The sequence below is a fragment of the Pelobates fuscus genome, chromosome 6 (assembly GCF_036172605.1).
Source record: "Pelobates fuscus isolate aPelFus1 chromosome 6, aPelFus1.pri, whole genome shotgun sequence".
Taxonomy (NCBI): Eukaryota; Metazoa; Chordata; class Amphibia; order Anura; family Pelobatidae; genus Pelobates; species Pelobates fuscus.
In genome coordinates, this window is record NC_086322.1 from 80333045 (window position 1) to 80393992 (window position 60948).

Sequence of the window (60948 nt, forward strand, 5' to 3'; positions counted from 1 at the left end):
AATGTACAGTGTTGGTGTTTGAAGGGGTGCTTGTATACATTTATTGTGTTTTAATACAGTGGTGTGTTTGTATGTGATGTTAGCATTTGATTGCAGGGGTGTGTCTGAATGCAATGTTCACTTTTAAATGTGGATGTACATTTGTGTGAAGTATTTGTGTTTGAGTGAAGGGGTGTGTTTGTATATATATATATTTTTGCTTGAATGCAGGGGTGTGTTTGTATGTAATATATGTGTTAGATTGCAGAAGTGTGCTTGTATGTTGTGCTGCTTGGATGTATGCACATACCTAATACATACATACTTACACAGATATTCATGCACATTAACACACAGAGGCATATAAATACACCGACACATACACACACATAGATACACACTGACATAAAAACACATACCTTTACACACAGATGCACATACACAGATGTGTGGGCGAACACAGACAGAGAAGCACACTGGACATATACATACACACACTCATACACTCACACACATACACACTAACACACAAGTGATTTTTTTTTTTATATCTCCAGCCACCCTCCTGTTAGCTTACCTTATGTGCCAGGAGGGTGGCTTGGAGTCCTGATGCTGTGTGAGTGAGGGGTCTGGAGCTCTTCATGCTTCTCTCCCCTCAGGCTGAGGCTGCCTCCTTTCCCTGCCACGCTGTCTCCCTGCAGGATGCTGGGAGGAAGTGACAGGCTGTCACTTTCTCCCAGCTGGCCGACATTACAGGGACCCGGTCGCGGTCTTTAAGGACCGTGGCACTCGACCGGGTCCCTGTTGAGCATTAATATTCCACGGCACCACTGTGTGCACGTCACAGCGCCCCAGGGTGCCGCGGCACACAGTTTGGAAACCGCTGGTCAACACTACAGCAGTAGGTCCCAACCCAATCTTTATGTACACTCTACCAGTCCAGGATTTAGGGATCACCCTGTTATGTCTCAGGTGTTTTTTTTTTGTTTGTTTTCTAAAAACACCTTAGACACAACTGAGTAATCCATAAATCCTGGACTGTTAGGGGGTACTTGAGGACTGGTTTGGGAACCTACTGGTCCACGATGACCTGTTAATCAAAAATGTGAATAACATAATTTACCCAATACATACATAGCCATAAAACCTAGCTGCCTCCAGGATGTTTACACCATGTATTATTTTTACTTATATTTAAAAATTATTAATAACCAACATTTGGTAATGTGTGGGGTTTTGAAGAAATTAATTTACGATTAGCTGCACTACAATAACTCTCTTATTGTGTTAAAATAATACCTTCTGGATCCGGTACTAAAAGAACACTCTATGCAACATAACTACAACCAACCATCATGTAGTGTAGTGGTTTTGGTGCAGAGATTTATTTGTGTGTGCCCAAGTTACCAACTCACATCACAGATAGCAATCCAAACCATGCCAAGAGTATCACCTGACATAAGCTATTGCAATTCTAGCAGTGTTTAGAGAAAACCCTTTTTAAAGAATATGTAGTATTTAAACAGTAATATATGGTCATTTTCCAGCTGTTCAAACATCGGCATCACTGTGTTATAAAAACTCTTCAAAGATCCTTAGCTAAACAATGTTAAAAACAGGAAATGAAACAGGAAGCTTAGTGTTCTGCATTCCACTTTCAGAATTCGGGGTTAAGTCTTGCTCATTCCATCACACACATTGCTGTGAGTTGTATTGCTCTGGAGCTCTGTGATATACTCAGTGATATATTTACATGCTGGATGAGCTTTAATCTAAATCACAGTTTGCAAACAATTGTAAATAAGTAGGCGTTCCATACATAGAACTGTGCTCTTCAATTTTTTTCATTCTGTAACCTTACCCTAAAAAGCTCTCCTAACCCTGATTGCCATTCTACTCTTGCAGATGAGATGGATCAAATTGTGAATGTATGAACAATATGTAAATCACTAAATACCCTTCATCTACAAAAATGTTATTTCTTTAAAAATTAAAAACTTAAAAATACTGCAGTCAGTTTTCTTAGGAAGATACCCAGCACAGTTATGTAATCTATAAACTGTTTCTCACCATTGCTCCCCCGGGTTCCCCCTAAATATATAGCATGCTGCTCCAGCTGTTTGAGATTTTCACTCAATTACTTCTTCGTTCCCTTTATATTTTACCAATAGCTGCTTCTCTCTGTTAACTCTTTTAGCCATCACCTCCAAATTTCCCCTGCTACCTCTTGTCTCAAATCCCCATTGTATCCTTTAGATTGTAAGCTCACGGGCTATCTAGCCAAGCACTTTGTATAAAAGAGCTTCAATGGCTAGTTATCAGCTTACGGGCACGGCTTTGTACGTTCCTCACTAATTGTACAGCGCTGCGGAATCTATTGGCGCTTTATAAATAACAGTAATAAATAAATAAAATATAATACTAATAATATATAACCAGTTATTTGGTTATTCGGTGTGTGTGTGTGTGACCACAACTTATTTTGAACCAGAGATAGCAATAGAAAAATATATTGTGTATTTTTATTTTTTTGCTGTCCTAAATGGTGCTTTTTTGTAAGATAACATTTGTGGTACTCTTGTCTTAATGAAGTCAGTATTGGAGACATTAGGTAGAGCGACACTGTTTGCTCACATTAAAGGATCTAATCACCTTCATAATGTTGTGTCATTGCCAAGGTTATGGTGGAGACTGAGAGAGTAAAGTGTTCTCTGTCGACCTACCCAGATTGGCCTGCAGCGCTTTGTAAAAAGCATATTGAGCAGTTCATCATTTGTGAAGAGTGGAACTGCAATTCAGGCTGGAGTACTTATCCCATAAACCTCTGGTGGACATATGTATCTGGAATTTAAAAAAAAAAAACCTTCACCAGAATAAGAAGAGCCTTCTTGTTGGTGAGTCTCTTTCAGTAAACGAACTTTATGAACTATAAAGGAAAGTATATCATTTTCTTTCATTTGTTTATTGATAGATTTTGTTTTGTACAATTTTAGTGCATTATCTATGTAATGACTTACTTCAATGGGGGCATTTCCTGCACAGAATTTTTTCTCATTGAAGTGGTCTGGGTGCAATGTCCCATGTCCCTTAACCCTACAGTGGTAAATATTGTATTTTCTGAGAAACTGCAATAATTTCCAATCAGGGTTAACTCCACCTCTATTGGCTGTCTCTACCAGACAGTCACAAGAGGGACTTCTGGATGCTATGCATGAGGACTTCCAGCATCACCGGAATACCCATAGGAAAGCATTGATGAATAATTTGATGGTGGAATCCTAATGTGAGCGGGATATTGCTGTGCATGCACATTGCGTCTCCCCTGCCAACGTCAGGGACGTTGGCGCTGGATTCAGGTTTTAATCCCTTCAGCACTTTGGGAGTGGGGTGCGAGGGAGCTGGGGGGCATTGAAGGAACCTATAGTTCTATTAAAACAACTTTGTTTTCCTGCCACTATAGAATCCCTTTAAATGACCCACCTCGAGATCGGACTTAAAACAAGGCAGAAAGCTAGCATAGAACAGCTAATTATGCTATAGAAATCACATTGATAGTGGCATTTGTCAGTTCAGGTGGGAAATCTTCTCACAAATAGGAGGACATTGTAAGGCCTGAGCCTGACATGCACAGGGTTACCAGACGACCTGGTTTTACTGGGATGGTCAAGGTTTTCAGCGAAATAGAAACTCTCTTGGGATGCATAAATGACCTGTTTTTTGCAGGCGCTGTCATCTGCCTTCTCGGGCTGGTGAGGGAGATCAAAGCCCTAACCGGCTGCAAGGCAGGTAGGGAGCTAGGGCCTGAGAGGCAGAACGCTCTTCCTGCAAGCAGGCAGATCAGAGCGTTGCCGCACATTACCATGGCAACGCACCAAAACAGCAGTGTAATCACGAAGCAAAGGCTAATCAGCCTGTAGCCAGAGGAACTGCAGGCTGAACTGCACATGCCACCGCTGGACCATCAGGGTTTGAAAACTCTCACCACCTGAGCCCCTACATAGACTACACCACACACACAGAGCACCCCTACACACATTGTACCCACACACACACAGCACCCCTCCATACAAACACCCTCACACACACAGCACCCCTCACACACTGAACCACTCCACACACTGCACCCCCAACGCACAATGCACCCCCACACACACTGAAGCCCTACACACACTGTACAGTGTGGCTACCCCACATACAGTAGCCCCTCCATACACACAAAACATGCCCTCCACACACACACAGACACACACACAGAGCACCACACACACAAACTGAAACCCCTACACACACTGTACCCCACCCCCATCAGACAGACCCCATACACATACTGACTCTACCCCTACACACTGCACCCCTTACACACACACCATCCACACATACACAGCACCCCCAAACACACTGAATCCCTACACACACTGCACCCCTCCACTCAAACACACTGCATCCCCTAACACACACTGCACCCCTCCACACACACACACTGCACCCCTCCACACACACACTGCACCCCCTCCACACACACATCACCCCATCCACACACTGAACCCCCTCACAGACACAGCACCCCCACACAGACACAGCACCCCTCACACAGATTGTACCCCAACCCACAGCACCCTCCTCACACTGTAACTCTACACACACTGCACCCCTCCACACACACTGAACCCACCCCACACACTCAACCCCTACACACACAGCACCTCCCACACACTGTACCCCTACACCCCTACACACACTGCACCCCCGACACACACTGAACCTCTACACACACTGAACCCCCCAACACACAGCACGCCCCACACACTAAACTCCTACACACACCGCACCCCCATTGAACCCCTACACACACTCACTGCACCCCACACACACTGCACCCCTCACTGCAGTCTGTCTGTGTGTGTATTCAGCAGTCTGTAAGTGTGTGTGTGTGTATTCAGCAGTCTATGTGTGTTCAGCAGTCTGTGTTCATATCCAGCAGTCTGTGTGTGTATTCAGCAGTCTCTGCATGTGTGTATTTAGCAGGCTGTGTGTATTCTGCAGTCTGTGTGTGTTTATTCTGCAGTCTGTGAGTGTGTGTTTGTGTTCAGTAGTCTGTGTGTGTGTGTGTGTAAGCTTAATTTTATTGATAATTTATATTTTTATTCCTGTGACTGGTTGTGTAGGCAGGCCCCCAGTACATTGCTTTGCCTGGGGGACTATTATCCTGTTACGATGGCCCTGGTCTAGGGTACGTGTGTACTCTGATCATGCTCCTACAAAATGTAAATGAAAAGACACTCAATAGAGTACCAGGAAGGGGATGAAGAAGTCTAGTGTGTATGTATTTCTCTGTTGATGTTTTTTTTAGCGATTTTTGTATCGCTAATGGGTGTCCCTTTTTTATTTTCAAAATCTAGTCACCCTGGACATGCAGAACATAAGCTAACCTTCCATTTTCTATGTAAAAATAAGCCAATGAAGTATTAACAGGCCTTAGCGCTGACATGACAACATAATAAATTCACCCTCCAACAAATTATAGAAGCCAGAATAACGTAGTCACCGGTTTAGAGACAACAGATAAACACATAAATAAGATCAGCAGAACAAAGAACAAGTAAGCTAGCTGGATCTAAACAAAAAATCAACTAATAGCACTCTCTTTGGTCAGTAAATAACTAAAACAGGGCAAAGACGGAAGGGTCCAGTATATCTGGCAGCACACTAACATACACAGGTGCCCATGTGACCCTTTGGAATGAGCAGCCAACAAATGACACGTTACAATCATAAAAGGCTATAGAATGGCAGCATTCGGCATCAGAAACAGCATGCAGATCTGCAAAGCCACTTGACCTTGACATGTCCTGTCTTCTAGAAAAACACATGCTTTCAATACAAAGAATGAAAGTCAGCTTGCAGGTCATTTATTTATTAAAAATAGTGCAAAAATAGAAAGTGTGTGTGTGTGCGTATGCGGGGGGCAGTGTGTGTGTGGGGGGCAGTGTGTGTGTGTGCATATGGGGGGCAGTGTGTGTGTGTGCATATGGGGGGCAGTGTGTGTGTGCATATGGGGGCAGTGTGTGTGTGTGTGTGCATATGGGGGGCAGTGTGTGTGTGCATATGGGGGCAGTGAGTGTGTGCATATGGGGGGCAGTGTGTGTGCATATGGAGGGGCAGTGTGTGTGTATATAGGAGCAGTGTATGTGTATGTGGGCAGTGTGTGTATATAGGGGGCAGTGTGTGTGTGTATGGCGGGCAGTGTGTGTGTATGGGGGGGAGTGTGTATATATAGTGGGCAGTGTGTAGGGGGGCAGTGTGTGTGTGTGTTTGGGGGCAGTGTGTGTGTGTGTGTGTATGGGGGCAGTGTGTGTATGGGGGCTGTGTGTGTGTATGTATGGGGGGCAGTGTGTGTGTATGGGAGACAGTGTGTGTGTGTGTGTGTGTGTGTGTGTGTATGTGGGCAGGGTGTGTGTGTATGGAGACAGGGTGTGTGTGTGTATGGAGGCAGTGTGTGTGTGTGTGTGTATGGGGGCACTGTGTGTCTGTATGGGGGCACTGTGTGTGTAGGGGGCAGTGTGTGTATGTATGGGGGCAGTGTGTGGCTCACAGCCAACGGACTGGAGAGGGAGATCCTTCTTTTCTGATATTTATGACCCTCTGCAAGAATGGTGTCTATTTTCTATCAAACCTGTGTTTTTTTCTGCACTCATGTCGCTTTAACCCCTGTTTCACAACTCAACATTCAGGGCCGGATTAACATAGGGGCTGATGGAGCTGCAGCTCCAGGCCCAGGCCCATGGAATAGGCCCATTTTTTTACACACTACTCTTAGGTTTGCCACCTGACTGGTATTTTACTGGCACAGCCAATATTTGAGGCTGCCGGGCCATGCCGGTATTGCAGCAATACCGGCAATACAAATGCAGGTATTTTTCTCCGAATAAATGGAGATTACTCTGCAATACCAGCACCGGCCAGTAGGGGTCACTGTGTGTGGGTAGAGGCAGGGATAGGAAGTTACAGAATATCCCTGCCTCTCTCTACTACTTACTGATCTGTGGGGGAGCAGCAACACAGCACAGAGTTCAGACAGCAGCTCTACAGCTCAGGTAAGTGAGGGATAGGGGGAAAGGCAGCAGGGACACATGGGGACACTGAGACACTAGGGGACACTGGGACACATGGGGATGCTGAGACACATGGGGACGCTGTGAGACATGGGGACGCTGTGAGACATAGGGACATTAGGAGACACTGAGACATTGGGACACGGAGACACTATGTCCCCATTTCTCCCAGTGTCCCACATCCAGTGTCGCTAGTGTCTGCATCCCCAAGTCTCCCAGTGTCTGTGTTCCTAGTGTCTCAGTGTGCCTAGTGTCACCATGTCTCCCAGTGTCCCTATATGTCCCATTGTCCCCATGTGTCTGTTTTCCAGCCAGTGTCCCCAGTGTCCCCTAGTCTCCCAGTGTCCCCTAGTCTCCCTGTGTCTGTGTTCCCATGTCTCTGTGTCCCTAGTGTCTTAGTGTCCCCAAATGTTTCAGTGTCCCCATGTCTCCCAGTGTCTGTGTCCCCATGTCTCTCTGTCCCCATGTCTCTGTGTCCCCATGTCTCTGTGTCCCCGGGTCTCTGTGTCCCCGGGTCTCTGTGTCCCCGGGTCTCTGTGTCCCCGGGTCTCTGTGTCCCCGGGTCTCTCAGTGTCCCCATGTCTCACTGTGTCCCCCAGTATCCTAGTGACATGGGGACACACTGAGACATTGGGACACATAGGGACACTGAGAGACTAGGGGACTGGGCGACATGGGGACACTGACACTGGGTGACTTGCGAGACTGAGACACTGGGAGCAATCCATCTATACAGCAGAATCAAACTGTGAGTAGTTTGTTGGTGATTTTACAGAATTTTCTCTGATGTCACTCCTTGTGATTATACAAATGATTAAGGCTGGTATTTTTTTTCCAAGAAAGGTGGCAACCCTAACTACTCTTCACATACTCTTGCTTAAAGAAGCACTATAGGGTCAGGAACACAATCATGTATTTCTGACCCGATTATGTTAAAACCACCTGGCCCCTTCTTGCCTCCCTAAGTATAGTAAAATATAACTAATATTCAGGTCTGCAGCTGCTGGCTCTGCCTCTGAACTGACTGTCTGCTGACATCATCAGAAGTGGTGGTCTGAGCAAATTACAATACTTCCCCATATGATTGGCTGAGACCAGGGCTCGAGTCCTGCAGGAACGCGTGGGAACGGCGTTCCTGCACTTTTTCCACAGCAGGAACGCCGTTCCCATTACTAATCCTGCAGGACCCAGGGCTGGCACAAGCGGCTGCCAGAGCAGGGGGAGTACAAATCCGAATCCCCTGCCTCTGACTGGGGACTCGGATTTTTAAACTCACCTCTCCCCCTGCAGTCAGTGGAGTCGTCCGGCCTCTCCTAATGATGTCAGTAGGAGGGGGCGTGGCTTCCTCTGCTCTTCTCACAGGACCGCTGGGGAGCAGAGGAAGTCACGCCCCCTCCTCCTGACATCATCAGGAGAGGCCGGCTTACTCTGCAGGCTGCAGGTTCCAGATCCTGTCCCACCCCTCCTGGCCCAAGGTAAGCCTCAGGGAGGGGGGAAGGCACTTTAGGTTTTTTTTTTTATCCCTTTCCTCAGTCCCTGCCCCCCCTCCTCAGTCCCTGTCTCCCTCCCCAGTCCCTGTCTCCCTCCCCAGTCCCTGTCCTCCCTCCTCAGTCCCTGTCCTCCCTCCTCAGTCCCTGTCCTCCCTCCTCAGTCCCTGTCCCCCTCCTCAGTCCCTGTCCCCCTCCCCAGTCCCTGTCCCCCTCCCCAGTCCCTGTCTCCCTATTTAAGGCCCTGTCCCCCTCCTCAGTCCCTGTCTCCCTATTTAAGGCCCTGTCCCCCTCCTCAGTCCCTGTCTCCCTCCTCAGTTCCTGCCCCCCTCCTTAGTCCCTTTCCCCAGTCCCTGTCCCCCTCCTCAGTCCCTGCCCCCCTCCTCAGTCCCTGCCCCCCTCCTCAGTCCCTGTCCCCCTCCCCAGTCCCTGTCTCCCTATTTAAGGCCCTGTCCCCCTCCTCAGTCCCTGCCCCCCTCCTTAGTCCCGTTCCCCAGTCCCTGTCCCCCTCCTCAGTCCCTGTCCCCCTCCTCAGTCAATGTCCCCCTCCTCAGGCCTGTCCCCCTATTTAAGGCCCTGTCCCCCTTCCTCAGGCCTGTCCCCCTCCTCAGTCCCTGTCCCCCTCCTCAGGCCTGTCCCCCTATTTAAGGCCCTGTCCCCCTTCCTCAGGCCTGTCCCTGTCCCCCTATTTAAGGCCCTGTCCCCCCTCCTCAGTCCCTGTCCCCCTATTTAAGGCCCTGTCCCCCCTCCTCAGTCCCTGTCCCCCTATTTAAGGCCCTGTCCCCCCTCCTCAGTCCCTGTCCCCATATTTAAGGCCCTGTCCCCCCTCCTCATTCCCTGTCCCCCCATCTCAGTTCCTGTCCCCCTCCTCAGTCCCTGTCCCCCTCCTCAGTCCCTGTCCCCCTCCTAAGTCCCTTTCTCGAGTCCCTGTCCCCCTATTTAAGGCCCTGTCTCCCTCCTCAGTCCCTGTCTCCCTCCTCAGTCCCTGTCCCCCTCCTCAGCCCCTGTCCCTCTTCCTCAGCCCCTGTCCCTCTTCCTCAGCCCCTGTCCCTCTTCCTCAGCCCCTGTCCCTTTTCCTCAGCCCCTGTCCCTTTTCCTCAGCCCCTGTCCCTTTTCCTCAGCCCCTGTCCCTTTTCCTCAGCCCCTGTCCCTCTTCCTCAGCCCCTGTCCCCCTTCCTCAGCCCCTGTCCCCCTTCCTCAGCCCCTGTCCCCCTTCCTCAGCCCCTGTCCCCCTTCCTCAGCCCCTTTCCCTCTTCTCAGCCCCTGCCCCCCTCCTCAGCCCCTGCCCCCTTAGTCAGCCCTTGTCCCCCTCCTCAGCCCCTCAGTTCCTGTCCCTTTCCTCAGCCCCTCAGTTCCTGTCCCTTTCCTCAGCCCCCATCCCTTACCTCAGCCCATGTCCCCTTCCTCAGCCCATGCCCCCCACCCCTCCTAAGCTCCTGTCCCTCTGCCTCAGCTCCTGTCCCCCTCCTCAGCCCCTGTCCCCCTTCCTCAGCCCCTGTCCCCCTTCCTCAGCCCCTGTCCCTTTTCCTCAGCCCCTGTCCCTTTTCCTCAGCCCCTGTCCCTTTTCCTCAGCCCCTGTCCCTCTTCCTCAGCCCCTGTCCCTCTTCCTCAGCCCCTGTCCCTCTTCCTCAGCCCCTGTCCCTCTTCCTCAGCCCCTGTCCCTTTTCCTCAGCCCCTGTCCCTTTTCCTCAGCCCCTGTCCCTCTTCCTCAGCCCCTGTCCCTCTTCCTCAGCCCCTGTCCCCCTTCCTCAGCCCCTGTCCCCCTTCCTCAGCCCCTGTCCCCCTTCCTCAGCCCCTGTCCCCCTTCCTCAGCCCCTTTCCTCTTCTCAGCCCCTGCCCCCCTCCTCAGCCCCTGTCCCCTTCGTCAGCCCCTGTCCCCCTCCTCAGCCCCTCAGTTCCTGTCCCTTTCCTCAGCCCCTCAGTTCCTGTCCCTTTCCTCAGCCCCTCAGTTCCTGTCCCCTTCCTCAGCCCCCATCCCTTACCTCAGCCCATGTCCCCTTCCTCAGCCCATGCCCCCCACCCCTCCTAAGCTCCTGTCCCTCTGCCTCAGCTCCTGTCCCCCTCCTCAGCCCCGTGCCCTTACTCAGCCCCTGCATACAAGCGTATCATTTTTTTTGTGGTGTGAGGGGGGGGCGGGGGGAAGGGGGCGGGGAGTGGGTCTTGGGTGAGTTCCTGCACTTTTTTACCCAGGACTTGACCCCTGGCTGAGACTGTCAACTAGGCAGATCAGGGGCAGAGCCAGCACAAGTCCAACATAGCCCTGGCCAATCAGCATCTCCTCATAAAGATAAATTGAATCAATGCATCTCTATGAGGAAAGTTCAGTGTCTGCATGCAGAGGGTGGAGACACTGAATGGCAGTGCTGCCCCAGGAAGCACCTCTAGCAGCCATCTAAGGAGTGGCCAGTGGAGTTATTTTCTCTGAAAAGACAATGTTTACTGCAAAAGGCCTGAATGGAATGATTCTACTTACCAGAACAAATACAATAAGCTGTAGTTGTTCTGGTGACTATAGTGTCCCTTTAAGTTTTGGAAGCTTAAGAGGGATGTATGTGAACAAAACTTATGTGGACTGGCTGACAATAAAATTAGTTTAGGTAATGCAGACGTTGGTCTCTCTAACACTGTGGCATGTCCCCTTTCTTCTACACTCACTACATACACCTTTTCTCTGTCTCAGACTATATACCAGGAACTTCTGCCTGCTAGTAAGAAGGTAAGGAGACAAGTGGACCAGTGAGTGCTAGGGGACAGTCCTTAGAAAGCATGGAGTGAGCGCATCATTAGACGCATTTATGTCAAGCTCAGGGTGCTGCCTGCATAATATGCCCTTAATTGGACACCCTGCAGGATTGGTGGGCAGCCTGACATGCATTCATGCCAGGCTGTCCTTCAAATTCTTTGGACAGACATGCCCCCTTTTTGGGCATGTTCTCCCCTTTTGGCAGGTCTGGTCACGTGATTCGCAGCAGTGGCCCAACTTTTTACCCTGCCCATTGACTTCCTGCTTCACTGCTGTTAGGGGTATGGATTTACTTGAAAGATGAAAGCATAAATTAGAGAGATTAGCATAGAGTATGTTTTCTTATAGCTGCATCCTATGAGTTTCCCTACAGCACCATCTCCATCAGATACATGACGCTTGGGAGGTAGGACTGTTTTAGTGTTTTTGGTCAATAAGATTCCGTAATTAGGCCCATCATAATTGTCAGCACCAGGCCCAGTGTGCTCTTAATCCGGCCCTGTCAACATTGAATTCTATTTGTCGTCTTTGCTCAGAAATGCTTCAGACTTCAGAAAGGGAGGTTCTCACGAAAGCTTGTCATCAAAAAATTCTGTTAGTCCAATAAAAAAGGTATTACAAGATACAAATGTTATATATATATGTGTGTGATGGATGTCAATCTCTCGCAGATCGCTCCCTCCTGCCGGTCTCTCAATGTAGCGTGGCCGGTTGGCGCTGAACGCGGGACAGGCTCACTTCCTTTCAGTCCGTCGACGGCCGGGTACAGGAAACAGGTTCCTGTCCCGCGTTCCGCGCCGCCCGGCCACGCTACATTGGCAGGAGGGAAGAGGAAGAGGAGGGTAAGGACCACTGGGGGAGGAGGGAGGGGGGACACTAAGGACCACTGGGGGAGGAGGAGGAGGGGGGGGACAAAGGACCACTGGGGGAGTGGGGGGGGGGGAACTAAGGACCACAAGGGGGGTGTAGGGGACTAAGGACCACAAGGTGGGTGGAGGGGGAGTGGACACTAAGGATCACTGGGGGAGGAGGGGGGGACTAAGGACCACTGGGGGAGGGGGGACACTAAGGACCACTGGGGGAGGAGGGAGGGGGGACACTAAGGACCACTGGAGGAGGAGGAGGGGGGTACAAAGGACCACTGGGGGAGGAGGGGGGAACTAAGGACCACTGAGGGAGGAGGAGGGGGGACTAAGGACCACTGGGGGAAAGGGGGGGACTAAGGACCACAAGTGGGGTTGGGGGGAACTAAGGGCCACTGGGGGAGGAGGGGGAGGGGACACTAAGGATCACTGGGGGTTGGGGGGGACTAAGGACCACTGGAGGAGAAGGAGGGGGGACTAAGGACCACTCGGGGAAGAGGGGGGTGACTAAGGACCACTAAGGGGGGAGGGGACTAAGGACCACTGGGGGAGGAGGGGGAGGGGACACTAAGGATCACTGGGCGAGGAGGGTGGGACCCTTAGGACCACTGGGGGAGGAGGGGGGGAGTAAGGACCACTGGGGAAGAGGGGGGGGGGAGTAAGGACCACTGAGGGAGGAGGGGGGAAGGTCCACTAGGGGTTTGCCAGAGGGAGGACCACTAAGAGGGGAAGGACCACCAAAGGGGAGGGAGGGAGGACCACTAAGAGGGGGAGGGGGCAGTGAGAAGACCACCAAGGGGGGACTGCAGAGGGACAGGGGGCCAAGGGAGAACACTGAGGGACAAGAGGGAAGGGGAAATCACTAATTGACAGGAGGGGAGAGCACTATGACATTTTTAAAAAAAAAAATAAAGAGCTGCTCCCCTCTCAGTCCCTATCCTACCCCACAAACCCTCTCTTTTACACTACACACATACACAATTCATCCCCACACACACACACAGAAACATACAATGCATCCTTACACACAGACACACCCGAAACACACAATGCATCCCTTACGCTCACACAAACACTCATTCTCTTACACACAGAAACAAAATGCATCTCTTACACACTCAATGCACCCCTTACAGACACACACTGCATTCAATTACATACACAGAAACACACCTTGCATCCCTTACACACACACACACACACACACACACACACACACACAGAAACATACAATGCATTCCTTACACGCAAACACACACTGAATCCACTATACACACACTACATCCCTTACACAAATTGGTATCCCTATACACTACATTCTATAAGAACACACACATTACATCCTCTACAATAACACATAAAACATCCCCTACACACATACACTCCACTACCTGTGAGAGAACTCATGGGTGGGCCATGTAGGTGGATTTATGTGTGGGCATTGTAGGCATACTCACGGTGAAGCCCTGGGGGCCCAGACCTTGAGCTGTGTAAGGGGCCCCCAAAAATGGCGCTGCTTCCTGTTCTACACCAGACCTGTGGAGCCAGACTGAACCCATCATCAGCCTATTGTCCTCATCTCATGGGCGTAGGAACCCAAAAAAATCTGGGGTGGATAGCATTTTTACTCGGCGGGTATATTCTTATTCCGTAAACTAGGAGTTGTTTATCCCATTGTACAGCGCTACGGAATTTGCAGTCGCTATATAAATGATTAAATAATAACATTAAAGGGTCACTACAGGGAAGGGGTTTTACTTAACCGGATACAGCGCCGGGATCCTCCTGATTAGAACCACCCCTACCCTTCCCATGAATATTAGAACCACCCCTACCCCTTCCATGCACAAAAGAACCCCCTACGCCTTCCATGCATATTAGTACCCCACCTACCCTTTCCACGCATATTAACCCCCTACCCCTTCCATGCATATTAGTACCCCCTAACGCCTTCCATGCATATTAGAACCCACCCTACCCCTTCCATTCATATTAGTACTCCCCTAACCCCTTCCAATACTTTTTCTACCTCCCCCCTCCTCCCATCCATATTAGTAGCCCCCCTAAACCCTTCCAATTATTTTTCTACCTACCCCTCTCCCCCTATCATTATTAGTAGCCCCCCTAACCATTTCCAATTATTTTTCTGCCATGTTAACTAACGCCAGTGCTGGAGTGCCGCCGTGTTTACATTAAAAGGCCTGCAGTGACAGGCTATAGACACCAGAACCACTACATTAAGCTGCAGTGGTTCTGGGGACTATAGTGTTTCTTTAATGTGAGGTAAATTAGAGATTAGTGCCACGAATAATATACTAGATTGCCTACTTACAACCAGATGAGGATGATGATGGGCTCTAGCTGCAGTCTGGCTCCACTGGTCTGGTGCAGAACAGGCTCTCTGGAGGCTGTTTGTAACTGTGGTCACAAAAATCAATGTTCTGGGAGAACGGGAAGCAGCTCCATTTTTGGGGGGCCCTTTACACAGCTCATGGTCTGGGTCCCAGGGTCCACCTTCATGTTCCACCAATGAGTTTGTTCACAGGGGGTGGAGTGTGTAGGGGATGTCCTGATATGTGTGTAAGGAATGCATTGTGTGAATCTGTGTTTGTATGTGTAAGGGCTGCAAGGTGTGTTTCTGTGTATGTACAGGATGCAGTGTGTGCGTCTGTAAGGGGTGCATTGAGTGTGTGTACAGGGTGCATTGAGTGTGTGTAAGGAATGCATTGTGTGTTTCTGTGTGTGTAAGGGTTGCATGATTGTGTGATTGTGTGTGTGTGCACGGGGTGCATTGAGTGTGTGTAAGGAATGCATTGTGTGTTTCTGTGTGTGTAAGGGTTGCATGATTGTGTGATTGTGTGTGTGTGTGTGTGTGATGGATGTCAATCTCTCTCCCTCCCTTGTCACTTTCTTTCTCCCCCTCCCTCCCTTGTCACTCTCTTTCTCCCCCTCCCTCCCTTGTCACTCTCTTTCTCCCCCTCCCTCCATCCCTTGTCACTCTCTTTCTCCCCCTCCCTCCCTCCCTTGTCACTCTCTTTCTCTCCCTCCCTCCCTCCCTTGTCATTCTCTTTCTCCCCATCCCTCCATCCCTTGTCACTCTCTTTCTCCCCCTCCCTCCCTCCCTTGTCACTTTCTTTCTCCCCCTCCCTCCCTCCCTTGTCACTCTTTCTCCCCCTCCCTTGTCACTCTTTCTTCCCTCCCTCCCTTGTCACTTTCTTTCTCCCCCTCCCTCCCTTGTCACTTTCTTTCTCCCCCTCCCTCCCTTGTCACTCTCTTTCTCCCCCTCCCTCCCCCCTTGTCATTCTTTCTCCCCCTCCCTCCCCCCCTTGTCACTCTCTTTCTCCCCCTCCCTCCCTTGTCACTCTCTTTCTCCCCCTCCCTCCCTCCCTTGTCACTCTCTTTCTCCCCCTCCCTCCCTCCCTTGTCACTCTCTTTCTCCCCCTCCCTCCCTCCCTTGTCACTCTCTTTCTCCCCCTCCCTCCCTCCCATGTCACTCTCTTTCTCCCCCTCCCTCCCTCCCTTGTCACTCTTTCTCCCCCTCCCTCCCTCCCTTGTCACTCTTTCTCCCCCTCCCTCCCTTGTCACTCTTTCTCCCCCTCCCTCCCTTGTCACTCTTTCTCCCCCTCCCTCCCTTGTCACTCTTTCTCCCCCTCCCTCCCTTGTCACTCTTTCTCCCCCTCCCTCCCTTGTCACTCTTTCTCCCCCTCCCTCCCTTGTCACTCTTTCTCCCCCTCCCTTGTCACTCTTTCTCCCCCTCCCTTGTCACTCTTTCTCCCCCTCCCTTGTCACTCTTTCTCCCCCTCCCTCCCTCCCTCCCTCCCTCCCTTGTCACTCTCTTTTTTCTCCCCCTCCCTCCCCCCCTTGTCACTCTCTTTTTTCTCCCCCTCCCTCCCTCCCTTGTCACTCTCTTTTTTCTCCCCCTCCCTCCCTCCCTTGTCACTCTTTCTCCCCCTCCCTCCCTCCCTTTTCACTCTCTTTTTTCTCCCCCTCCCTCCCTTGTCACTCTTTCTCCCCCTCCCTCCCTTGTCACTCTCTTTTTTCTCCCCCTCCCTTCCTCCCTCCCTCCCTTGTCACTCTCTTTTTTCTCCCCCTCCCTCCCTCCCTCCCTTGTCACTCTCTTTTTTCTCCCCCTCCCTCCCTCCCTCCCTTGTCACTCTCTTTTTTCTCCCCCTCCCTCCCTTGTCACTCTCTTTTTTCTCCCCCTCCCTCCCTCCCTCCCTTGTCACTCTCTTTTTTCTCCCCCTCCCTCCCTTGTCACTCTCTTTTTTTCTCCCCCCCCTCCCTCCCTTTTCACTCTCTTTTTTCTCCCCCCCCTCCCTTGTCACTCTCTTTTTTCTCCCCTCCCTCCCTCCCTCCCTACTCTCTTCCTCCCCCCTCCCCTACCTCTGTTGTAGCGTGGCCGAGCACTGTATGGTCCACTTCCCTCCTGTCAGTCCCTCTCCTCTGGCTGCACCCGGGCGGTGCGCCCTCATGGATGCACCAGCCTGGGCAAAGCTGCAGCCGCCTGAGGCTCTCTACAGAGCGCTCGGGCGGCTGCAGCATGAGGGGGGCGAGCGGAGCGGGGGATTTCCTCATAACCATGCCTCCTCCCCATCCCCCCCAGTTCTGACCCCCATGCCTTATCTGGTGGTAAGTAGGCAATCCAATATATTATTAGTGGCACTAATCTCTAATTTACCTCACATTAAATGGATACTATAGTTACCAGAAGCACTACAGCATAATGTAGTGGTTCTGGTGTCTATAGCCTGTGCCTGTAGGCTTTTTGATGTAAACACACTGTCTTTTCAGATAAAAGACACTTTGTGCAGACTGACGTTGGCCCATATGGCAGAGCATATGAGCGGGGCATTGTGATGTCACATGGTGGGCAGGACATATGGGGGGGCGGCAAATTTTTTTTTGCCTAGGGCGGCAAAAATCCTTGCACCGGCGCCTGGTGCCACTAGGTGGTAGTATGGGACCATTGTCAGCATCCAAACCTGGTTTTAGAAGATCACTTGCTGGGGTGGCCAAATTGTTGATGGCAATCTATCGGTTTGTCATGGACAGCTGACTAGTAGATGGTGGCATGGAAACATAAACTATGTAAAGAATGTCCTGGAAATATACTCACACATTCTGTACTCTTAGACTGCCCAGCAGCTTGTTTGGTCAGCATTTTAAACAGAAGGGATGATTTCAGCTAAAGCAAAGCTTATACTGCTCGTTGTTAGTGGTCGGACACTGCCCAGTGGCTTCTTGCAGAGTCTGACTGTGCAGTTTTGGTCTGTGTCTGTGACAGAGCAGTAGAGATGTTATTTTATGTAATAAAAGACCAGTGCAGCCAAATCCAAAACTGCAGATTGGAGTTATCAGAAGCAGAGACTGAGTAGGGACTGCAGGTATTGATGCTCAGATCTGTAAAAGCCTCTGTGTTCCTTCCTTTTTAGGAATCTGCTGGAAATGACATAGGGGCCTCTAGGTGAAATCTGTGTCAGATTTAGGACAATGGTGATGGGGGAGATAACATTTAATTAACCCCTTAAGAATACATGACATGTGTGACATGTCATGATTCCCTTTCATTCCAGAAGTTTGGTCCTTAAGGGGTTAAAGGAACACTAGAGTGTTAGGAAAACAAAGCTGTGTTCCTATTTCTATTGCTTTTCAGGTCGTTCTCCCCCACCCCTTCCTGGTCGCTAAAAAATTAATAACATAAAAGCTTTACTTACCGTTTTCCATAGCCAAGGCTCTCACAGCACTGCTGACGTCTACTGGCCTCCTCCGCCGATGGACCAATCGAATTCTCCACATAGAGGACCTAACACGCATTCAATCTTTCCTCATACAGATTCTGCAGTCAATGAAGGTGCACTCGCATCAGAGCTGCCTGCATTGAACATAGATGATGTTAGACATCCTCACTTAAAGCTTGAGGACGTTGAGCATCAAACAGCCAAGTTTTACTGTGTTACTAACCAAGAAGCTCCATCTACTGGCTGCCACTAGAGGTGGGGTTAGCCTTGGGAAAAAAACATTTCATCCTGTCACCCTGTACCCAATATAGGCCCTATCCCCACCCTCCACCCACTACAGCCTCTTTTATCCCCTGCACCAACTACACTTTTACCAACTCTTTGCACCCATTACAACCCCTACCCCTCCCAGCACCCATTACTGTCCCTATCCACCTCCACCCACTAAAGTCAGTATAACCATATTCACCCACTACAGCTTGTATGCCCGCTGCACCAACTGCAGCTACTATCCCTCCTCTGCACCCACTAAAGCCTGTAAAAAAAATTACCTATCCAGACACCATGAAAGCCCTTTCCTGCATCTACTAAAGCCCCTAATTCCTCCATTTCTGATTTTTACAGATACAATGGCAGTGCAAATCGGCTTTAAATAATCTCATTTGCATTGTAAATTGATGTTTAAAGGGTACCTGTTACGCCCAAAACAATCTTTCAAAAAGAGCATAAAATCCCAACAATACATTGTGTTAGCAGTTTTGCTAGCAAATGTACAGATTGGGAGAAAAATATATTTTCTGGCAAATTACCTTGACCATTACTGGCTTGGCATGTCGCGATGTAAAGCCAACAGACAAATTGTACTTCCTTTGTTGTTTAATTTTTCTATAACATTTAAAAAAAAATCTTTACAAGCATATTCCTCATCTTACAATATGATCTGCTTTTTTGCTTGTAACTAGATAAAGAATAAAAAAAAAAAGAAAAAAAAAATAGATTTTTCTTACATTTGTCTCTCAATTTCTCGGCAAACACTGAATGCCAAGGTATTGATTGGCAGGGAAAGCAGAAGAACTCTCCCGCAGGTTCTCCTGCTCTCCATCCATAGCGTCCACAGAGCATGCGTTCCGTGTTTTGCTATGGAAACCCCCCCGCCAGTTCTAGCTGCACCAGCCAGATTGCATAGGAACAGAATGGTCAGACATTGCTCCCTTTAGATGCCAATTAAACCAGCATGTTAGCATCACTGAGGAGGTTCGCCCTGCTTGGAGAAGTGTCCTCAAGCAGGGCAAATCAGTGATGGTTGTGGAGGAGGGTGAGCATGGGGTTTGAATGTTGCATTCTTAATAATACATAATATAATAAAACACAAAACAACTTCTTCCTTTAATCTGTTTGTTTTTGTTTTTCTTCAATTGAAACGCCGTGGAGAATGGCCATGAACCTTTATAAACCATTTCCAGGCTCCGCACCTTAAAGCCAGGAGCCATAAATATATATTTAAACCAAATAAACCAAATCTACCCTCCTATGATTACCAGGAGGGTGACATATCCCATAAATGAAAAGGAGGAGGGTGGGTTGCAGCTCAAATAATTACAAGCAGCCAACCTTTAATTTTATTAAGACACATAGGCTCTTATTATGCTGCACTCTTTCGTTATTTGCATCAGCAGCAAAGAAAACTTTAACAATGAAATCAACACAGGAAACCGTCAGTAACATATATCTTCCATGGCAACCAACAGCCAATCACGTTTCACTATAAAGCATAATAGGCGGTATTCCCTGAACTATTTCCTCTTTCTTTGCTGCTCCCTCAGTTAAGTACACCAATCCCATAGCTCCTGAACTGTGGGATTGTTAGCTTATATATTTATACTTATATATTGATATTTATATATATATATATATATATATATATATATATATATATACTTATAGCTACTCTATATATTTATAATGTTGTATTTTAGTTGGTTATAATACTTTTGTCTTTGTTTTAATTTTCGTTTGATTGCATTTATGTTATAATTATTTTTTGTGTAAATAAATTTCAATGGTACTTTCCCCTCCCGATTCCCTTTAGTCCATTTTCTGGGGCACCGGGAGGATTTTTTCCTTGTCTCCGGTTTTATGCTTTCAGTTTTCTAACCTTCAGCTATTTTACTGTCTTCACTGTGTTTTTTCGCACCCTTTTCCTTTTGTTTTAACGTTTTTCTCATGTGTTCAGACATATGTACCATTCGGTAATTTTTCCGTTTGTTGGTTTTATATACCTTTCTGTTTCCCTGTGAGCCACGTTCGGTACTTTTCACCATTCATGTGCATTGCATGAACAGCTCATTTGTGCGAGGCTGCGCAGGTACGCAGTTCATTTCTTTCTGACGTTAGTTCACTTCACAGGAGTCTGATAGACTTTTCATATGAAAGAACGGTCGTTTCGTGGAATTTCACCATTCGGCGAATTTTCATGCACTTTTTCCGATAGTCTTGCCCCTTCCTGTTTCACCTTGTTGGGGTTTAGTAGTTTTGGAGAAGGGGCGGCTCTTTAACTCTCTCTGCGCTTATTTCAGATTGTAAGTTGGACTTTGTTTATTTTTCAGCATTTTCTCCACTCCCTGGGTTACTCAGTAAAGTTAGGTTACTTTACTACTTAAAGTTTTGCCAAAAAATTATTTAGTGATGCAGTCTGACAGGGATTTAACTTTGTCCTCTGTGTCTCAGGCGACCCCTCAGGTTTCCTGCGGTAACCCGGGGGAAGGGACTCTGTCCCCTGATTTCTCCGCATCTGCGGACATACAGGCGCTCTTTGATGCCTCAGCCTCTAGGTCCATTACGCAGGCTATGGTATCTTCTATGGGCGCTTTGTCGACTTCTCTGTTGCTACTATTACCCAGGCCCTCTTACAAGCCCAACAGTCTGCACCAGCAGGCGGGTATGTCAATTGCATCTACTCTGACACCGGTCTCTCAAGGACGTAAGGCTCTGGCCAAGACCAAACATTCCTCCAAAACTGTATTGACTGACAGTCTGACTACTGTCACAGATGGTGTAACCACCACTGCGCAAAAGAGCCACTAGCCGTGCAAAGAACCCAGCTTGATTCGTCTGAGTCAGAGCTCAGCGACATTGATGAGTAAATGGACGAGTCCGATAAGGACGTCTCAGATGGTCAGTCCGAATCAGACTCCGACGGTGCGATTGGAGGGGCACCCGCCTCCTTCCTCAGCACTTTCCCCGCTACGATGTCAGGAGGCCAGGTAAGTCTGTTGAGGTCTGGTGCGACTCTAGGATCCTGGATCCTCGGGGTTTACCCCTTTTTTTTTTTTTTTTAATTCTTTATTTTTTGTTGTGCATGATATGACAATAGGCTTACTCAGCCACGATAGCAGTCGTAAGCGGTAACAGGCATAACAAGTCAAACATGGCCTATGCATATACGGCACAGTTTTTTACATTTTGTGGAGAGAAACACAGACAGTAGGTAAATATAGCATTGAACATGTGAGCTTTCTTGTCTGGCCTGCCCATTTTTAAATTCTTTATTTTGCAGCTTGACAGAGTCAGTGAACTTATACTTAGTAACGTGACATGTGCAGAAGTCACTGTCTGTGTTAATCAAAATGATAATTTAGTACAATAAGAAGTAATTTTAACGGTTTTATAACAATGCATATTCTATATATGCGAACACAATCTGGCTAGTTGTCCAGGTGTCTGTAAATATTTATACATTGGCGGCCCTGCCGGGACAACTGGTGTACATCCATATATTCAGGCATAGCTCTTCAGATTCGTAGCGTAGTACACAGCGTAAGGGTGGAGCATTTTCCCTTGTTTAGGGGCGCCCTCATACAGCTCTTATACTGTACCCCAGGTAAGTCCTGTGCCAGATATCTAGGCAGTGTCAGCCAGTCCCGTGTCCTGGGCTGGGCTAGTAAACAGAGGAAGAAAAGAGGGAGAAAGAGAGAAAAAGAGGGAAAGCGTTTTAGGGGGTGGGACCTAGTTTAAGCAGCCGAGAGAGAGTGGTCAGCACTCACTAATCTTAGTAAGGGGGGGTTACCCCTTTTTGACGCAGACGAGCTCAGACATCCGCATTCAGCGGAATGGTGTCCTTCTGACCATGTGGCGAAATATATTGCTTCCAGAGTACGTAAGCCCTTGGATAAGGCTACTCGGAATAAACTCAACTACGGACAGAATGGCCCCATCCCACTGTCCCAGATGACGCGTGTAAAATGCCCATTGTTGACACCCAATTCCTAGGGAAAACTGGGTGGAAGCCTATAAAGGGTCTAGATTTTGCCTTAACTAATTGTCAAGACAAGGCCTTGGACATTTTGGGTCCTGCGGAAAAAATCTTCGATGCGGTCGAAGACGACCGGGATCTATATAGGGATTTCATCTGTGGTTGGATCCAAATAATCATTTGCTTAGTGGGCAATGCAAACTCAGCGCTGGCTACCGAGCGCTGCAAGTCCATCTTGCTGAAAATCGAGCCAAAGCTGGTCAATCTAGCTATTAATGAGCCAGGTGTCCAGGCTAAAGGGCTGTTATTTGGTGACTCTTTTGTGACAGAGTTGGGGTCTTTGTGCACACCTTCACAGCTTTAGATAAAGCTCAAAGCAACATGCGCAAAATCTTTCACCAAAAGATTTTTACCGGGGCCGGAAGAGGAAGGAGCCGTCTGTCCGGCCGTATTCAGAGAGGTTCGTATTGGCAGAACCGAGGTTACTATTCGGGACAAGCTGGCTTTCAGAAGCAAAGGACCGCACCAGCATTCTTCCCACAAAGAGGTAGACCCTGGGTCGCTAGGGGCATCCGAGGAGCTCCTTCTGGACGACGACCTTATGGTAAGTTTCTACTTTCCCCTTTCTTCCCTTTGGGTTGTGGGGGGCAGACTGATACATTTTTCTCATGTGTGGTCACATCTGATGTCAGATGCTAGGGTCCTTCAAGCTTTAACAGGTTATTGTATAGATTTTGTGTCACACCCGATCCAAATCTCCCCTCCAACACAGATTGTTTTTTTCCCAACACGATACTCTCCTTGTATCCAAGGAAATTCACAAATTGATGCGCAAACAAGCCATCACAGAGATCCCAACCAATACACCTGGTTATGTCAGCAATCTCTTTCTGGTACCCAAAAAAGGTGGAGGGGTGAGACCAGTCATACATTTAAAACAATTGAACGGTTACATGTCCTATCACCACTTCAAAGTGGAAGGCATACACTGCCTTCGCGACTTACTACAACCAGCAGACTGGATGGCTAAATTACATTTACAAGACGCGTATCTCATAGTCCGTATAGCGGAATGACACCAAAATGTTCTCCAATTTACGTGGCAAGAAAGGAAATGGAGGTTCACACGCCTACCGTTCAGCCTGTCATCAGCCCCATGGTGTTTCACCAAGGTCACGAAACCCGTGGTTGCTCTGCTACGAAGTTGAGACGTTCGGCTAATCATCTATCTGGACGATATCCTCCTCCTAGCCCAGTCTGATGACCTTCTCCACACACACCTGACGTGGACTTTGGCGTTACTGCAAAACCTGGGTTTCCTTATCAATTGGGAAAAATCCATTTTGACACCGGCTCAACATTTCGAATTCCTGGGACTAGTGATCGATAAAACCTCACAGACATTACATCTTCCAGCATCAAAATTGCTAAATATCAACAAAAAAATCAGATGCACATTGGCCGTTCCCCAACTCTCCCTCAAACACTTGGCAAGAGTCATTGGACTCCTGGCAGCTTTCATCCAGGCCATATTCCCAGGCCCGCTCCACTACCAAACTCCTCAACAGTTACAAACCTCTTACCTCAGAGGTGGGGCATCCTACAAAGACATGGTGACATAAGACAAAGAGGCGAAAGACGAGCTTCACTGGTGGCTTCTCCACAAGCGTGGAATGGACGTGCTATCTTCGGAACTGTCACGTATTCATCCACTTATAGAAATGTGGTTAATGACATTTACTGTCCACACAGGAAAAGTTGTGCTGAGCAGCAACCTAATCCACAGAAGGGTTAATGCTGAGCAGCAATTATGCAAATTAAACCTGGTAACTGACTTTGGGGTCAAAGGCCAGTTACAGCCTATCAGAACTAAAGGAAGGGTATTTAGGCCCATTTCTCATCCTGCTCAGTGCCCTGTTGTGGTTTCCCTTGTGGTTGTCCGAGAGCGTGTTCCTGTTATTAGTTTTCTACCTGGAGGAGCAGGTGGAGCAGGGGTGGACCTTGCTAATGTGATTGCATTGGGGGGAGTGAATACCAAGGTAGTTGGCTAAAGGTCCCCTTTACATTTGGTTTAAAGAGATGGATTTTGACAGCTGAACAGGATTTAGTAGTTCTTGTGAGATTTCTATCACTATGGTAACCATAGTTGTTCACCGAATCTTCACTTCCTTTACCAAGTCAGCTGCAAGCAATGGGAGGGGTGTGACTTGTAACGAACAGATTTCATACAGACATTGGAGTAGAGCACAGAGTACAGCCAGCTCAGCAATGAACACAGAAAAGGCAGAATCAGAAAAATATACACATCAAAGTTTGAATTTCCCTTCTACAACTCATCTGACTAGCACATCACAGATCTGGTAAAAAGAAAAAAGTGAAGAAAAACAAAACTAACTTCAGTGAAAAAATGAGGAGTTTGGAATCCTTCTTTTTGGACAGAAACTGAGTTTTAGCGATGTGTCAAAACATTGGTAAGTATGGGTCGATATCTATTCCACCATTTTAATATTCAAGTAACTAATTTTCTTGTGTGTGAGAAGAGAGATTAATTATAATAGGGAAGTTGCTTTACTCTTTGGTGTATAGAGTCTCTTTAAAGGGATACCATAAGCATCAAAATAACTTTAGTTTAACCCCTTAAGGACGGAGGGAATTGTCCAAGTTTGGAACCCAAACAAGACCTAGAATTTGAGCAATGTGTTTGTTCTACCGTAATTTAAGGGTTTCTCTTTACGTGCCCCTATACATTTTATATATTGATTTTGAAAGGACAGTACTTTCTTTTAATATCCTATCTGTATCCCTAACACAATATTACGTGTGAATAAAATATTTAAAATGAGGGGGGGGGGGAATAATATCTTTGCCTATTATAATTTTTACAGATCCATTGCGACTATTGTATTTTTTGGAATATAGAACGCACCGGGGTATAAGATGCGCTCATATACTTATTTAATGTGTTTTGGGGATCCACTGTGTGTATACTGGATATAGTTTGTGTATAGTGGATATGGTGTTTGTAAGGAATGCAGTGTCTGTGTGCTTAATGCTTGAAGCATGTGTATGGGATGCAGTGTGTATGGGATGCAGTGTGTGTGTGTGTGTGTGTGTAAGGGAGGAAGTGTCTGTTTTAAGTGCATGCATGTAGTGTGTGTAGATGATGTAGTGTGTGTGTGTTTTAATTTGTGGGGTGGGATAATGGCTGAGCTGAAAACAGCAGCAGCTTTATATGTTTTCATTTTTTTTATTGCTGTGATAACCTGCGGTAACGCTCTGACAGGCCAGGCTCGCAAGAGGGAGCAGACCAGCCGGAAATACAGACAGAGTGTCTGTTGGGCTCCCTCTATTGATACCTAAAATGGGACGGGGAGGGAGATTTTCTATATATATCTGTAATCTCAGTTTATGGAGGGACTGTTTGAAAACACAATAAATATGACAAAATGGCCTGACCTGAAGATAGAGATTTCAAAGGATAATGAATTTAGAAATTGTAGCAAAAGTAGTACTCTGAACACCATAACTACTACAGTGTGCTGTAGTAATTATAGAGACAGGGGTGCCCTGGCTGCCCCCATCCTGATGTACTTAGTCAAACTGTTTAGAAAACTTGGGTTTTATCAAGCATTATGCAGAGCTAAAACTTTTAAAAACAGGAAAACTACGTGGAGTGCATAGGCGTTTTCTTCAAAGTATTGTACCTGGCCCCGGGTCTCGAATAACCCTACCTGAGTTGGTCTACTGAAGAGCGTGCATATCCATTTTGGATTTGATAAGCAATTCTCTATACTGTGAGTATCATCACAGGAGTAGAAAACAAATATTGGACTTTACACCAGAACTCGTTTTCGTTGAAAACCAAATTTAAAGGATATAGCTTGAGGAACCAAGAACTCGATTTCCCATTATCCATAAACATAAGAGTGTTATTTATTGATTTCTTCAAACGCTGAGCAGATTTATAAAAGTTTGACAGTATTCTAAGGAAGCGGTTTTGATCGGCAACAGGACTTATCAGTTGTCTATACTTTCAAAGTTGGTAAAATTAGTACCCATAGGCGTTGGTTAATACTATGGGGCGCAAGCACAGGAAAAACCTGAAGTCAGAGATTACTAACCTGCCTGATATCAGGCTCTCTTTTGAGAGACCCACGCCCCCGTTCCAACCTAAGAAGGCACCCGAGCCCCGATGCAGCCCGGAAATCTCAGAGGACTCTGAGACAGAGAGGGAAACCCCTGCCTCACCAGACCCGGGCGGAGTATCTTCGGTTTCGGAGCCAGAGGATGACTCTTTCCCCTCCACAAAGGGAGATATTAAGAGACTACTTACTGCCATGCAGAAGATCTAGAAGGCTGATATACAGCAGACTCAAGCCGAAGTAAGTGACATCCGCAAGAGGGAACAGGCGGTGGAAGAGAGGGAGGCCTCAAGGGACCAGCAACACAGGCAAACTAAAAGCCAGCTGGAGGGACTCACGAACCAGGTCCACTTGTTACAGCAGACAGTGCTTACCCTGGAATCCAGACACCGTCGCCACAATGTCCGCATGATAGGGGTGCCAGAGAGAGTAGAAGATGACGCCCTGCTCCCAGTCGTGCGGAAGATTATAGCCTCTTTGGGCTTTACAGACAGCCCTGATGCCCCCCAAATAAAGGCAACCTTCCCGGTACGGAAGTCAGCGACAGCCCCAGAAATAGCACCTAGGGATATCATTGCCGTAACTAGAGACATAACCGTCCGTAGCGCAATAATGAACTGCTCTAGAGAGATAGGCACTGTGACTTTTGAAGGGCACTCAATTTCGCTTTACAGCGACTTACCATTCCAAGTTCTCGCCGAAAATAGGAAACTGGCTCCGGTGGCTAAACAATTACGTGAGAGCTCTACCTTGCTATAACGCGCTCCTTGTTTGCATATACATACCCATAACAAGAATATTATTTATCTTGCTTATACCAACCCCAGTTGAACGATACATTGTATGCCTTGTGTACAAAACCAATAAAATATAAATTGAAAAAAAAAATTTAACAAATAGCTGAATGTATCCTTCTTGTTTTTGTACTGATATTTTATGTAAATATTACATACTCACAAACAGGTACTGACAGATTTATTTCTTTGTGGTAGGAGTCTACCACAAATACTATTTCTCAAAATTTACCAATTTGAAAGATTCAAGATTCTGTTGTAGATTTGCACTCAGGACGTGTATTCTAATTCAGTTCCTCAATTCATGTCAAGCAGAATTATAAAGGGAAGAACGCAGGGGGTCTAAGTTTGCTGTATGTTCTCATGATTACGTTTAAGACTGAATTAGTTCTAAAAGATTGCTAAATCTAACAATGCAAGATAAACTCATCTCCAGATTAGCAGACCTCATTATCCTATAGTTATACCGATGACTCTTTTGAAATTGGGATAAATGGGATTGTGACAGAGGCACACAGAAGTTAGAGAGGGGAATTTTTCGAGGGTGCAGAATTAACAGGCTGACCTGCCAGACAATCAAACAGGGTAGTTCATGCCAGGGCTGCCATCAGAAATTTTGGGGCCCCTGACAAAGCACAAGGTCTGGGCCCCCCCTCCCCCGCCCCCTCCCTCCCGGGCCCGCCCACGCCCTACCTAGTCTGCTGACAATGATGCGGGACTGAATGTGGTGTGTATAGTGGAAGTGAATTAGAATATGTGTAATGGATGTAGTGTTTGTGTGTATTAGATACTGTTTGTGCAGTGAATGCAGAGTGTGTGTTTGTGTAGCGGATGCAGTGTGTATAGTGAACGCAGAGTGTGTTTGAGTAGTGGATGTAGTGTGTGTACAGTGATGTAGTGTGTGTTTGTGTAGTGGATGTAGTGTTTGTATGTACTAGATGAAATGTGTTTAGTGGATGCAGTGTCTGTAGTGGATGTAGTGTGTGTATTAGACGCAGTGTCTGTGTATAGTGAATGCAGTGTGTTTCAATTTGTGGTGGATGTAGTGTGTGTACTGTGAATACAGGATGTTTGTGTAGTGGATGCTGTGTGTACAGTTAATGCAGAGTGTGTGTCAGTATAGTGAATCCAGAGTGTGTGCATAGTTTAGTGAATGCAGAGTGTGTGTTAGTGTGTAATGAATGCAGAGTGTGTGTTAGTGTGTAGTGAATGCAGTGTGTCAGTGTAATGAATGTAGTGTGTGTGTTAGTGCAGTGAATGCAGAGTGTGTGTAAATGTGTAGTGAATGCAGAGTGTGTGTTAATGTGTAGTGAATGCAGAGTGTGTGTTAATGTGTAGTGAATGCAGAGTGTGTGTTAATGTGTAGGGAATGCAGAGTGTGTGTTAATGTGTAGGGAATGCAGAGTGTGTGTTAATGTGTAGTGAATGCAGAGGGTGTGTTAGTGTGTAGCGGATGCAGAGTGTGTGTTAGTGTAGTGAATGCAGAGTGTTAATGTGTAGTGAATGCAGAGAGTGTTTGAGTAGTGGATGTAGTGTGTGTACAGTGATGTAGTGTGTGTTTGTGTAGTGAATGTAGTGTTTGTATGTACTAGATGAAATGTGTTTAGTGGATGTAGTGGATGTAGTGTGTGTATTAGACACAGTGTCTGTGTATAGTGAATGCAGAGTGTTTCAATTTGTGGTGGATGTAGTGTGTGTACTGTGAATACAGGATGTTTGTGTAGTGGATGCTGTGTGCACAGTTGATGCAGAGTGTATGTTAGTGTAGTGAATGCAGAGTGTGTGCATAGTTTAGTGAATGCAGAGTGTGTGTTAGTGTGTAATAAATGCAGAGTGTGTGTTAGGGTGTAGTGAATGCAGAGTGTGTCATTGTAATGAATGTAGTGTGTGTGTAAATTTGTAGTGAATGCAGAGAGTGTGTTAATGTGTAGTGAATGCAGAGAGTGTGTTAATGTGTCGTGAATGCAGAGAGTGTGTTAATGTGTAGTGAATGCAGAGAGTGTGTTAGTGTAGTGAATGCAGAAAGTGTGTTAGTGTGTAGCGGATGCAGAGTGTGTGTTAGTGTAGTGAATGCAGAGTGTTAATGTGTAGTGAATGCAGAGTGTGTTAATGTGTAGCGAATGCAGAGTGTGTGTCAGTATAGTGGATGCAGTGAGTGTGTTAGTGTGTAGTGTATGCAGAGTGCATGTTGTATTAGTGAATGCAGTGTGTGTATTGTATTAGTGTATGCAGTGTGTTTGTTGTGTTAGTGTATGCAGTGTGTTTGTTGTGTTAGTGTATGCAGTATGTATGTTGTGTTAGTGTATGCAGTATGTATGTTGTGTTAGTGTATGCAGTATGTATGTTGTGTTAGTGTATGCAGTGTGTGTGTTAGTGTATGCAGTGTGTGTTGTAGTGTATGCAGTGTGTGTTGTATTAGTGTATGCAGTGTGTGTTGTGTCAGTGTATGCAGAGTGTGTTGTGTCAGTGTATGCAGAGTGTGTTGTGTCAGTGTATGCAGAGTGTGTTGTGTCAGTGTATGCAGAGTGTGTTGTGTTGGTGTATGCAGAGTGTGTTGGTGTATGCAGAGTGTGTTGGTGTATGCAGAGTGTGTTGGTGTATGCAGAGTGTGTTGTGTTGGTGTATGCAGAGTGTGTTGTGTTGGTGTATGCATAGTGTTTTGTGTCAGTGTATGCATAGTGTTTTGTGTCAGTGTATGCAGAGTGTGTGTTGTGTTAGTGTATGCAGAATGTGTTGTGTCAGTGTATGCAGAGTGTGTGTGTTGTGTTAGTGTATGTGTGTGTGTTGTGTCAGTGTATGCAGTGTGTGTGCTGTGTCAGTGTATGTAGTGTGTGTGTTGTGTCAGTGTATGCAGTGTGTGTTGTGTCAGTGTATGCAATGTGTGTGTGAGTGTGTGTTGTGTCAGTGTATGCAATGTGTGTGTGTTGTGTCAGTGTATGTAGTGTGTGTGTGTGTGTGTTGTGTCAGTGTATGCAGTGTGTGTGTGTGTGTGTTGTGTCAGTGTATGCAGTGTGTGTGTGTGTGTTGTGTCAGTGTATGCAGTGTGTGTGTGTTGTGTCAGTGTATGCAGTGTGTGTGTGTTGTGTCAGTGTATGCAGTGTGTGTGTTGTGTCAGTGTATGCAGTGTGTGTGTTGTGTCAGTGTATGTAGTGTGTGTGTTTGTGTTGTGTCAGTGTATGCAGTGTGTGTGTGTGTTGTGTCAGTGTATGCAGTGTGTGTGTGTGTGTTGTGTCAGTGTATGCAGTATGTGTGTGTTGTGTCAGTGTGTTGTGTCAGTGTATGCAGTGTGTGTTGTGTCAGTGTATGCAGTGTGTGTGTGTGTGTGTGTTGTGTCAGTGTATGCAGTGTGTGTGTGTGTGTGTTGTGTCAGTGTATGCAGTGTGTGTGTGTGTTGTGTCAGTGTATGCAGTGTGTGTGTGTGTTGTGTGTGTGTGTGTTGTGTGTGTGTGTGTTGTGTGTGTGTGTGTTGTGTGTGTGTGTGTGTGTGTGTGTAAATGTGCTGGGGTGTGGGGGAGGGGGGGGGCATTTTAACATAATAAAAAAAAATAAAAAAATTGTTTCTCCCCCCTCCCTGCTTACCTGTGTCTAGGGAGGGGGGAGATTCCATCCCTGGTGGTCCGGTGGCATGGTGGGGCCCCCCGGCTTCCCAGTTACCGCAGAGGGGGCCCAGGCAGCACACAGCCTCTTCTCTTCTCTCGCTCCAATAACTCTCGCGAGACCCGCGGAGCGTTGCCATGGCAACCGGGTCTCGCGAGAGTTATTAGCAGAAACGAGAAGAAGAGAAGCTGTGTGCTGCCTGGGCCCCCTCTGCGGTAACTGGGAAGCCGGGGGCCCGGGGCTGCACACATAGATAGCGATATTCGCTATCTATGTGTGCAGAGAGGGAAAGTGGGGCCCAGGACTGCCAGAGCAGTCCGGGCCCCCCAGGGCCGCCGGGCCCGTGACAACTGTCACGGTTGTCACCCCCTGATGGCGGCCCTGGTTCATGCACAGACATGAACACTTAAAGGAACATTATAGGCACCAACACAAATTAAGTGCATTTGTTGGGTTTTTGGCCTCCTCTTAATAATGTGTTTCTGTCCACTTTCAAATCTCTTTTGCTAAAAATTGTTTGCTGCTTTCTCCAGTGTAACTCATGACACCCCTATTCACAAAATGGCATTCTGGAAGGTACAGAGGGTGGCTCAGCAAATGAGAGCTCTATATGAGCTGAACTGGTAACTTGACTTAGTCCCACAGCCAATCACTGGCCATTTATGTACAGGTCTTGAATTTCAAAGCCATGCTAAAGTACAAGGGGGCAAATAATCACATATGGGTTATTAACTGTAGGGCAGAGCAATGTTAGCAGCTCATCTCGCACTAATCTCTCATTGACTGAACTGCGCACCTTTCTAACAGGAAGATGTTTTGTGAAAAGGGAAGGAGTGGTTAAGGGGACAAGGTTATTCTCCATCAGTTTTTTTCTTTTGAATTGATTTAAATGTGGGGTAGGTCTATACCCCAAAATTTAAAGGGATACTCTAAGCAGTAAAACAACTTTAGTTTAATGAACAGGTTTGGTGTATACATCCTCCCCCTGCAGGCTTAATGTTCAATTCACTGCCATTTAGGTGTTAAATCACTTTTGTGTCTGTTTATGCAGCCCTAGTCTCACCTCCCCCAGCTTTTTTTTTTTTTTTAATTCTTTATTTTTATTGTGCGTAAGTGAACAAGTCGTCCCGCACCGTCACAATAACGAATGCAAGAACAGGCATAAAACACAGTGAAACAGATTACATAGGGTATTGAACATCATGAGTTTTCGCTGGTTTCATTTCGCTTCTTCAGCACATTTTTATATTTAGGTGTACAGCTGCTTAGCTTGTATAGATTGACATTTATACTAGATATGTTTACAAAACGCAAAACAGAGAGCTTATTTCGCCTTGTAGACAGACGCTAGGGTCCTATTGATGCTTAAAACAAATATTAAAACATAGTTTAAACAAGATGGTAGCTAGTAAGCTGTTAAGTAGCATTTAGGAGGCATGCACATGTATACATATAGTGAGAGTAACTAAATCAAGCTGGGTACATGCTGGTTGGTCATAAGGGGTTCTTCAGTCGTTTATCAACAATAGCGTTAGGTTAGTGAGTGTGTTATATGTCGTCGCTTTAGCCTCAGACCCTAGGATTAGTCGCGCTTTATCATGCTCGAGTGTGGCATAAGTACTCCGAGCATTAACAGGCTGTCTAACCAGTCATGTGTCAAGCATTGTGTCTGTCGCTAGTTAAGTCACATTGGTACGAGAGATTAAGTGAGTTTATGTAAATCCTGCGTTTGTCGGGTTAATCTACCATACTTTAGGTATCCAGTAAATAACAGTTATCTAAAGAAACAAAAACACATATATAAAAAAAAAAAAAAAAAACACATCAGAAAAAAAAATGACTGGTTAGGTTAACAAGCTGTGTGCCCGTGTGTACAGTGTGGACCATAGGTGAGTATGTTGATGGAGGATATCTCCAGGCATCGGATCTCATGTGGTGGTGGTACATAGTTCCAGTGGAAAAGATGGAGGCAAGATAGTGTCAGATTTAAAAAGTCCTGCTTTAGATGAATAAGAGGTGTCCCCTGCAGCTGCTGATCTTTGGTGTCAGGGAGCATGGTCTGTGGCTGGTTGCTGAGTGCTTGTCAAGCCCTCTGCTATGCCCCTTCCGCCTGTGAGCTTTTCTCCGACAACAGGGGTGTGGATGATCGATTTTAGCTTCTCCACTTGTCAGGTAAGCCCCTTAGTGCAGCGGTGGTTGTGGGGCACAGAAGTCCCTGTGGGGCGATTCGGTTCTCTGTAATGAGGGTATACAGGGATCTTGTGGGGGCTGTCTGAGGGTCCTGTCTCAGTGAGGGTGGGAGGCTTCCCAGGGTTCAAGGGAGTTTGCAGTTGGATGGTTGCTGTATGGGTCTGTACCTGCGATGTATGCATTCCGCTCTATATACTGCTGCAGTGGTTAAGCAGCTCAGCGCCATCCCGCATGGCCTCCGCCATTTTGGAGTCACTGCCTGGAGCGTGGGTCCTAGCGGTCCTGCTGCTTCGCCTGAAGTACTTGTAGGCGATCAGGTCTCGAGGGCGTAGACCGGGATCACCCCCCCGGTCCAGAGGGGGGGGAACGGGACCGGTATCCCAGCGGGCCCGACTTTGAGCCCCGAACAGCAAGCGGCAAGGCAGCGGCCGTCCGCCCCGACCGCCTCCGGAGAAGGCCTGTAGAACGTCGGGTAGGATTCCTCCTCCAGGGGACTGTAGCCTGTTGGGCCAGCCTCACCCTGGATCCTAGGGCTCTCTGCCCAGCGAGGGCCACCGGTGCCGGTAGGTTTTGTGCCCAAATTAGTGGTTGTAAATCTGCGTTTAAGCTTATGCTGCAGGAGCTGGTCCTGCATGCGACCAGCCAGCTCGGCGGTCCGGCCCCGCCCCCCCTCCCCCGGCTTTGACTGGCACAATCTGCATGATAAAATGGCACCACAGTGCACTACCCAGATCAGGAGTGCCCATGGGAATGGAACAAGCTCTTACTCTGCTCTGTACACAGAGTCCTGAGTGCATCGCTGCGACCTGCAGGGGTTGTAGATAGGTAGAGGCTGCCGCTCTCTTTGCTCTTCTGCTCACTGTGTTTATAGCGGATCTCCCTCCCTCTTTGGACTTTGGGGAATATCCCGGTCTCCACGTAACGGCTGCCAGCAGTTTCTAATACCTCTTTGAGTGGCATTTGCCCAAGGTGAGTAAACAAGGTGGCATGCAGGGCCAGTTTCTGACCCACAAACCTCACTGTGACTTCCTGGACTCTCATGCAGAGACTGGGTATGATATTTCAGGACTTCTGGCTGAAGCTCCAGAGCCGTACGCAAGCTACCTTGTATAAGCAGTTGGAAGTATCCAGGGGAGGAGTGCTGCCAGGGTGGAGTAAGACCCCTCTGGGTGTTCATACCGCCTCTAGATCCTGTTGTCCCCCTTCCTGGGCCAAGAGCCCATCGAGACAACACCTCCAGGCATCTACCACGTAAGCAGAGGATTTCCCGCCGTAAACATCGCCTACTACCTTGACCCTCTGTTCACCCCTGCCAGGGAAAATACTTGATTCCCGTGGGCTCCCAAGTCCATGGACTATTGAGGCTGGCCCTCACACAGACCTGTGTCTGAAGAAAGGTCCTGATCTTCTGCGATCCAGAAGGGTTGGCCTTGGGTCTCCCAACTTAGATACTGCCTCTGCTTTACCCTCCAGCCGGTCCAAACTGCCTCCCAGCATTGGGCATCGGATGACAGCGACTCTTGTCTGCCATGAGCCGTCAGATACTTCCGATGTCCATGTTCCATAGATAGTTATTATTTTTGTTGTTTTTTTATCTTCCTTACTGTGGTGCAGCAGCATAATGATGTGTTTTGCTCCAGTGGTCTAACCCTTTAACGTGTAACCTAGCCTTTAACATGCTTTGCATAAAACATATGAAAATTTATTATTTAACTATATGTGTCTACGTGTCTAGCCAAACCTATTCGTTTATTGGTATGATATCAGTTCTCTATTTAGACACGTTAGTCTTGCTTGTATCTGCATTTTTATTTCTTAAAAACCTTTGTGCGGTGGTCTCTCATGCCATGATTATGTTTCCTTATGTTAACATTCACAATACTTGCTCTTGCTGTCGTGGCAGTGCAAGCATGTACGTTATCTTGTGCACAGAAAAATAAAGAATTTAATAATAAAAATTGTCAAATGGGAAAAAAAAGGGGAAGACTTCAAAATGGTTAGAGTAAACCTTTAAGTTAAAGCAAATGTGGGTATTATATAAGAAGTTGGGAGAGTGCAGTACCTCCTGGGCTCTGGGGTACGTGACATTTAGAAACAGGAACGCCAGCAATGTGATACTGTCCACTTCCTGAATAGATGTGCAGAATGGTACACATGCTAAATGTCACACCTATTATCAGAATAACTAGCACACACACACATATTTTAGTTCTTTCTGTGATACAGAAAGACAGACAATAAAAGGGACGGTGAGACATGTATGAGGAAGTAAAAATACAGAAAAAGATTATCAGAGTTATTTACTAAAGTGAGGATTCAAGTGAATTTTACATTTAAAGGGAATCTCCAGTGCCAGGAAAACAATCAGTTTTCCTGGCACTGGAGGTTCCCTCTCCCTCCCACCCCCCCAATCCCCAGTTACTGAAGGGGTGAAAACACCTTCAGTCACTTACCTGAGGCAGCGACGATGTCCCTCGTCGCTGTCTCCTCTTCTGCGCCGCTCCTCCTACTGTCCCGTCGGCCGGTGGGCGAGACTGATCCCACCCACCGGCCGGGGAGACCTAATGCGCATGCGCGGCAATGCCGCGCATGCGCATTAGCGCTCCCCATAGGAAAGCATTGAAAAAGAATTTCAATGCTTTCCAATGGGAAAATGAGCGACGCTGGAGGTCCTCACACAGCGTGAGGACGTCCAGCGACGCTCTAGCATAGGAAATCTTTGCTATAATCAAAGAAGTTCCCTCTAGTGGCTGTCTTGTAGACAGCCACTAGAGGTGGAGTTAACCCTGCAAGGTAATTATTGCAGTTTATGAAAAACTGCAATAATTATACTTGCAGGGTTAGGAGTAGTGGGAGTTGGCACCCAGACCACTCCAATGGGCAGAAGTGGTCTGGGTGCCTGGAGTGTCCCTTTAAGGTAAAAGTAGCTAGGCCTTCAGTTTGGCTACTCTTGCTCTAAATGTGAAATTTACTTTGAATTCTCACGTTAGTAAAAAGCGATGTAAGTTTATTTTCTGATGGTTATTTGTATTTGGTCACAGATGAAAAACACTCATGACAGGTGCAGAGATTTGTAACCTGTTTACATGAAAAATAATGGAACGCCCTCTAGTGTGTCACATCTCTCTGCTGTGTCCTTTCTTGTCAAATGTCCGTCTTGCTTCCCCTCTAATTTATCCCAGGGTGGTTTTATGGCTCAGTTAACCTAAACTTACTTCCCTATTCACTTGTCACTGTCCCAAAACATTTTTGCCATCTCTCTCTTTCTATATGACTCTATTCTTGTCACCCTTTTGCCTTTTTCTTTACCATTTCTTTGACATCTTCCCCTCTGCATTTGTCTTGTACACTAACATTATCATAGTCTCCCCAGCCTATTCTAACATTTTCATTATCTCCTTTTTCTACTTCATACTTATCCTCTTCTTATTTTTATCCTTCCTTCTCTGGCCTCTTCTTTTTTTATCTTCCTTTCTCTGGCCTGTATATATCATAGTTTCTTTCCACCTCTCCAAACTTTTTTCGTTTTGTCTCTCACTAGTCTTTTTTTTAATTACATGTTTTATTATTATTCCCCTGCCAATTTTGGAGTCTCTTCTTTACACACCTTTGTCCTGTCCATTTATTCATCTTCTATTCTCTCTTCTCCATGTGGGTCCTTCACAGTCCTCCTCCATCTTCACCTTTGTCACCTATTCTCTTCTTACTAAACAACTTGCCATTTTTTTCTCCCTCATGTTTCTTACCCACTGCTTCTTCATCAATTCTGCTTCCCCTCCCCCTCGAAGGGCAGACCACAATGCTCCCTCGAGGTAGTGAGGGGGTGCAGGTCAGGGCAGCAAGATCAAAAGATCTCTCACACTGGAAGGACATTCAGGCCCAAACAGCTCCACTGCCTTTGCCACCTTATGGGTAATCCGGCTCTGAGTCTATGCAAAAATTGTGTTGTATTGATTCCTTTAAAAAAAAAAAAAAAGCTAATATAACAAACGTTTTATGCTTTACTGACTTTTTTTTTTTAACGTACTTTTTTTTTTTTTTTTTAAACAGGTCCGTGCTAACCCACAACATGCTGCATGTATAAAAACATGTCATCTTATTTTTTGACTGGTTTCCTGTTATAGCCAGGAGAATGAAATGGGCCGTGATCTCTGTGAATTTCTCCCTATTAATATATATGTTCATGCCAATAAATTCCAAAGATGAGTCTGTAGGAAAAAAAATTCCCAATCGGCTCACAAAAATCCTATCAGATGCCTCCCACCTGGACACTCTACTTGATTTATCCCAAAAAAACATTTGTTGCCTTCATGTTGATGATTTTAGATTATTTACAAAGCTAAGTATTTTGAATCTTAGCCATAATCAAATTGAAGAATTTGAGTTTGAAGTGTTCCAATTTAATACTGCTCTAGAACAGTTGGACTTGTCATACAATAAGTTGACGATAATGAGATGCACTTCTTTACATTTGATCAAAAACTTAAAAACATTAAATTTGTCCTATAATAACTTTGCAACTATGTATATTTGCAAGGAAATTTCCCTTCTGTCAAAGTTAGAATACCTTGGGTTAAGCGCTGCCCAGATACAGAAACTGGACTTCATTAATATAGCACACAGAGAGCTCCGATATGTTTTTTTAGGGATTGAAAACCTACAGGAATATGAAGTTGGAAGTCTCCAGTTGCTTAATACCAGTAAACTTCATATTACTTTACCAATATATTTGCAAAGTCCATTTCTTCTGCATGACGCATTGAATACTTCCACAACTTTGGAGATTTCTCAGATTACGTGTGACGCGTATTTTTGTGATTACCCCACATCAGCCTTATCCAAGATCAACAAACATTCGAAGGTATCAACTCTAATTCTGAGCAATATAACTATGCCATGGAATGGAATGAGTACTGTTCTCCAGGCAGTTTGGAGATCCTCAGTTCAACATTTGTACATTTATACATATACCCTTGTACATGAGTTTGTATACAAACAGAAAGACTTTTCCAATGGTTCCCTCAAATCTCTAGTAATAGATCACGTTATCCAGAAGGTATTTTTTTTCACACCTCCTCACCCATTAAATATATTTTCAGAAATGCTTGTTGAAAATTTCACCTTTTCCAATGCTGACATAACACACCTGTTCTGTCCACCTTGGCCAAGCATTTTTCGAACCCTAAATTTGTCAAAGAACAGAATCACACATGAGATTTTTAAAGAATGTGACAACTTAACTGCTCTGGAACTTCTAAATCTACAAAGTAACAGATTACAAAAAATATCAAAAGTTATTTCTATGACATCTACAATGAAATCTCTAAAACATCTAGACCTCAGTCAAAATATCATAGATTATGATCAAATTGAGAAATGCAATTGGACAGAAAGTCTTGTTTTTCTAAACTTGTCTGAAAACAGAATTACTACTGAGGTTTTTGCCTGTTTACCGATTAATGTTCAGATACTCGATCTTTCTATGAACCAGATTACAAGTGTCTCCAAAGGACTTGAACAACTAACATTTTTGAGGGAACTAAATCTGGCTTCAAACCACCTTAAAGATATCCCTGATTGCCACCTTATGAGTCGTAATCTTAGAGTTTTGAATGTTGATGACAATGGTATTTACTCTCCATCTGTTGCATTTTACCAAAGCTGCCAATATATCGAAATATTAAGTGCTGGACGCAATCCATTTCAATGTAATTGTGAGTTAAGGGAGTTTACGCATATTGAGAAGATGACACCAGGAAAACTTTCTGGATGGCCTGATTCCTACAGCTGTAAATATCCAGAAGACTTTAAAGGTGTTCTCCTGAAGGACTTCTATGTTTCTGAAATATCATGCAACATATACATATTATTAGGTATTGTGTTGGGTATCCTTTTGGTAGTGCTGGTTATTATCATCTTTTCTTGTAAGTATTTCGACTTACCTTGGTATATCCGTATGCTGTTTCTGTGGATTCGAACAAAGCACAGAGTGAAGAACATCAACAAGCAAGAACTTGGAAAAAGCAAACGGTTCCACGCCTTTATATCTTACAGCGAAGAAGATTCAGAATGGGTAAAAAATGTTTTAATACCTAACCTTGAAAAAAGTGATGGCTCTATAAAGCTTTGTCACCACGAAAAGCATTTCATTCCAGGCAAAACTATAGTTAAAAATATTATACTTTGTGTTGAACAAAGTTTCAAATCGATCTTTGTTTTGTCGCCCAATTTTATTCAAAGTAAATGGTGTCACTATGAACTACACTTTGCCCAACATGCACTATTCGGGAAGAATTTTTACAATTTGATTCTAATTCTGTTGAATCCTATACCACAGTATTTGATTCCCAATAAATACACGAGATTAAAAGCAATAATGAAACAGAGGACATACTTGGAGTGGCCAAAGGAAAGGGGCAAACATGCACTTTTTTGGGCTAATCTTAGGGAAGCTATTGGTGTAAATCTTACATCAGATGAAGAGGAAGATATTGACTGGGATTTCAAGGGGGCCGTTACACCTGTGTGATTATCCTCTCAACAGACATCATTGCCACATACACCACTTGGCACAAACTTTATTTTGTACTACAACCCTGCTGTATTATTTTTATTCACATCATTTCCTGTTCTTCTTTGGTTTACAATTTGTTTAACCCCTTAAGGACCAAACTTCTGGAATAAAAGGGAATCATGACGTGTCAGACATGTCATGTGTCCTTAAGGGGTTAAACCACATAATTTACATTGCTATACACCTACCAGTTTTTCTTTTATCACCTGTTTTATATTAAGTTAAGTACTATTATCTCACTGATTCACATACATCTTTTTCCTGTACATAGGTTTTGTTATTAACATAGTTGTACTTCTGGGACCCTTTCTGTTCACACAGAACCTGTGTGAAATATAGCAAGATAAAGGCACTGCAAACTGCCTTAAGCTGTTAATTTCCCAGATATGTTTATGAAGGATATTTTTATGAAGTTATTCTGCTAATATTTGTTTTCAATCAAAAAGTACTTGGTAGTGAAGGGGTTAAAGTGGTGTGAATTTAGAGCAGACCACCACTTGACACCATGAGAAGCACGTTGCAATGTGAAGCCCAGGTACATATTGTAAAAGTTCATTCAATGCCATGGTGATTGGTCACTCGTGTGTGGCAAAACATCACATGGTTTATCACATAATGCTAAAGTGCATGGTGATTTTATAAAAATAAAAAAATATTTTCCGATGCTCTTACTTGAGAAAAATTGTGATGGAATGGGAATGCAATATAGAACATTTTATAGAATGTCCCCCAAGATGGCTGGACATCTACCAAAAGAAAGGTTTATTGTGTTCCAAGTAGGATGTGTTAATCATGCAGGTAAGAACACAGTTCAGTAAATCTTTGTCATTAGATCTTAAAGGAACATGCCATGCACCATAACCACTATAGCAAGCTGTACTAGCTATGGTCCCATGAGTGCTCTGATGCCCCAACCCCCTTGTCAGAATTTAAAACGGTTTGACTTCTTAACTGGATTCTGCTGTCTGCTTCAGGTTTTGCTCAGTAGCTCTCCATTATTAGTAGTGTAGGCCAGGGAGCAGCCCCTTGCAGACCCCAGGCAAGAAATCAAGCTATTAAAAAAATGGTTTAACTCCTTACAATGGGAGCAGCCGCCAGGTCACTCTTGGCACCATAAGCACTACAACAAGCTATCAAAAACATTTTCCGATAGCCCTGACCAAAATATCTGCATAGATGAGTCTCTTTTAAAGTTCAAGGGTAGACTACTTTTCAAGCAGTACATTACATCAAAGCAAAGCTTAGGCTAAAATGTTATGAATTGTACAAATGCCACACTGGGCATACCTCAGCATTTCGCATTCATGCATGCAGAAAAAGACGGTCAACTAGATCCACCAGCCTGCCTTGATACTGTGGGACGCACAGTAAAATTGTGTTGGATCCCACAGTATCCTCTGTGGCTAGATAACTTTTACACTAGTATAGATTTATGTAAACATTTATTTTGCTTTGACACCCCAGCCTGGGGCACAGTGTGGAAGAGCCAGAAAGGTTTCCCCAGAAGATGATTGCAGGTGAAAACAGTAAAAGCACAACAACTGCTTTGTGACATGATGAGGTGCTGGCCCTCTTGATGAGATTACAATGCCAGTGTCAGTCTGCAGAACCAATGCACATGTTGAGAAGCCAACAAGCATTCATGGAGAGTAGATTTGGCTGACCAGTGTATTCAGCTATATCTCGTTGACCATTAAACAAAGAACTGGTATAAAAAAAAGTTGCCACCTACCTAGTTCAGATTGCAGTATTTAATTCCATACTTTGAGATGGAAGCGGCAGGATTTGGCGATTGATTGGACATGAGGGGAGAAGGAGAGGTTTGAGTGAAAGAAAACACCTAGACAGCGAGCCAGCGAGGTAGAGTGGATAGTAGCGCCATTGACTTGGAGTGAAACAGACAAGGGAGTAGCAACACTTGAGGAAGGGAAGACCAGAAGCACTGTTTTGGACAGGTTAAGTTTGGAAATAGCACAGAGGAAATCCAGTTGGAAATAGCAGAGAGGTAATTAGAGACACGAGTCACGAAGGGTCGTGAGAAATGAGGGGAGGACAGCTAAATTTGCATGTCATCCACATAGAAATGATACTGGAAGCCAAAGGAGCTGAAACATTTTACCAAGGGAGGCAGTGTAGATTGAGAACAATAGGAGACCAAGGAGAGACCCTTGGGGAACACCAACAGAGAGGAATTGGGAAGAAGAGGCAGAGCCAGAGAAAGAAACATTGAAAGAACGTTGGGAGAGGTAGGGAGAGCAGTATCTCGTAGACCTAGATGAGAAGAAACGGTTGATGATCAACAGTGTCAAGGTCGGGGAGAATTAGGATAGAGTAGTGGCCACAGGATGTTGTAATGATAGATCATTGATTTGGTCACAGCTGTTTCAACAGAGTGACAAACATGGAATCCAGGTTGAAGCGGGTAAAGCAGAGAGTTGGATTCGAGGAAGTCTGTCAATCTTGCATACACAACTCTCTCAAGGATCTTGGAGGCAAACGGCAGTAGTGAGATAGGACGGTAGTTGGGTGGGCAACTAGGGTCAAGGTTGGACTTTTTTTAGAATCGGGGTAGCAGTTGCATGTTTGAAGGATAGAGGAGAGGGTGAAATTGAAAATTTTAGTGAGAGGCAGAGCAAGAGAAGAAGACAAAGTGCGAATGTGATATGAGGGAATAGGATCGAGGGAACACGTGGTGGGGCAGGAGGAACAGAGCAGAGCAGAAACCTATTTTGCTGTAGCAGGTGCAAATGAGCATAGGACAGCTTAGGGAGTGTAGTTAGGGGAAAAGATGGCAGGGGATGGAGAGAGATGAGGGATCTCTTCCCTGATTGTAGAAATCTTCTCAATAAAGTGATTTGCAAAGTTTGCAGTGGTCAAGTTGGTAGGAGGAGGAGGCACAACAGGGCGAAGAAGAGAGTTAAAAGCATGAAACAGCTGTCTGGGCTCGTGGGCGAGTTTGGTTATGAGTGTATTGAAGTAGTTTTTATTTTGAAGAGGAAAGAGCCAGACTGTAGGAGCGCAGCATAAATTTATAGCGGAGGAAGTCAGATGCAGAGTGAGACTTTCTCCAGCAGCAGATAATGACATTTCCTGTGAATATGGAGTTGATGTGTGTGAAAAAAACAAAAAATAAAATATGGCCACTAAATGGGGCCAGCAATTGTGGCTAGACCAAACAACTCAAATTATGCCATTTGGGATACCCTGGGTTGCCCATTTAGGTCTAGCAAACCAATCTGGCAAATTTCAATGTGTAAAAACTGAAATAGGCAGACTGAAAAAAATCCTCACATCAGCTTTGTTTTCAGTTCAGTGCAATTAATTCTGTTTTCACTTTGGCTATTTTGGCCTTAAATTTGCAATTTACTTTGAATTCACTTTGAAAATTACTTTGAATTCACTCTAAATTCCTGGTAATTCTTCCCTTAGTGAATGTCCTTGCTTCTAGCTCAAAGAGTACACAATTCTTAACACAACCACTGGGTGGCAGCAAATAACTCCTTAATGAGAAAAAGGAAAAATACCTGCACATAGAGAATAGTTTAAAGGATCACTATAGGGTCAGGAACACAAAAATGTATTCCTGACCCTATAGTGTTGAAACCACCATTTAGCCCCCCTGGGCCCTCATGCCCATAGCAATATAGCAAAATCTTACTGTATTCAAGCCTGAAGCTGTATATCTGCATGCTGTTTATCTCAGAAAAACAAGCTGTCTGCTGACATCATCAGAAGTGGTAGCCTGAACCAATCACAATGCTTCCCCATAGGATTGGCTGAGACTGACAAAGAGGCAGATCAGGGGCAGAGCCAGCATTATTCAAACACAGCCCTGGCCAATCAGCATCTACTCATAGAGACTAATTTAATCGATGAATCTCTATGAGGAAAGTTCAGTGTCTGCATGCAGAGGGAGGAGATACTGAATGTTTGGATTCATTTTAGGCAGCCATGACCCAGGAAGGATCTCTAACAGCCATCTAAGGAGTGGCCAGTGAAGTTTTCACTAGGCTGTAATGTAAACACTGCATTTTCTCTGAAAAGACAATGATTACAGCAAAAATCCTGAAGGTAATTGAAGGTAAATTCAATAAGCTGTAGTTGTTCTGGTGACTATAGTATCCCTTTAATGAACTACACTAATTTGTAGAAGAAAAAATGCTGCCTTTTTAAATCATTTTTTTTTATATATAACACATTTATTGAGAATATTGCATCAACGCAGCACATGTTAGTACAATAAGGAAGCAATTAAAAAGCGGATATTTAGAACAAAGCTTGTCAAAATGAGAGATATGTGAAGCATCACATCAGTCTCCTTTATAAATTGAAAACATTATTAAATACAAAAAAAATATCACATGATAGGACATAGTTTGCGGATATCAGGGATTATCCATCATCAAATAGGAGGAGATAGTGGTTGTATATGTTTGTTACTATAGAGCAGTGTTTCCCAACCCAGTCCTCAAGGCACACCTACCAGTCCAGGATTTAAGGATTACCCAGTTTTGTCTAAGGTGTTTTTAGAAAAAAAAAGAAAAAACACCTTAGACAAAACTGGGTAATCCTTAAATCCTGGACTGGTAGGTGTGCCTTGAGGACTGGGTTGGGAAACACTGCTATAGAGGTTAAGCAATTAACATGTGATTAGCGAGTTATAGGATAATTAAAGAACAATTAAGTTCCTACATAATATATGTTGTGATTGTCGTTCATTATCAATGAACAAATAAAAAAAGAAAATAATGAAAAAGAAAACAACCAAGTCAAGTATTTTTTTAATTCATTTAATTAAATTTCTTAAAGGAGTCTGGACTGGAGGGCTCAAGCTCAACAGAAACAATCCGAAGTAGCAAAATGAGAAAAAGTAGCCAAACCTTGTCAAACCTTGGCACAATGTCTTCTCCTCAATGATCAACTCAACGTTAGAGCGGACAGACCAAATAAATAGGGATGCCAAAAATGTACCTCAACCCGCAAATAAGTACAAAAATGTAAATACATTGTAGACAGACACACACACAGGTAACGTGTGACATTTTGTCAGAGTCTTTGGAGTGAAGGTACTTGCTTTTTCATACTTACCTGTGGGCTAAGGAAGATTTTCGATTTTCGTTTACGGAGGCCGATTACTCGTAGAATTACTTATTAGTTTTTACCAGGCAGGACTGAGAATTGCTTTCACATGCTCACAGTTCATTTTTAGTCTAGTTAAGTTGACAAGGATTTCCCATTGAAAAACAAACATATAGCATAGGAAGAGCTAAACTTAGCGCCAGAGCGCTAAAGGAAGCTCTTGCATAAGAAATCTCACCTCATCATGGGAAATAGGGGAGGGAGAGAGCAGTGTCTAGTGGACTCCAAGCAAGAAGTCAAATCCTTTTAAAGCAGTTTGACTATATACAATTAGGCTGGGCCAGGGCACTCGTGGCACCATAACCACTTCAGTGTGCTGTGTTCTCTAAAGAATGCTGCCTCAATATAGAATCCTTATTAGGGCTGCTGAGATTTCTTGGGCAATATTTATCAAGTGAATCTGCCTCTATGGTTGTACAATATTTTGTATTTTCAGCTGAAGTATGCGAAATGGCAAAAGGACATCAAAAAGAAGATATGAAACTTCATGACAGAGGCATCAGGAACACAGCAAAGGAGAAAGAGGAAACTAAAAGAATATAGTCTAAAGTCTATGGCTAATGCAACAATGGTAAAATAATAGAGAAGCTGAAAGACACAAAGGACGAAAGTGAGACTGAATAGGGCTCAGATACATCCAGGTCAGTTTCAGCGTTTGAATCACGAATTACTGGAATAGCAACATTCCTGCAGAACAAAACCTTTTGTTAGTTTATAATTCTCTGTGTTTGTTTTGCTCTATGGGAGATTTTGCAACATTATGCTCTGCTTGGAAAAGAGATTGTCCCTTTCAGAGTCCGTTAAACCATTAGGCGACCGAGGCGGTTGGGAACTCCAGTTACTGTAGCCACTTTAATTAGATGAAGCGGTTGCAGTGCCTTATGCCTACAGTATCCCTTTAACCCCTTAAGGACCAAACTTCTGGAATAAAATGGAATCATGACATGTCACACACGTCATGTGTCCTTAAGGGGTTAAACACATCTCTGGTATTCAGAGGACAATTGGTCAAAATAATATGTTCTATGTGTATTGATAGAACCTTTATTTTAAAGGTTCTCAATGAGAAATTTAATGAAAAATACCTCCCTACCAGTGCAATTCCTATTTTCAGCATCAGGTCTGTCTACTTTGGATCAGATGGTTGCCAGTTGCCAGTCGGTATGTCCGGCACACGGAGAGCACACGGCGGCAGTAACATCATCGCTTAGCACACTATGCTTTCTGCCTGGTGCTCTATATAAAGTCTAGCAAGAGCACAGTGACCTCCATAGTGTAAATGGAAGAACCAGGACTCTTGCTAGGGCTGGTGTTGTGGACATTGGAGTAGTATGGAAAGCTGACAATGAATGAGTTAAGATACATTTGCTGTATTGCAACAGACATTAGTACATTTTCCACATTATGAATATTAATAGCAACATTTATAAGCCTAACTATAACCATGTCAGAGAATGTCAAACTGGTTAGAGCTTAGAACAGCCAGGACTTCAGGCGTTCCAAATAACCACTCTTTAGAATTTTGCATTGCATCATTTAGGCTTAATTAATTATTCGAAACAGCCAGTACTAGCAGAAAACATGGGTGTAGTGCATACACGGTAACCGACCAAAACATTGATTTCACTTCTTCATTTATATTTAACTTCCAGTTTAATAAAATGAAACAATTAGCAGAAGTTTTATAAGAATCCTTGCAATGATATCAAAAATTATTTGCCGCATATCCACACTCGAGGCACAACATAAGAGATCACAACTCGAGTCGACATACGCGGAATTACTGGAAGCCCGGAGACAGCTACAGACACACATGACGACCTGTCATTAACGCTCATTGCAACGCTCGAAGGCCTTCTTTTACCAGCATGCTAACAAAGGAGGGAGGCTACTGGCCAGGATGCTTAAAGGTCCACAGGGACTAGCCCAGGTCAACAGAATACGGCAAGCTGATGGTACTACTACACAATTCCCGGATAAGATCGCCTCGGAATTTCGGACGTTCTACTCCTCACTGTATAACATTCCGCAACCGACGCAGCCACAGGAGATAGCGGATAGAAACGAAAAAATGCGGCACTATATCGAGACCTATGTGGGGCCGAGATTGCAACGAGGGGAATCGGAGGACTTGGAGATACCGATCACAGAGGCGGAGGTAGCAGGAGCGATCAAAGCAGCTAAAACAGGGCGCGCGCCAGGTCCGGACGGCTTCACCTTAGACTATTATAAGAAATTCCAGCACATCTTAATCCCAAAACTCGCTAATGCATTCAACGCTCTCATCGGAGACGCTCGATTCCACCAGGAATCACTGGCTGCTACCATCACGGTTCTCCCGAAGCCGGGGAAGGATCCCGAACTCTGCAGCAGCTATAGACCTATCTCCCTACTCAATGTAGATATAAAACTGCTGACCAAGATACTGTCCATCAGGATCGGAGGCCTTCTGCCGACATTGGTCCACCCAGACCAGACAGGCTTCATACCCGGGCGTGAGGCCAGAGATAGCACTCTCAGAGTCCAATCCATCCAACATCTGGCGAGACGGTCCAATGATAACCTCCTATTGCTCTCCACGGATGCTGAGAAAGCATTCGACCGGGTAAACTGGTCATTCCTTACGGCTACGCTGCGGGAGATGGGCTTTGGGGAGAACATAATGAAGTGGATAGGTGCGCTGTATCATTGCCCAAGCGCCAAAGTAAGAGTGAACGGTGCACTCACTGAACCCTTTCAGATCCGGAACGGAACGCGGCAGGGATGCCCGCTCTCCCCCATGCTCTTCGCCCTCACCCTTGAACCGTTCCTGGAAGCTGTGCGCAGATCGGATGAGATCCTCGGATTTCCCAACAAGGACGTCACCCACAAAGTGGCGGCGTATGCGGACGATCTTTTATTCATCATCAATAAGCCCGAGACCACCCTACCTCACTTGATGTCGGCATTTGAGTCCTACGGGGAGATATCGGGATTTAAACTGAATATACCTAAATGTGAGGTACTTAACATTTCGGCCTCTCCGGCGCAGGTCGACACACTGAAACGCCAATTCCCGTTCAGATGGTGCCCGAACCACATGCAATACCTGGGCATCGCCCTTAATAGGGATCTAGGAGACATGTACCGGACAAACTTCCTACCCTTGCTACAAAGAATAAGCCGGGATTTACAGGCGTGGTCGTACCCATATATTTCATGGTTCGGCCGCATAGCCATCCTGAAAATGAATATATTGCCCCGGATCCTATACCTCTTCCAAACGATACCACTAGCCCTACCGACGGCGTACTTTCAATCGCTCCGGACCGCTATGATACGATTTGTGTGGAGCGGAAGACAGGCGAGACTCAGACAGGAGATCCTATGCCTGCCACGAGCGTGGGGTGGAACTGCACTCCTGGACCTTCGCAAATACCATCATGCTACAGTGCTACAACGGGTCTTGGAATGGCATACTCATCCAGCACACAAACAATGGATTGAACTAGATAAGAGCCACATGGGGTCGTCTCTTCTCACTACGGTATGGAACTCGAAGAGACCTCCGATGTCGCCCCATGACTGCCCCTCCACAGTGGCACAAACACTAAAAACATGGGACACCATCAGAAGACTACCGCAACTGTCTCCAACGCCGAGCCCGCTGATACAGCTGTCATATAACCCACACATAGGAGGTGGACTACCACCAGCATCCTGGAGTATCCTGGGAGTATCCTGGGAGGGGAAGAATCCCTCTCCATCCATAGATTGCTGAATAACACAGGCGTAATACCATTACGGGAATTGATAGACAACGACCAACCGTCCGCAATGCAAATCTTCCGCTACACACAAATTACACATTTTTACCAAACCCTACCACACAGAGAATCTCTACATAGAGACCTGACGTGGTTTGAGACACTCTGTGACCGACGGACCAACCTAGCCAAATCCACGTCCCTCATTTACCAGCATCTCCTTACAGGCCATCTGGAGAACGCGGACACCTTTCGCCGATGCTGGGAAGGCATCCTGGGTATATCATTCACCGCGAAATCCTGGTCCTGCACCACAAATGCTCCTCTAGCTCCGGCTATCAGGAAACTAATTATAAGCTCCTGTCGTTCTGGTACAGAACGCCCGACAGCCTACACAGGATCTTTCCGGCGGTACCTGACACTTGCTGGAGATGTGGGGAGGGACGTGGAACGATCCTGCATATCTGGTGGGAATGCCCACGCATCACGCCATTCTGGGACGAGATCAAATGGCGAACGGAGAAAATACTGGGGTCGGACGGTGGATTCGATAGAGAGGTGGCTCTACTACACTCCACACCAGACACCATCGGGGTGTATAGAAGATCTATACTCCGACACCTGTTGAACGCCGCCAAGGCTCTGATCCCATTACACTGGAAGCAAGATGTAACCCCGACGATTGGTCTCTGGATGGAAAGGGTGGAGGAGATATATAGGGCGGAATCGATCCACGCTTCATTGATAGGTATGGAGGAGAAGCACGTCGAGATGTGGCGGCCATGGCTGTCTTACGTGGCGGGGCGGGGGGGATGGGCGGGGGCGTGGCCCGTGAAGGGTGCCCCTTTACACCCCCCCCTCATCCACCTGCGCCCCTGGACAAGTGGCACCTCATTACGCGGAACACCTCGGTCCCGAATTCCCTCCCCCCACCCCCTCCCTTTTTTTTTCTCTCTCTCCTTACTCTCTCTCTCTCTTCCCTCCTCTCTCTTCCATATCCCCTTCTGTTACTGTGCTCTCTTTTCTACACCACTGGCTCTCTTTCCCTGACCCCACGCAATAATTTGTCCCCATTGCCCGTGCACACTAGTTTCAACAACAGTTTACTAGTAGGGTAAGATGGGCTGGGGCCTCAGGTGCTATGCGGATGCTCCGCTAAATCGTTGCTGCCCTCCACTATAGACTGAACCTACAGATTTCACCGCCCGCACGACAAAATAGGGCCCGCGCGAGGCAATGGGACCCAATAGAAACCCATTATCCCTCAATAATTTATAGGACGACGAGTCTCCTCTCTGACTTATTTCTTCAGGTCAACCTTACCACAGATGTTATAATAGCTCCTATCCGCTTCAAAGATACTCCTCGGCTGTACACGGCCATTATGATGACTGGCGTATCTTGTCCATACACTACACAGTCACTATCTGGCTTACACAGAATTGATAAACCTACCCTTTTGCAACCGATTATAGGATACAGATGTTTGCACATTTACTACATGTACCGTAACGAAGCTAACAATGTTGCTACTGTACTGCCTTCTACTTGTTAATATTGTTTTGGTGTTAATCACTTTATATTTATATGGCTGCTCCCACTGTTGCGAGACCTGCGTGTCTCCTATTTTACTATCTTATCGCATTGTTATACGTATACGATGACACAAATAAAAGCCGTTTGAACACCAACAATTATTTGACATGGTCATCATTTATTAAAGGAGCACGTCAGGGACCATAACTACTACAACGTGCCCTGGTAGCCCCCCCCCCCCCCCACCCCCACTCTCCCCAATATAAATATTCACACCACCTGCTAACAATTTGAATTGTTCTAAAGCAGCACTTTTTGCCTACATTTGTTTTTCAATTCACTACAATATAGTGAGTAAACATCAGGTTCTTCAATAGTGTGATTTGTCAGGAATTTACATTGAAAATTAAAAATTAAGCCCAAACTGGCAGAATTGGAAACATTTACAGGTTGTGGGCATTGGCGGTTGGCAAACACTGATTATGACTGGCAGTGGTTGTAGTACCAATGGCATACTAATATGCCAGTCAGAATTGGTCAATCTCATATTCATTATGTTGACAAGTATTTGAATTTGCCATCAATGCTACAGTGACAATCACAGGTAAGTGCCCCCATCCCCTTTGGGATAGAACTAAACAATGATGACACTGTGCAAAAACTCTTTATTCTCCATTCACAACTCACAATCCTCCCAGTTACACTGCCCTTCTCTGTATGACCTTGATTTAATATTTAAGCTTTTCAAATTATTTTAAAGTTTTGGATAAACTTTTAAAATATATTTTTTTCAAAATATTAAAATATCGAAAAATAAATCGCATAAAAATATATCAAAATATAAAAAATATCAAAAGATTAAAATATTTTTTCAAAATATGAAATCATTTTAAAAGTTTATCCAAAAATATTAAATTATTGAAAATGTTTATAAAAAAAAGAAAAGAAATCAATGCTTAGGTGCATTATAGACTGATAAATGCTGTACATGATTTATTTACATTCCCTGTTCTCATTAACTCATTAACTCCTATACCTTAAGGACACATGACATGAAGTTTGGTCCTTAAAGAGTTTTCATATATTATATTAAGATAATATGTTCTGTCTATTGTGCTACAGTAGAAATACAAACCAATCAAATTGCAAATTTTAAATAGAATGACCCAATAAAACATGTCACATGTCAACTTTAACGTCCCAAAGACCTGTGTTGATCTCTTTAAATGGTCAATGACAATGGCATACAATACCATTTAAAAGCTACTAGAAACCTTTGTTATCATACAAATAAACTATTTCATAACTGCATGTGTATTCTTACAAAATACACCTTTAACCTAGTGTACAAAAAAACAAGAACATAACATATATGTAAAAGAAAATTTGTAAAGAAAAACATTTAAAATGTGTTGACTGCCAAAAAGAAGAAGATAAACACTTTCTTTTTATTATATACCCTGAATGTCAAGATATGATTAAATCAAAATGTCTGATGTTGGGATAATAAATCGTTTCATATTTGTAACATATTTATGAGCTTACATCTGACACAGAAGAACTGCTTTGACTTTCTGGGTCCGGCAAATTAACATTAATAGCTGCCCTCAAATTAGCCCAGAATAGACCATGTTTGCCTGTCTCCTTCGGCCACTCCAGATATGTCCTCTGCGACATCAGAGTTTTTAGTTTGTAGTATTTTGAAGGAATCAGATACTGAGGAATGGGCTCAAGTAAAATAAGGATGAGATTATCCGTATTTTCTGTATATAACTTATGATGAGCAAAATATAGCTCATAGTGACACCATTCACTCTGGACAAAATTTGGTGATAAGACAAAGATAGATTTGTAACTTTTATCAATGCAGTTGATAATGTTCTCAACGATGCTTTTGCCAGCGACAAAATTTCGTTCATGTTGGCAGATCCGTATTGAAGCATTATTTTTTTCCAAGTTTGGCAATAGAGTATGTTTCACCCAGGATGCGTCATGTTCGCTATACGATACGAAGGCGTGGAATACCGTCTCCTTTTGTAGTTCTTCATACCCATTCTTCTTTCTCCTTACTCTGTGCTTTGTTCGTGTCCACTGGCATAACATTTTTAAATACCATGGGCCATCAAAGTACTTACAGAGGCAGTAAAGAAGAGCCACCATAAACATTATTGGCAATACAATGATTGCAATCAGTAAGTAAACATTGCAGTATACTATTGGAATGTCTATATTTTTAAGATTGATCCCTCTGGAATCTTCAGGATGCTCACAAATATAGCTGTCCGGCCAACCAATTAATTTTCCAGGTGACATTTTTTCAATGTCAATAAAGTTTTTTAGATCACAATCACACTGGAACGGATTGTGTCTTACGTTTAACTCTTTCACTCTTTGGCAGTTTTTGATAGATTCACGGGATGGAGAAGAAATTATGTTAGATTGAACATTGAGTACCGCAAGCCTTGTAAAAAAGGAACAGTCGGGGAGATCAGACATACGATTAAAAGCAAGATTTAGTAGTTTTAAATTCTCCAGCTTGGTCATTTCCAAGGGAATATGTGTAATATCATTATTCTTCAGAATGAGGGTTTTGAGAGATTTTGGCAAACAATTAAAAATTAAACTAGTTAAATCACATGATGCCAAATTTAGCCAAATAATGCTCTGGGACCAGTGACAGACCTCCCCAGTATAGTGCAGAGGGTTAGTGCTAATGTCTAAATATTTTAAAGATGGCATATTTTGTGTCATTTCACTTATTTTTGACACTTTTTCTAGTTTATTTTGTGCCAAATTTAGGCTTCTCAGTTGGGTCAAAGTGTTGCAGTTGCTGAATATTTTATCAGGGAGAGCATTATCTTCAAAGTGTATGTTCTGAATGGTGCTAGGTTTCAAAGGGCACACCATAAAAATAATGTTAGCAGAGATTACACTCAGATTTTCAACGTTCATTTCTGCAAAAATTCGATATAAATCTTCTTGATTGAATAAAAAAACCGTTGTTGAAGCTTTATCTACCACAAATTCTTTCATTGAAGTGTTCGAATAGTCAAAATCCATTTTAGTGACGAAACCAAACAGATTGAGATCGTAAATGTATAGTTTTTCCACAGAAGAATGCCAGATGCACTGCAGAGCTTTTATTAGATGGAACCAATCTAATTTAATGTGACTCAAGGTTAAATCAGTTACTATTGAGTTATTGGCGATATCTGCCATATATTTCTCCGATTCGTTTTTTAATTGCCAACCGCTTATGTTGGACAATTCCAAAGACTTGGTTGTCCTGACAGCATCGATAAGAACACTGTATGGGTCAAATGTACCACCTGGTAGAATGATGTGAATGTGTTCTGTGTTTAACATGGATATACTGCCGGCTTCATAACCAGAGAGTCTCTGCAATTCAATGAGCACATACCGTAGCTGTAGATGTGTGATGGTCTCAAAATCTGACTTTTTAATTTCAGCTGCACCAATGCCTAAATACTCCAGTTGCAATAGATTTGACAACCCTTCGCAGACAGACATGGTTTTGAAATCATTGAAAGAAATATCAAGATGGCGGAGAGCCTTTGGAAACAAACCTGAGATGTTCTTCAGGCTATTGTTGGAAAGATCCACGAACTCTAAGTTTTTGTTGAATTCAAAAATCTTGCAGTCCAGTTCATTAAGTGCATTGTGAGACAAATTTAGGAGTCTTAGCTCAGACATGTAGCTGAAGTCTGCGTCTTCCAAGGCGTGTATGAAGTTGAAAGATAAATCTAATATGGTTGTCAATGATGATAGGTTTGATGGTACTGTGCTTAACCCCTGGCCAGAGTAATTTGCTATAACAGAGGGGGAAGTGGCACACCAGGTGCCCACAAAGCTGGAAGCAAAAGCAAGGAGACAAAAGGAAATAAATGCCATTGTATGGCTCTTGTCCTTTATTTTAGAAAGTTTTCAGAATGTCAATTTATCGGCAAGTTCTTTGTAGATAATTCAGTACTCAAACCTATAAAAATATAATTGTAAAAAAACAATTAATCGTTTGCCTGAAACATCTTGTAAAAAATTTTAAACAAAAATATTTATTAACAAAGGAAGTTTTAACATTAGATCTCTCTTTACAGGAAGTGTTTAGGCAGGCTGTGCACGTTACTTGCAGGTAGGTGTGTCTAGGACTGCATAAACAAAGTGATTTAACTCCTAAATGTCAGAGAATTGAGCAGGGAGACAGCATGGGCATGACCTTACACCAAAACTGCTTAATTAACCTAAAGTTGTTTTTGGTGACTATAGTGTCCTTTTAAGAAGAGAAGTTTATGGCAAATATGTAAATATTCTATTGCCACTTAAACTCTTCTATTTACTTCATGATGGCTGTAATAGGTTAAAGTTGTTTATTACTAAGAAGTGGATTTTGACACCAAATCTACATAACTCTCTATTACGCAAGAACAAATAAAATATGTTGAAAAAAAAGTTGTTTGCTTTGCTGTCTTCTCCTAAAGCAGTGAAAGTTTAATTTAAGCAATTCTTACAGGTTTATTCACTACAGTGATAATTGTCAGGAATTTAAAGGGCATTTAATATTTAAGGCCAAAATAGGCAAACTGGAAAATATTCTCCAAGTTAGCTAATATTTAATTTCAAATACTTTGTCCTTAAATTTAAAATTCATTTTCAATTCACTTTGAATTCTCAACAATTCTCACTTTAGTGAGTTACCTTGTTAGGGAAATTTAAATTTTAGGGTTCAGGGCATATGTATGCAAATTACACAGGTTTTAGGAGTGCAGAACAGGCTGTCACAGACTCAGGCATGAAATGTAAAAAGGGACACTGTAGGCACCCAGACCACTTCAGCTCATTGAAGTAGTCTGGGTGCAGTGTCCCTATTGCACTTAGTGCTGCAATGTAAAACAGTGCAGTTCCAGAGAAACTGCAATGTTTACATTGCAGATCTAGGTCTGCCCTCTGTGTCTGTCTACCAGACAGCCACTGGGGGCAGTAAGGGAATCCAAACGGACCTTTGGTCTGTTATCTGAAGCTGGACGTCCACACGCTCTACATGAGGACCTCCAGCGTCAGAGTTTCCCCATAGGAAAGCATTGAATAATGCTTTCATATGGGGAGGTCTAATGCGCCCGTGGCCATTGCTGCGCATGCACATTAGGTCACCCCACCGGCTGACGTCGGTGAGGGAGGATCGTGGGCGTAGCCTGACCCAGCGCCGTGGGATATCAGAGCTGGATTCAGGTAATTGACTGAAAGGGTTTTAACCCCTTCAGCCTCACAGGAGGAGGGCGTGAGGGAGAGGGGGAACTATTAAACCTATAGTGCCAGGAAAACGGCTTTGTTTTCCTGGCACTATAGGATCCCTATAGTTAGCTAGCTAGATCATAGAGAAGTACACTGCACTGGCTTTATTTATTTTTTGCCCTGTAGGACATTATGGAACAGGAAAAAAACTACAGCGCTAGACTTTACTAGTGACGTAATAAGAGAATGGAGGATATAAATTACTGATAAAAACTGTACAGCCCCTAGTGTAGCATAACATATGTACAGAACAGGGATATGGAATGCACTGCCTGGAGAAAGGCGGTCAATTCACCCAGTGTCTTTAGAAGTAAAACATGTTCATCAATGATTTTATAAGGGTTTATTTAGTAACATAAATATTATTAACTATTATAACTTGTTGTATCCATTGCCATTTTGCAATCGCAAAGCATTTTTTTTTTTTTTTGCATTATTCTTGATCAGCAGTAACAGGAATGTGTGAAAGATTGAACTTGGTAATTTTCTAATCAAAGTGACTGTCAGGGTTATTTATACCTCAAACATTCTAATGCTGGGAATTATAAAATATGGGCAGAAATAGCCATGATGCCAAATTCTCCAATTCAACTATTTTATCCTGAAATTTGCATTTCCCAAATTAGTCCTGAAAAATCAACAGTTACTTAAAAATCAATGTGGAGTGTATTCTCTAAAGAGTGAATCGCAAGTTCTCAAGTGCCGTCAATCCCCCCACCCCCATTCCAAAGCTGCAATTTCCTTTCAGACATAGTCCAGGTTCTTCCCCAATCCACCTCAGATATCCAACCTCCAGTCCTCTTCATTTTTGGGACAGCAATTAGCCATGTTTCCAGCCTCCTTCTCACTTTCCATTAGCCAAGGTTTCCAGCCCGTTCACCCTCTCAGTTAGCCATGTTTGTAGCCACCTCTCCCTTTCAATTAGCCATGTATTCCTTTTTTTTTTACAGGTTTGTAAGTGTGTAAAGTGTCGATACTCAGGTAAAAAGTAAAAGCGCTGTGAGATATATTAGGCTGTACTACAAACAAGCATGATGAGATTATGACATGCTGAACTTTGTTTAATATGAGGTTTGTAACCAATTCTATGCTGTATGGTCATGCACATTGAAACTTTTTTTTTTATCTTTAGCTATACAGCAAAATAAAAAAATTACAAAAAAAATGATCACATGGAAGTTATAGAAATTGAATCTAGCATAGCAAGATTAACTCAGTTTGAAACTGCAATAAATAAATTAAACATACCGTATATACATAAGTAAATATATACAAAATGTCTGCAGGTGCCGAACTCATGTTTACTTTCATTTTCTGTGAATCATTTCTTTTAGCCAGGGCATATATTCAGGAGAACTAGAATATCACTTATCGCCGAATGTTATTGGAAAATTTCAATGCAATTTGCTAATTTTGCAACTTGTCTAATTCACCAACTCTGCACAGTAGAATACCAGGATATAAGAGGGATAACAGGTGCTCTAGTATCTAAGGATAACATTCTAAAGATAGAATTATGTTTTTTTTAAAGTCATCAGACACCCAAACAGAGAATAATTGTGGAATTCTCTACCGCACAGACTTACCACAGTCGTGAGCCAGAACGTTTCTTTTTGCATAAAAAGCAATATCATCGATATAAATCAAACTTGCAGACGTCCAATGTTGAGCCTGCTTGTCATAGAGTAACTGTGATCGGGGATTTCCTTGCTATGCCATTGCAGCAGCTATAAAACAGGAAGTGCAGACTCCGCTGTTTGGATTACTTTCATTCTGTGCTCAATGTTTAACCTCACTACCTCGTTCTCCTTGGCAGACAAAGCACTATTTTGCACGTGAAAAGCAATGTGACATGTAACCAAGTAATAATTTGTTATTCTTGAGTGGAAATGCTGCTGGCAAACAGCCTACTGAGTTAGACGAGATTAGATCATCAGATGTAATGTGGGGATTTTGCATCCCTTTGCTATTTGATTGATCTAGACTTTTTTTTTAACATACAATTTCATAAACGTATTAACTAACGAGCACTTGCTAGGGGGTTATAATTAGCATTTGCTCTATATTAGTCCATAAAAAAAAAAAAGTGTGGTATTCTACAAAAAAAAAAATGTGCACAATTTGCATATATATATTTTGATTATCAACAACATGTTGCCAGCTGCCGATTAGCTATTAACGTCAACTTGATCTCAGTCACACCTTTCCAATGTTTTTCAACAACACCTTTGTGTGTATGAGCAAAGAAAGAGCTCTACATTAGTCAGTCAAACTTAAAAGAGCATTATAAAAAAAACAGAAACACTACTCCTTAAAGGGACATTCCACTCCAAACACAAAATAAATCATTACTGTTTAGTAGATATACCACACATACTTGCATGCATTTAATTAAGCATTTTTTTTCATTATGGCAAATCTAAGAACAGTTTGCAAAACCTGCAGAACTCTTGTCTGCTTCCCTCCCCTTCTAACCCCACCCACATTTTTATGGCTGTCCAATGCAATTCATCCCAATGCAATTTAATGAGAAGTCTTTGCAAGGCAGGTGCTCTGGGCAATTGCTGCCTCTTGAGTTTACCTCCACTGATTTAAACAAACCAGGAACTAACAAGACCTGTTGTCTGCTTGACTGCCAGGGGAAGGGTGAGGGGGGGAAGGGGAGGTAACCAGGTTAATTTATAACAATCTTTTTGAAACATTAAAAAAAATAGGACATACTCTTCACACTTAAATCTTTTCAGTAAGCTGGAGTGCTTTAGGGGTTTGGAGTGTTCCTTTTAATTTATTGGTTTTGGTGCATAGACCCTATCTCTACACTCTGACAAAAGTAAACATTGTCATTCTATAGTTATAAACCATTGCAGGATATGTTGGTGCTGTATAAATGCTAATACGTGTAATAAACATAGTACAGCTGTTATGGATTATTTTAAAAATAAACAAATATGTTCAAATGTCTATCTGTTCCTGTCCAAATCTGAGATGATTAAATTGCGTATACGCAGAAGTAAATTCACACTGACACACGGAGTTCAGGTTAACCCCTTAAGGACACATGACGTGTGACATGTCATGATTCCCTTTTATTCCAGAAGTTTGGCCCTTAAGGGGTTAAAAGCACTTCGAGAAAATTTAATGGCATCTGGTTAAAAAGCGGGCTCGCAGACCCTTATAAGAGCGAAATTACATCATCATTGAATATCAAGATAACAACAAATAAACATCATTAATTGGATTAGGTGTTAAGTGGTTATGTCAATGTCCACCCATCAATATTATTAATTGGCTCAAGTACTAAGTGGCTGGCTAGGTGTCCTCCCACCGGGAGGTGGCGTCATTCTGGACACGGGTGTGGACAGATGGCTCAAGCGCCATCTTACCCAGCACGAGGTTTACTAGGTGGGAAGGGGGGCTTGGGCGTCATTTTGTGATGTCAGACTCTGGGTCAGGTTCAGGGTCTTTTTTATCAAAGAACATTTCATTAGAGCGGTTTCTCATGGCCTAGCTATAGTATACTTTGTTTCATATTACAGGAACTTGATAATTCCGGTGTTAGTCATGTCCTTCTAGAAAATACATTCTCTATTCAATATTCTAAATGCTGTTAGGAAAATCTGTCATGTAATGTAGTTAAAATGGAGTTAGTACAAAAATTCAATACAGGATCAATAAAGGTTTTTTTAATAATTCTACATCAGTCCCCCCTATGAAATGTTAGATTCTAAAAAAGATAAACTTTATTTGTTAATACCAGAAGATGTGTTAGCCCAAAGGCACAGAAACCCAGTGACCGCTAGCTAGGTGTTATTGCAAAGTGCAATTCTGTCCCTTCCTTTCCATAACAGGCTGCAGCACATCCGTCAATACGGTCAGGAAATCTCTTCACTCCGCTGGTAACCCGCGGTGGCTTGTCCACCACATCTCCGCACGGCAGTCAGTTCCATAGAGACGGACGCTGTCCCTAAGCTGGTTCCCTACCTAGAACTCTTGCACTTTATCAGTGAAAGGGATAGTTTGCAGCGGTATACAGGGTGAGTTGAAATCTTGGAAATCTTGGTCATCAACTGTCAGGTGTGCAAAAGTTGGTGCCGCTTGGTCTACAGTCTTCTGCAGAAATTTTCTTAGACAAGGGAGGACACAACAAACGAGAAGAGCGAAAATAAAGAGAAAAATTAGTAATGCCATACCAATATGCATTAAAGCTTTTTGCCATCCTGTCATCCAACCAAACCATCTTTCCCAGGGATCTTTTATCCCAGAATTCCTTTTCAACTCTTCAGAGAGCTCATTTAATTTCTCTATGGCCAAGGTGACTTTACCATTAGGGCCTGTGTTTTCTGGGATGTACGTACAACAGGTCATGGTGTCGGGCAATATTTTACATACACCCCCTTTTTCAGCTAGAATCATGTCTAAGGCCATTCTATTCTGGAAGGACATTTGAGATGTAGCCTGCAGCTGTTCGGCTAAACCCTGGAGGGCATCTCTGGTGTAGTTAACAAAGCGTTGTTGCTTGTAATAAATGTAATTTATCCAATTTAAATTCTTGTTTGCAGTAACTATGGTAAAAAGTGATTCAAACCCCGCAGCAACTTCATCTCTTGCTTTAAATTCATTAGGCACCCCCCTAGGCACCCCAATGGCATCAATGTAAATGTGAGGGTCAAAACTGCCTTTTACTGGGGCTTCACGCTTATCCTTGGCTGGTGTGTGTATGGACTCATGTATGTCAGGGTCTGTGTCAGAGATAATATGTATGGGCATGATGGCTTTAGCCAGAGTACACTCCCCCCACCATTCCTTGTCCATCCTGGATCTTAGCTGTAAATCCCCACACAACCAGTAAATATCCCCTAATGACCTAGTATGGAATTGTAACAGGTACATAGGGACAGTTCTGTAGGTGGCACAATACCCTCTGGAGAAGTTACCCAAGAACTTACCAATTCCATCATAATTGGCATAACAGGTGTAGTTTCCTTTGTAAACTGTAACACCATCTGGGGGTTTGACATCCTTGGTTAGGAGAGGGTATTCTACTGTCCATGCTTTGCAGAGGGACCTATTAAAAGTTGTAGTGGTAGGCAAAAAGACTCAAAACACATTCTTCTATATCTACTGGCAAAGTCAAAGGTACGGTGCCAAGGTGAGGCCGGGCACCACCACCACACATAGCATGCGGTTCTGTTATGTTTGTTGGCATTATATTTCATCCATTCTAACCATAAATTAACATCATTAAAACCTGTTTCAGCGGCCATAGTATCTTCAAAGGTGGGGTTAGCAATGGCCATCATGTCTTTAAAGGACTGGATGTGTGGTTTTAATGGATTTGAGACCATGTGGGTGGCCCCTTGCCACTCTGGAGAGTGGCACATATCTTTTAGGTAGAAGTGCCCCAATTTGTTATAGGAACCTTTCTTCCAGTACATTCCCATTACGTACTGGTCTGCATCCGTTGGACTGGGATGCTCTATGTTTAGAATTCATTTCATGGGTGTACCTCCTCCAGGCTTCCTTAGAGTCATTCTTTGGAGGAGGGATCTACCGTGATCATCTACCTTGGATAAGGCACTTTTGGGTTTGTAACCCCAGGCAGGCCCAGCATTCCACCCTGCAGCCCCCCAATGGTTACAGTTATGCCCCCATTGTTTGTCAACTACACAAACATAGGGGTCCTTTACATGTGGGATATCTCTATAGATAGTTTGAATTTGTGACGTAGGAAATGGGCAGTCTACAATGT

General features: G+C 44.4%; 2 protein-coding genes across 2 annotated transcripts; one reads left to right on the forward strand and one right to left on the reverse strand.

Moving 5' to 3' along the window:
* The first annotated feature begins 24428 nt into the window (after positions 1-24428).
* On the forward strand, positions 24429-39550 carry LOC134614265 (toll-like receptor 1). Its single transcript, XM_063457871.1, has 2 exons — positions 24429-24645; positions 36948-39550. The coding sequence occupies exon 2, from the start codon at positions 37030-37032 to the stop codon at positions 39424-39426; it is 2397 nt and encodes a 798-aa protein (XP_063313941.1). The 5' UTR covers positions 24429-24645; positions 36948-37029; the 3' UTR covers positions 39427-39550.
* Positions 39551-50964: 11414 nt separating this feature from the next.
* On the reverse strand, positions 50965-56918 carry LOC134614266 (toll-like receptor 1). The gene is made up of 2 exons (XM_063457872.1): positions 56786-56918; positions 50965-53889 (listed from the first exon to the last, which is right to left on the reverse strand). Exon 2 carries the CDS (start codon positions 53802-53804, stop codon positions 51426-51428), a length of 2379 nt encoding a protein of 792 aa, XP_063313942.1. The 5' UTR covers positions 53805-53889; positions 56786-56918; the 3' UTR covers positions 50965-51425.
* Between the last annotated feature and the right edge of the window lie 4030 nt (positions 56919-60948).

Bases quoted from the DNA above. Each gene is read 5' to 3' on its own strand.
- LOC134614265 (XM_063457871.1), top strand. From the start codon at position 37,030: ATGAAATGGGCCGTGATCTCTGTGAATTTCTCCCTATTAATATATATG.
- LOC134614266 (XM_063457872.1), bottom strand. From the start codon at position 53,804: ATGGCATTTATTTCCTTTTGTCTCCTTGCTTTTGCTTCCAGCTTTGTG.